Genomic DNA, 72,089 nt, shown 5'->3' with positions numbered 1-72,089 from the left:
CTCACATCCATACACGACTACAGGAAAAAATATAGCTTTGACTAGATGGACCTTTGTTGCAAAAGTAATGTCTCTGCTTTTTATATGCTGTCTAGTTTGGTCATAGCTTTTCTTCCAAGAGCAAGCATCTTTTAATTTCCTGGCTGCAGTCACCTCTGCCAGTGATTTTGGAGCCCAAGAAATTAATGTCTCTCACTTTCCATTGTTTCCCCAAACATGAAGTTATGGACTGGATGCCATGATCTTTGTTTTCTGAATGTGAGCCTTTAAGCCAACTTTTTCACTCTCCTCTTTCACTTTCATCAAGAGGATCTGTAGTTCTTTGCTGCTGCCATAAGGGTGATGTCATCTTATGATCTCAGGTTCTTGATATTTCTCCTGGCATCTTGATTCCAGCTTGTGCTTCCTTTAGCCCAGCATTTCTCATGATGTACTCTGCATGTAAGTTAAATAAGCAGGTGACAATATACAGCCTTGATGTACTCCTCCCGATTTGGAACCAGTCTGTTGTTTCATGGTCCAGTTCTAATTGTTGCTTCTGGACCTGCATACAGATTTTCAGGAGGCAGGTAACGTGGTCTGGTTTCCCATCTCTTGAAGAATTTCCACAGTTTTTGTGATCTACACAGTCAAGGCTTTGGCATAGTCAATAAAGCAGAAATAGATATTTTTCTGGAACTCTGATGATCCAATCGATGTTGATGATCCAATGATGATCCATCTGGGCATTGGGCAATTTGATCTCTGGTTCCTCTGCCTTTTCTAAATCCAGCTAAACATCTGGAAATTCATGGTTCATGTACTGTGAAGCCTGGCTTGGAGAATTTGAGCATTACTTTGCCAGCATGTGAGATGAGTCCAGTTTTGTCGGTAGCATTCTTTGGCATTGCCTTTCTTTGGGATGGAATGAAAAGTGACCTTTCGAGTCCTGTGGCCACTGCTGAGTTTTCCAATTGCTGGCATATTGAGTGCAGCACTTACAGCATCCTCTTTTAGGATTTGAAATAGGTCAGCTGGATTCCATCACTCCACTAGCTTTATTGTCGTGGATGCTTCCTAAGCCCACTTGATTTCACATTCAGATGTCTGGCTCTAGGTGAGTGTGATCACACTATCGTGGTTATCTGGTCATAAGATCTTTTTTGTATAGCTCTTCTGTGTTTTCTGCCACCTTGTCTTAGTATCTTCTGCTTCTGTTAGGTCCATAACCATTTGTGTCCTATTGTTGTCCATCTTTGCATGAAATATTCCCTTAGTATCTCTAATTTCTTGAAGAGATCTCTAGTCTTTCCCAGTCTATTGTTTCATCTATTTCTTTGCATTGATCACTGAGGAAGGTTCTCTTATCTCTCCTTGCTATTCTTTGGTACTCTACATTCAAATGGGTATATCTTTCCGTTTCTCCTTTGCCTTTTGCTTAACTTCTTTCATAGCTGTTTGAAAAACCTCCTCAGACAACCATTTTGCCTTTTTGAACTTCTTTTTCCTGGGGATGGTCTTAATCCCTGCCTCCTGTACAATGTCAGGAACCTCTGCCCATAGTTCTTCAGGCATTCTGTCTATCTGATCTAATCCCTTGAATCTATTTCTCACTTCCACTGTATAATCAAAGGGATTTGATTTGCTCAACCTGAATGGTCTAGTTTTCCCTATTTTCTTGAATTAAGTCTGAATTTGGCAATATGGCATTCATGATGAGCCACAGTCTGTCCTGGTCTTTTTCTGCTGACTCTATAGAGCTTCTCCAACTTTGGCCTGCAAAGCATATAATCAATATGACTTCAGTGTTGGCCATCTGGTGACGTCAATGTGTAGAGTCTTCTCTGTGGTGTTGAGAGGTTATTGCTATCACCAGTGTGTCTTTTGGTAAAACTCTATTAGGCTTCCCCTGCTTCATTTTGTACTCCAAGGCCAAATTTGGCTGTTACTCCATGTGTTTCTTGACTTCCTACTTTGCACTCCAGTCCCCTATAATGAAAAGACATCTTTTTTGGGGTATTAGTTCTATAAGGTCTTGTAGGTATTCATAGAACGATTGAACTTCAGCTTCTTCAGCATTGCTGGTTGGGGTATAGACTTGGATTACTGTGATATGTAATGGTTTGCCTTGGAAATGAACAGAAATCATTCTGTCATTTTTGAGATTGCATCCAAGTACTGCATTCAGACTCTTGAATGTGATGGCTACTCCATTTCTTCTAAGGGATTCTTGCCCACAGTAGTAAATATAATGGTCATCTGAGTTAAATTTATTCCATTCCAGTCTATTTTGTTCACTTATTCATTTCGATGTTCACTCATTCATTTCGATGTTCACTCATTCATTTCGATGTTCACTCTTGCCTCTTGTTTGACCACTTCCAATTTACCTTGATTCATGGACATAACATTCCAGATTCCTATGCAATATTGCTCTTTGCATCACAGTCACATCCAAACTGGGTGTTGTTTTGTGCTTTGGTCTCTGTCATCTTCTGGAGTTAATCTCCACTGATCTCTAGTAGCATATTGGGCACCTACTGACCTGGGAAGTTCATCTTGCAGTGTCCTATCTTTTTTGCCTTTTCATACTGTTCATGGGTTCTCAAGGCAAGAATACTCGGTGGTTTCCATTCCCTTCTCCAGTGGACCACGTTTAGTCAGAATTCTCCACCATGACCTGTTTGTCTTGGGTGGCCCTACACACATGGCTCATAGTTTTCATTGAGTTAGACAAGGCTGTGGTCCATGTGATCAGGTTTGCTAATTTTCTGTGACTGTGGTTTTCAGTCTGTCTGCCTTCTATGGAGAAGGATAAGAGGCTTATGGAAGCTTCTTGATGGGAAAACTGACTGAGAGGAAACTGGGTCTTGTTCTGAAAACCCTAGCTTTGACTAGGCACATTTGCCTGCCAAATATTCCACTCCCTTTCACCTTCATCAAGAGGCTCTTTCATTCCTCTTCACTTTCTGCCATAAGGTGGTAGTATCTGCATATCTGAGTTTTAATTCTCCCAGCAATCTTGATTCCAGTATCTGCTTCATTCAGTCTGACATTTTGCATGATGTACTCTGGAGAAGTTTAAATTAGTAGGGTGACAATATACAGCCTTGACTACTCTTTCCCAGTTTGGAAGCAGTCTTGTTTCATGTCTGGTCTAACTGTTCCTTCTTGACCTGAGTACAGGTTTTAGGTGGTAAGGTGTGTGGTATTCCCATCTCTTGAAGAAATTTCAGTTATTGTGATCCACACAAAGGCTTGAGCATAGTCAATGAGCAGAAATAGGTGTATTTCTGTAATTCTCTTGCTTTTACTATGATCTGATGAATGTTGGCAATTTGATCTCTGGTTCCTCTGTCATTTCTAAATCAAGCTTATACATATGAAAGTTCTTGGTTCACATAGTGTTGAAGCCTGCCTGAAGGGTTTTGAGCATTACCCCTGCTAGCATGTGAAATGAGTGCTACTGTGTGGTAGTTAGGACATTCTTTGCCATTGCCTTCTTTGGGATTGGAATAAAACTGACCTTTTCCAGTCCTGTGGTCACTACTGAGTTGTCAAATTTGCTGGCATCTTGAATGCAGCACTTTAACAGCATCATCTTTTAGGATTTGAAAAGCTCACTGGAATTCTATTACCTGCAACAAGGTTTGTTTGTGTGTTTCCTAAGGCCCACTTGACTTCACATTCCAGGATGTCTGGCTCTAGGTTTTTTTATTCCACCATAGTGGTATCCAAGTCATTAGATATTTTGTATAGTTCTTTTGTATTCTTTCCCCCTCTTCCTATTATCTTCTGCTTCTGTTAGGTTCATTCTATTTCTGTCCTTTATTGCACCCATCTTTACATGAACTGTTCTTTTGTTATATCTAATTTTCTTGAAGAAATCTCTAGTCTTTCTTATCTGTTTTCCCTATTTCTTTTGCATTGATCACTGAGGAAGACTTTCTTATCTCACCTTGATATTCTTTAGAACTCTGCATTGAAATGAGTATATCTTTCCTTTTCTCCTTTGCCTTTAGAGTCTCTTATTTTCTCAGTATTTGTAAGCCTCCTCAGACAACGACTTTGCCTTTTCACATCTCTTTTTCTCAGGGATGGTTTTGGTCACCGCCTCCTGTACAATGTCATGAACCTCTGTCCATAGTTCTTCAGGCATTCTGTCTACCAGATCTAATCCCTTGAATCTATTTGTTACTTCTATGTATAATCATAAGGGATTTGACTTAGGTTGATTTAGGTTAACCTGAATGGTCTAGTGGTTTTCTATACTTTTTTCAATTTAAGTGTGATTTTTGCAATAAGGAGTTCATGATCTGAGCCACAGTCAACTCCCGGTCCTGTTTTTGCTCACTGTATAGAGCTTCTGCATCTTTGGCTGCCAAGAATATAATCAATCTTATTTCAGTATTACCATCTGGTGATGTCCACGTGTAGAGTCTTCTCTTGTGTTGGTGGAAGAGGTTGTTTTCTATGACCAGTGTGTTCTCTGGCAAAACTCTGTTAGCCTTTGCTCTGCTTCGTCTTGTAATCAAGGTCAAACTGTTACTCCAGGTATCTTGACTTCCTACTTTTGCATTCTAGTCCCCTATGATGAAAAGGACTGTGTGTGTGTGTGTGTGTGTGTGTGTGTGTGTGTGTGTGTGTGTGTGTGTATTAATTCTAGGATGTCTTATAGGTCTTCATAGAGCCATTCAACTTCAGCTTCCTTGGCATTAGTGGTTGGGGCTTAGGTTTGGATTATCGATATTGTATGCTTTGCTTTGGAAATGTATGGAGATCATTCTCTCATTTTTAAGCACTGCATTTTGGACTCTTGTTGACTATGAGCGCTACTCCATTTCTTCTAATGGATTCTTTCCCAAGTAGTAGATATAATGGTCATCTGAATTAAATTCTCCCATTCCCATCCATTTTAGTTCATTGATTCCAAAAATGCCAATGTTCACTCTTTTCACCTATTTGACTTCCAATTTACCTTGATTAATGGGTTCCATATTAGTTTTCTTTACATCATTGGACTTTTTTTTCGCCACCAGACACGTCTACAACTAGGCATTGTCTCTGCTCTTTGCTTAGCTTCATCCTTTATTTGTTCTTCCAGTTGCATATTGACACCTACGAACCTGGGTAGGTCTGTGCTGTAAATAATAACACTGCTGCTTCCTCTAAATAGTAACTGATAGTGTATTTAGGGCTTCCCAGGTGTCTCATTGATAAAGAATCCACCTTTCAATGTAGGAGACACAGAAACAGGTTCAATCCCTGGTTTGAAGTTGCCATGGCAATCTATTATGCTTGGAGTGTGGTCCTCAAAAGAGTTCAGACATATGAGAGCAACTGAGAAAGTGAGAATGATCCTAATCCATGATCCTAATACACTTGTTTTAAGGGCCTCTCATGCCAGATTCCCAGGGGCTTTGTTCAACATAAGGTAATTAATGGGGCTTCCCAGATGGTGCGTTGTAAATGCGGGGATGTCAGAGATGCGGGTTCAATCCCTGGGTTGGAAGATCTAGGTATTCTTCCGTGGAGAATTCCATGGACAGAGGAGCCTGGTGGGCTACACAGTCCATGGGATTGCAAAGAGTTGGACATAACAGAAGCGACTGAGCACAAGGTGATTAATAAGATATGCAATAATGGCTAAGGCTGTTGGATATAGTCTGAGTAAGATTGGTGGTTTTCTGAACACAAATACAAAGTCTGGAGAAAAAGCACATCATCACACACAGGCATTCTTAACCCTGATTATTCCCCTCTGAGACACTGCAGCTGTGATTAAAAGCACAACCTTGGTAATAAGATAGTGTGGGTCTTATGCCCAGATCTATCACTTAGATTGGTTAATATAGTTAATACTGGGCAGTCAGTGCTCTTAATCCCTTAGTCTCTGGGGGTCTCAAGAGGATTTCTTGAGTAGATTCTTGTAGAGTGCCTTCTGGCCACTACCAAAGGCATTAGAACCTCGAACAAGAGGCAACTGAGAACTCATTCAAAACTAGCAGGTCTCACATAGCTTGAATAATAACCTGCAACAGGGCTATCAGCCAGAGAGATTCCCCTGTCAAGGAAATCTGCACCCCACACTTGCGGGATGTGTTCCCAAATGTCCTGGTTATGGGAAACACAGCTGTCAGTCCTGTGAACAGTAGGTTTATACATGTGACTGTGGGCTGAAGCTATGGCTGTGACATAGTCTGCTTCAAGACAGCGAGCTCAGTACTTGTGGGAAAAAGATGCTACTTTGGGCAACATAACAACAGAGCCTTGACATCCCCTCTCCCCATGTTCTACTTAACTTTTTGTAGAACCTTCCAGTTCACTCATCCTGGCATTCTTCTCAGCCCTAATGGGTTTGAAAGAAAAAAGATAGATTTTCATGGCTCCAGATTCCCTGGACTATAACTCTTGGGTTTGAGGTGAAGTAGGTGATGGGGTGTTGGTTGTCCCTGGTTTTCAAGATGAGATGATACCTGGGTTTATAAAGTCGACCCCACCTTCCATCCCTGCTGGAGAGAATCAGCTGCACTTTGATCTCCTGACAGGGAAGCAGGTGAGGGAGGCCACGCTGAAGAGTTCACTCCAGACTTTCCCTGGGGGAACAGCCACGTCTGCTTCCTGTTCAGAAGCCCTGTCTGTGATGAACAGTGTTGATGTCACTCTCTGTGGAGTGGTCACCTGGGAGCCTGGTTCTTGTGAGTTTTCTCTGCTTTCTGGAGCTGGGTTTTCAGGTCCTCCTGACAGAGTTTTTTTTTTTAATTCACCTGTATCATAATTGTGAGCACCCACTGTCCAGATGGATGAGTTTTTGAGGGTGACTGAAACATCTGGTAGTATAATGTGCTCCCCATCCTGAACCCACCTCCCATCTCCTTCCCATCCCATCCTCAGGGTCATCCCAGTACACTGGGCCTGAGAACCCTGTCTCATGCATTGAACCTGGACTGGTGATCTGTTTCACATATGGTAACATACATGTTTCATACTACTCTCTCAAATCATCCCACCCTCGCCTTCTCCCACAGAGTCCCAAAGTCTGCTCTTTACCATCTGTGTCTGTTTTGTTGTCTCTCATATAGGGTCATTGTTACCATCTTTTCTTCACTTCAGTTCAGTTCAGTCACTCAGTCGTGTCCAACTCCTTTGCAGCCCCACGAATCGCAGCACGCCAGGCCACCCTGTCCATCACCAACTCCCGGAGTTCACTCAGACTCACGTCCATCGAGTCAGTGATGCTATCCAGCCATCTCATCCTCTGTCGCCCCTTCTCCTCCTGCCCCCAATCCCTCCCAGCATCAGAGTCTTTTCCAATGAGTCAACTCTTCGCATGAGATGGCCAAAGTACTGGAGTTTCAGCTTCAGCATCATTCCCTCCAAAGAAATCCGAGGGCTGATCTCCTTCAGAATGGACTGGTTGGATCTCCTTGCAGTTCAAGGAACTCCAAGGGTCTTCTCCAACACCACAGTTCAAAAGCATCAATTCTTCAGCGCTCAACTTTCTTCACAGTCCAACTCTCATATCCATACATGAACACCGGAAAAACAATAGCCTTGACTAGATGAACCTTTGTTGGCAAAGTAATGTCTCTGCTTTTGAATATGCTATCTAGGTTGGTCATAACTTTCTTCCAAGGAGTAAGCGTCCTTTAATTTCATGGCTGCAGTCACCATCTGCAGTGATTTTCGAGCCCAAAAAATAAAGTCTGACACTGTTTCCATTGTTTCCCCATCTATTTGCCATGAAGTGATGGGACCAGATGCCATGATCTTCATTTTCTGAATGTTCAACTTTAAGCCAACTTTTTCACGCTCCTCTTTCATCTTCATCAAGAGGCTTTTTAGTTCTCTTCACTTTCTGCCATAAGGGTGGGTCATCTGCATATCTGAGGTTATTGATATTTCTCCCGGCAATCTTGATTCCAGCTTGTGCTTCTTCCAGCCCAGCATTTCTCATGATGTACTCAGCACATAAAGTTAAATAAGCAGGGTGACAATATACAGCCTTGATGCACTCCTTTTCCTATTTGGAAGCAGTCTGTTGTTCCATGTCCAGTTCTAACTGTTGCTTCCTGACCTGCATACAGATTTCTCAAGAGGCAGATCAGGTGGTCTGGTATTCCCATCTCTTTCAGAATTTTCCACAGTTTATTGTGATACATACAGTCAAAGGCTTTGCCATAGTCAATAAAGCAGAAATCGATGTTTTCTGGAACTCTGTTGCTTTTTGATGATCCGGCGGATGTTGGCAATTTGGTCTCTGGTTCCTCTGCCTTTTCTAAAACCAGCTTGAACAACTGGAAGTTCACAGTTCACATATTGCTGAAGCCTGGCTTGGAGAATTTTGAACATTACTTTACTAGCGTGTGAGATGAGTGCAATTGTGTTGTAGTTTGAGCATTCTTTGGCATTGCCTTTCTTTGGGATTGAAATAAAAACTTACCTTTTCCAGTCCTGTGGCCACTGCTGAGTTTTCCAAATTTGCTGGCATATTGAGTGCAGCACTTTCACAGCATCATCTTTCAGGATTTGGAATAGCTCCACTGGAATTCATCACCTCCACTAGCTTTGTTCGTAGTGATGCTTTCTAAGGCCTCCTTGACTTCACATTCCAGGATGTCTGGCTCTAGGCTAGTGATCACACCATCGTGATTATCTGGGTCGTGAAGATCTTTTTTGTACATTCTTCTGTGTATTCTTGCCACCTCTTCTTAATATCTTCTGTTTCTGTTAGGTCCATACCATTTCTGTCCTTTATCAAGCCCATCTTTGCATGAAATGTTCCCTTGGTATCTCTAATTTTCTTGAAGAGATCTCTAGTCTTTCCCATTCTGTTGTTTTCCTTCTATTTATTTGTATTGATTACTGAGGAAGGCTTCTTAACTCTTCTTGCTATTCTTTGGAACTCTGCATTCAGATGCTTATATCTTTCCTTTTCTGCTTTGCTTTTCACTTCTCTTCTTTCACAGCTATTTGTAAGGCCTCCTCAGACAGCCATTTTGCTTTTTTGCATTTCTTTTCCATGGGGATTGTCTTGATCCCTGTCTCCTGTACAGTGTCACGAACCTCAGTCCACAGATCATCAGGCACTATATCTATCAGATCTAGTCCCTTAAATCTATTTCTCACTTCCACTGTATAGTCATAAAGGGATTTGATGTAGGTCATACCTGAATGGTCTAGTGGTTTTCCCTACTTTCTTCAATTTCAGTCTGAATGTGGCAATAAGGAGTTCATGATCTGAGTCACAGTCAGCTCCTGGTCTTGTTTTTGTTGACTGTATAGAGCTTCTCCATCTTTGGCTGCAAAGAATATAATCCATCTGATTTCAGTGTTGACCATCTGGTGATGTCCATGTGTAGAGTCTTCTCTTGTGTTGTTGGAAGAGGGTGTTTGCTATGACCAGAACATTTTCTTGGCAAAGCTCTATTAGTCTTTGCTCTGCTTCATTCCGTATTCCATGGCCAATTTTGCCTGTTACTCCAGGTGTTTCTTGACTTCCTACTTTTGCATTCCAGTCCCCTATAATGAAAAGGACATCTTTTTTGGGTGTTAGTTCTAAAAGGTCTTGTAGGTCTTCATAGAACCTTTCAACTTCAGCTTCTTCAGCATTACTGGTTGGGGCATAGACTTGGATTACTGTGATATTGAATGGTTTGCCTTGGAAATGAACAGAGATCATTCTGTCGTTTTGAGATTGCATCCAAGTACTGCATTTCAGGACTCTTTTGTTGACCATGATGGCTACTCCATTTCTTCTTAGGGATTCCTGCCCGCAGTAGTAGATATAATGGTCATCTGAGTTAAATTCACCCATTCCAGTCCATTTTAGTTCGCTGATTCCTAGAATGTTGACATTCACTCTTGCCATCTCTTGTTTGACCACTTCCAATTTGCCTTGATTCATGGACCTGACATTCCAGGTTCCTATGCAATATTGCTCTTTACAGCATGGGACCTTGCTTCTATCACCAGTCACATCTACAACTGGGTATTGTTTTTGCTTTGGCTCCATCCCTTCATTCTTTCTGGAGTTATTGCTCCACTGATCTCCAGTAGCATATTGGGCACCTACTGGCCTGGGGAGTTCCTGTTTCAGTATCCTATCATTTTGCCTTTTCATACTGTTCATGGGGTTCTCAAGGCAAGAATACTGAAGTGGTTTGCCATTCCCTTCTCCAGTGGACCACATTCTGTCAGACTTCTCCACCATGACCCGCCCATCTTGGGTGGCCCCATGGGCATGGCTTAGTTTCATTGAAGTAGACAAGGCTGTGGTCCTAGTGTAATTATATTGACTAGTTTTCTGTGAGTATGGTTTCAGTATGTCTGCCCTCTGATGCCCTCTTGAAACACCTACCATCTTTCTTGGGTTTCTCTTACCTTGGACATGGGGTATCTCTTCAGGGCTGCTCCAGCAAAGCACAGCCACTGCTCCGTACCTTGGACACGGGGTATCTCCTCACCACCGCCCATTCTGACCTTGAACATGGAATAGCTCCTCTAGGCCCTCCTGTGCCACGCAGCCACCACTCCTTGGGGTGGGGTAGGTCCTCCCGGCCGCCGCCCCTGGCTTGGACTAGGGTAGCTCCTCTCGGCCGCCACACCTAACCTCAGATGCGGGGTAGCTCCTCTTTCTAAATTCCACATATATGCATTAATATACTGTATTGGTGTTTTTCTTTCTGACTTACTCCACTCTTTATAACAGGTTCCAGTTTCATCCACCTCATTAGAACTGATTCAAAAGCATTCTTTTTAATAGCTGAGTAATATTCCATTATGTATATGTACCACAACTTTCTTATCCATTCATTCACTGATGGACATATAGGTTTCTTCCATGTCCTAGCTATTGTAAGCAGTGCTGCAATGAACATTGGAGTACATGTGTCTCTTTCAATTCTGATTTCCTCAGTATGTATTCCCAGCAGTGGGATTGCTGAATCATATGGCAGTTCTATTTGAAGTTTTTAAAGGAATCTCCACCCTATTCTTCATAGTGACTATACTAGTTTGCATTCCTACCAACAGTGTAACAGGGTTCCCTTTTCTCTGCACCCTCTCCAGTACTTATTGTTTGTAGACTTCTGGATAGCAGCCATTCTGACTGGCATGAGATGGTACCTAATTGTGGTTTTGATTTGCATTTCTCTGATATTGAGTAATGTTGAGCGTCTTTTCACGTGTCTGTTAGCCATCTGTATGTCTTCTTTGGAGAAATGCCTGTTTAGTTCTTTGGCCCATTTTTGATTGGGTCGTTTATTTTCTGGAATTGAGCTGCAGGTGCTGCTTATATATTTTTGAGATTATTTCTTTGTCAGTTGCTTCATTTGTTATTATTTTCTCCCATTCTGAAGGCTGTTTTTCACCTTGCTAATAGTTTCCTTCATTGTGCAAAAGCTTTTAAGTTTAATTAGGTCCCATTTGTTTATTTTTGCTTTTATTTCCATTACTCTGGGAGATGGGTCATAGAGGATCCTGCTGTGATTTATGTCGGAGAGTGTTTTGCCTATGTTTTCCTCTAGGAGTTTTATAGTTTCTGGTCTTACATTTAGATCTTTCATCCATTTTGAGTTTATTTTTGTGTATGGTGTTAGTGTTCTAGTTTCATTCTTTCACAAGTGGTTGACCAGTTTTCCCAGCACCACTTGTAAAAGATCGTCTTTTCTCCATTGTGTATTCTTGCCTCCTTTGTCAAAGATAAGGTGTCCATAGGTGCGTGGGTTTATCTCTGGGCTTTCTATTTTGTTCCATTGATCTATGGTACTTTGTGCCAGTACCATACTGTCTTGATGACTGTAGCTTTGTAGTATAGTCTGAAGTCAGGCAGGTGGATTCCTCCAGTTCCATTCTTCTTTCTTAAGATTGCTTTGGCTATTCGAGGTTTTTTTTGTATTTCCATATAAATTGTGAAATTATTTGTTGTAGTTCTCTGGAAAATACCATTGGTAGCTTGATAGGTATTGCATTGAATCTATAGATTGCTTTGGATACTATACTCTTTTCACTATATTGATTCTTCTGATCCATGAACATGATATATTTCTCCCTCTATTTGTGTCATCTTTGATTTCTTTTATCAGTGTTTTATAGTTTTCTATATTCAGGTCTTATTGTTTCTTTAGGTAGATTTATTCCTAAGCATTTTATTCTTTTCATTGCAATGGTGAATGAAATTGTTTCCTTAATTTCTCTTTTTGTTTTCTCATTGTTAGTGTATAGGAATGCAAGGGATTTCTGTGTGTTAATTTTATATCCTGCAACTTCACTATATTCATTGATTAGCTCTAGTAATTTTCTGGTGGTGTTTTTAGGGTTTTCTATGTAGAGGATCATGTCATCTGCAAACAGTGAATTTTATTTCTTCTTTTCCAATCTGAATTCCTTTTGTTTCTTTTTCTTCTCTGAGTGCTGTGGCTAAAACTTCCAAAACAATGTTGAATAGTAGTGGTGAGACTGGGCACCCTTGTCTTATTCCTGATTTTAGGGGAAATGCTTTCAGTTTTTCACCATTGAGGATAATGTTTGATGTGGGTTTGTCATATATAGCTTTTATTATGTTGAGGTATGTTCCTTCTATGCCTGCTTTCTGGAGAATTTTTATCATAAATGGATGTTGAATTTTGTCAAAGCCTTCCTCTGCATCTATTGAGATAATCATATGGTTTTTATCTTTCAATTTGTTAATGTGGTGTATCACATTGATTGATTTATGAATATTGAAGAATCCTTGCATCCCTGGGATAAATCCCACTTGATCATGATGTATGACCTTTTTAATATGTTATTGGATTCTGTTTGCTAGAATTTTGTTGAGGATTTTTTGCATCTATATTCATGAGTGATATTGGCCTGTAGTTTTCTCTTTTTGTGGCATCTTTGTCTGGTTTTGTTATTAGGGTGATGGCGGCCTCATAAAATGAGTTTGGGAGTTTACCTTCCTCTCCAATTTTCTGGAAGAGTTTGAGTAGAATAGGTGTTAGCTCTTCTCTAAATTTTTGGTAGAATTCACCTGTGAAGTCTGGGCTTTTGTTTGTTGGAAGATTTCTGAATACAGTTTCCATTTCCGTGCTTGTGATGGGTCTGTTAAGATTTTCTATTTCTTCCTGGTTCAGTTTTGGAAAGTTATACTTTTCTAAGAATTTATCCATTTCTTCTAAGTTGTCCATTTTTTGGCATATAGTTGCTGATAGTAGTCTCTTATGATCCTTTGTATTTCTGTGTTGTCTGTTGTGATTTCTCCATTTTCATTTCTAATTTTGTTGATTTGATCCTTTCCCCTGTTTTTCTTGATGAGTCTGGCTAATGGTTTGTCTGTTTTATTTATCATCTCAAAGAACCAGCTTTTAGTTTTGTTGACTTTTGCTATAGTCCCCTTTGTTTCTTTTTCATTAATTTCTGCCCTATTTTTTATGATTCCTTTCCTTCTACTAACCCCTGGGTTCTTCATTTCTTCCTTATCTAGTTGCTTTAGGTGTAGAGTTAGGTTATTTATTTGATTTTTCTCTTGTTTCTTGAGGTAAGCTTGTATTGCTATGAACCTTCCCTTAGCACTGCTTTTACTGAATCATATAGGTTTTGGGTTGTTGTGTTTTCATTTTGATTTGTTTCTATGGGTATTTTGATTTCTTTTTTGATTTCTTCTGTGATTTTTTGGTTATTCAGAAGTGTGTTTTTTAGCCTCCATATGTTTGTATTTTTAATAGTTTTTTTCCCCCTGTAGTTGACATCTAATCTTACTGCATGGTGATCAGAAAAGATGACTGAAATGATCTCATTTTTTTTTGAATTTACCAAGGCTAGATTTATGTCCCAGGATGTGATCTATCCTGGAGAGGGTTCTGTGTGCACTTGAGAAACTCCTTCTTTGTCTCTTTTCACATCCTTTATTTCAAAGTCTATTTTATCTGATATGAGTATGGCTACTCCTGCTTTCTTTTGGTCCCCATTTGCATGAAATATTTTTTTCTAGCCCTTCACTTTCAGTCAGTATGTGTCCCTTGTTTTGAGGTGGGTCTCTTGTAGACAGCATATATAGGGGTCTTGTTTTGTATCCATTCAGCCAGACTTTGTCTTTTGGTTGGGGCATTCAACCCATTTACATTTAAGGTAATTATTGATAATTATGATCCTATTGCCATTTACTTTATTGTTTTGGGTTTGAGTTTATAAACCTTTTCTGTGTTTTCTTTCTAGAGAAGATCCTTTAGCATTTGTTGAAGAGCTGGTTTGGTGGTGCTAAATTCTCTCAGCTTTTGAGTGTCTGAAAAGCTTTTGATTTCTCCTTCATATTTGAATGAGATCCTTTCTGGGTATAGTAATCTGGGTTGTAGGTTTTTCTCTTTCATCACTTTAAGTATGTCTGGCCATTCCCTTCTGGCCTGAGGAGTTTCTATTGAAAGATCAGCTGTTATTCTTATGGAAATCCCCTAGTGTGTTATGTGTTGCTTTTCCCTTGATATTTTTAATATTTGTTCTTTGTGTTTGATGTTTGTTAATTTGATTAATATGTGTCTTGGGGTGTTTTGTCTTGGGTTTATCCTGTTTGGGACTCTCTAGTTTTCTTGAACTTTGGTGGCTATTTCCTTCACCATTTTAGGCAATTTTTCAGCTGTTATCTCCTAAAGTATTTTTTAATGGCCTTCCTTTTTGTCTTCTTCTTTTGAGACTCCTATGATTCGAATGTTGGGGCGTTTAACAGTGTTCCAGAGGTCTCTTGAGATTGTCCTGATTTCTTTTAATACGTTTTCTTTTTTCCTCTCTGCTTCATTTATTTATACCATTCTATCTTTGACATCACTTATCCTATTTTATGCCTCAGTTATTCTACTGTTGGTTCCCTCCAGAGTGCTTTTGTCTCAGTTATTGCATATTCATTATTGATTGACTCTTTTTTATTTCTTTTAAGTCCTAGTTAAAATTTTCTTGCATCTTCTCAATCCTTGTCTCCAGATTATTTATCTGTAACTCCATTTTGTTTTCAAGATTTTGGATCATTTTTACTGATCATTCAGATCATTATTCTGAATTCATTTTTAGGTAGATTCCTATTTCCTCCTCTTTTGTTTGGGTTGGTGGGCATTTATCATGTTGCTTTACCTGCTGAATATTTCTCTGCCTTTTCATTTTGTTTAGATTGCTGTGTTTGGGGTGGCCTTTCTGTATGCTGAAAGTTTGTGGTTCCTCTTTATTATGAGGGTTCCTCCCTGTGAGTGTGGTTGGACGAGTGGCTTGTCAAGGTTTCCTGGTTAGGGAAGCTTGCGTCAGTGTTCTGGTGGGTGGAGCTGGATCTCTTCTCTCTGGAGTGCAATGAAGTGTCCAGTAGTGAATTTTGAGATGTCTATGGGTTTGGTGTGACTTTTGGCCAACTTTATTTTAGTGCTTGGGGTTATGTTCCTATGTTGTTGGAGAATTAGCTTGGTATGTATGTCTTACTCTGAAATTTGTTGGCTCTTAGGTGCAGCTTGGTTTCAGTGTAGGAATGGAGGCTTTTGGATGAGCTTTTGTTGATTAGTGTTCCATGAGTTTTCTGGTGTTCTCAAGTTTTGGATTTAAGCCTCCTGCCTCTGGCTTTCAGTCTTATTCTTACATCCCATCCATACAGACTTTCCCATCCATACAGCACCAATGATAAAACATCTAGGTTAATGATGAAAAGATTCTCCACAGTGAGGGACACCCAGAGAGGTTCACAGAGTTACATGGAGAAGAGAAGGAGGAGGGAGACAGAGGTGACCAGGAGGAGAAGAGGGGGAGTCAAAAGGAGAGAGACCAATCCAACCAGTAATCAGTTCCCTACGTGTTCTCCACAGCCTAGAACACCCAAAGAGATCCAACAGATTTAGGCAGAGAAGAGAAGAGGTAGGGAGGAGATAGAGGTGACCACCTTTCAAAGAGAATGGGCTGCCTTTCTAGGTGGCTGGCATCCTCTGCCAGCATTCAGAAGTTGTTTTGTGGAATTTGTACAGCATTCAAATGGTATTTTGATGAATTTGTGGGGGAGAAAGTGGTCTCCCCATCCTATTCCTCTGCCATCTTAGGACCGCCCCTGCTCCTTCCTTCTTTATAGAACTGGGAACACTAAACACAAGAGGAGGTTCTGTGTCTTTACTTGTTTGTACCTCAACCCCTCCAAATGTGCAGTGCCCAGGTACACGTCTCTACTGACTAAATTGTCACCAGACCGGCATTCAGATACTGGACTAAGGAGTGAGGACCTGAAAACAGTTTGGAGTTTCCCCCTGGATTCTTGCCCCCATCATTTTATAAAATCTCTGTAGCCTCATGTAAGATGCATTACTAACTTCCCATAAACAACCTAGTTGTACTAACAGGTCTTCTCTAGAACCCACACAGGTAACAAATTGATGTCAGTATTTCCTGCTGATACAGCTCAGGTTATCACTCATTCCAGACAGAGGTCAGAGGCTCACCATGTGCCCCTGGCAATAGCAAGTTGCATCCTCATTCATGGTGGGGAATAAGAAATGTAAGGGTCCTCCCTGCCTGGCAGCCTGCAGCCCAGCTGTTCCCTGACAGGCAAGAGCCTGACCCTGATGCTCATGGTCAGTGTGCTTTTAGAGAAGATGGCAGGAAATGAATGGGAAGTCATGTGACATCAGGCCCCCAACCACATGAAGTCACTCAAAAGAGGGACACTGAGGCCACTGTCAGATTCTAAAAGGGTGATGTGAGTATCACAGGCCACAGTGCCCTCCAAACAACAGGACAGGTGTCCAGCAGGCAGATATAAAAACATCCATCATGTTCCTGGAGCAGAAGTCAAGACTATTCAAAGGCTCCTCATCTGCCAGGTCCTGTGGGCACAAGGGCAGTGCAGAACCAGGTGCTCCGTGACCCATACAGAGAATCCTGGCGCAGGTGCAGGGAGAGTCCCAGGATGGGGGAGGTGGCAGACTGTCCACTTTCTTACTCATCTCATTCCTGTCCTATGTCTGGCTCCGGTCCAGGGTGGGGGATGCACTGACTCTATCTCAGCCCTTGGTTACTCATCTAAGGTGGAATCAATGCACAGGTAGCTCATCAAAATTCAGTGTGGTGAGGACTCTAATGAGGAATTAAAGTTTAAAATGCTACTGGTTAAAAAATTAGTGAATGATAATTACTCACCTATGGGGAAAAAAAAAAAGAAATATTGCCATTTGCAGCAACATGGATGGATCTAGAGAGTATTATTCTTAGTAAAGAAAGTCAGAGAAAGACACATATGATATCACTTATACATGAAATCTAAAAATAATACAAATGAATCTATACACAAACTAGAAATAGACTCAGTGGCATAAAAAAACAAACTTGTGGTTACCAAAGGGCATTGGGAAAGAGTGAGGAGCAAATTAGAAATATGGGATTAATAGACACACTACTATTAATACGTCATATAGATAACAAGGATTAAGTGTAAAGCACAGAGAATTTTATTCAGTGTCTTGTAATAACCTATAATGGAATATAATCAGAGAAAAGAACTGAATGACTATACTGCATACCTGAAACTAGCAGATTATTGTAAATCAACTATACTTCACTATACTTTTAATAAATTGTGAGCAATTTCCACCTGGAAAGATACCAGAAGAATATGGAGGGAGAAATATTTGAGAGGATGTTGATGAAAGAACCAGTAAAGAATTTCTTTATCTAAATCTAGCTGGGATTTTGAATTTGATCAAAGATAGTTTCAAAGAGAATCTCTCATTCCCAGGTCATTAAAGTGTAGCATGGTGTGAGCAGGAATTTGAGGGTCACATGGAGGATTCCCTTTGGTAGGACGTGTGACCTCAGAGCCCGGGAGGCAGTGGTTTCCTCGCATCCAGCCTCCCTGACTTTCTCTGATGTGTGTCTGTCTCTGCTTCCCCAGCTCGGAGCCCAGTGTTTTCCCACTTAGCATCTTCTCTCCGGGGACTCTGGACCATCTGGGCATACAAAGCTGAACAGAAGTTTCAGGAGCTGTTTGATGCATACCAGGATTTGCATTCAGGTCTGTAAGTTTCTGGAGATGATTTCTAAGGATGGGATGTGCTCCCTTCTGAGGCCTGACCTCTGTCTCAAGTAGCCTGGCTGGCCAGTGCCTCTCTGTGTGTCAGCCCATGTTGCCCTCTGCACACATGCCTCCCCCACTCCTTCCTCTCAGCATCCCCTCTGTGCTCCCCCCTTCCCCCTCACAGCCCTGCTTTTCTCCCCTGACTGGCCTGCATTGTCCTTCCATCACTGTGCCCTGTGGATGTCTGTCTCTTTAAGGCAGGATTCAGTAAGCTTTTCTTTTTTCCAAAGGTCCAGATAGAAAATATTGTAGGCTTTGTGTGCTGTCTCTATTGTAACTACTCATCTTTGCCATTGTAGCACAAAGACAGGGAAAGATCATACATTAGTCCATGGCTGTATTCCAATAAAACTTTATTTTCAGAACCAGGTGGTGGCTGTTCTTCCCCCCTCAGGGTGTGCTTTGCCAAGTCTTTTGAGAGCATAGATTGAGGGTAGCAGAAGTGTTGAGGAAAATAAGTTCCTGATTTGCTACCCACTTGAGTATGCTTTGTATCAGTGAAGTTTGTTTGTTTGTTTTCCATCTCGGTAGAAAATTCAGAATTTCTTCTAAGTATATAAAATCCTGGCCAAACTTTCCAATCATTAATATATTTTGAAGATAACATGGCATTTGAAAGTCACATACAGACCCTGTTAGCTGATGGTCATGTGGACACTGACTCCTAAGAATAACCACTGCAGGCCCTGTAGTGAGGGCAGAAGGTGCTGGAAACGGTGTGAGCTGTGCTCTCTGCTGTCAGAGCTGGGAACAGCTGACCCTTTGAGAGGAGGATCTTCATGTTGAGGCCCAGCACTCCAGGGAACACACCAATGAGATGTTTTTCCAACTTCTTTCTTATCATGGTATTTCTCTTGATAACCCGTGGGTTGAAGTTTTCAAAGCATGCTTCCTGGACTGATTCCTCCATGTCTCATATGTTGTTTTGTGTTGAACCTAGTTTTCTGGAATCTTCAGGTTCCTTTGAAGTTACAGGTGTGTAACTTTGCTGTCCTACCTTGTGTAAAATCTTCTGTAGCTTAACTGAGAAAATGCTCTCCCTCATGAGAAGCAGCTAACACGTTTTTTCTGTTTATGTATTACACTTATTATGGTTTACAAATGCAGAGGCTTGGTTCCTGCTTTTGACGACGTCCCGATGGCTCGCTGTGTATCTGGATGTCATCTGTGCCATCTTTGTCACTGTTGTTGCCTTTGGGGCCCTGATTCTGGTAGAATGTAAGTACACATGTGAATATTTGTGGTATATTTGCATTTGATAGCTTTGTTTGTAGTTATTAAACTGTTGTCATCTTGTCTAATATATACTCTTTGGTTCTAATGAGTTGTATTAAAGTGTCTGCAGCAGGAGACTCCACAGTGTGTCCATGTAAAGTAATTTGTGTCTTGATGAGAACTTCTATCATCTTTTTTACTTTTAATTATTTATTTACAGTAAGTCCTTGTTGAGATAATTTAAAATATTTTTTTGATTGGCAAATGTTTGATTTATGATGTGTTGGCTTCAGGTGTATAGCCAAGTGAATCTGTTATACATATATTCACTTTTTTAAAGATTTTTTTTCCATACCCCATGAACATTGGGGTGCCTGTATTCTTTTTAGTAATTTGCATTTTGATTAATACTTCAAATGAATAGTCCTTTAGAAAAGAATTTCTGGTTTTGACTTTTGGAATCTTCAGGAGCAAAGACCAGGTATGACATGCCTGCTGCAACAGACCTGTGGTGCCTTGGGCCCCTGCTTTGGCTCACTCAGGCCATTCTTTCATTTTTATTTTAAGTTTTATTGGGGTATAGTTCATTTACACTGTTGTCTTAGTTTCCGATGTACAGCAAAGTCAATCTGCTATACACATACATATATCCACTCTTTTTTAGATTCTTTTCCCATATAGATCATTACAGAGTTCTCTGTACTTTACAGTAGTTTCTTATTAATTATCTATTTTAATATTTTATATATAGTAGTATGTATGTGTCAGTCCCGGTCTTCCAATTTATCCCTCCCCTCCCATATCCCCTGGTAAACACAAGTTTATTTTCTACACCTGTTACTCTACTTCTGTTTTTTAGATATGTTCATTTGTAGCCTTTTGTTATATTCCACTTGCAAGCAATATCATATTCTACTTTTCTCAGACTTATTTCACTCAGTATGCAAATCTCTAGGTCCAGCCATGTTGCTGCAAATGGCATTATTTTGCCCTTTTTTATGGCTGAGTAACATTCCATTGTATATATGGTACTGCATCTTCCTTGTCCATTGCTCTGTTGACAGGCATTTAGGTTGTTTCCATGTCCCGGCTGTTGTAAATAGACCTGCAGTGAAGACTAGGGTGCATGTATCCTTATAAATTATGGTTTTCTCTGGATATAGGCCCTGGAGTGAGATTGCTGGATCTTAGTAGTGAGAGAGTCAATTCCTAGGCAGATTGATAAGTCCAGGGGTCCCCAAGGAGAGAGGGGTCTGGAATTCTTAAGGAGGAAAAAAGGACAAACATTTTTGTCCCTCTACATTCCTTAGGATTATATAATAATGTATCCTGCTTGAGGACAGTCTCTGGAAAAAAACCTTCTGGCTAATCCTGTTATCTTAAGGTGCAAATTATGGGAGTAGACCTATTGAGGTCTTTACAACCTCCAGACATTCTTTTGATTAACTGTAATAACTAATTAGAGAGTATATAACTCCATGGCTAACACTAGCAAGGGGGTACTCTTTCTGACCCCTTCTGATGCCTATCTCAGAAGCTTTCTCTATCTCCTTTATACTTTAATAAAACTTTATTACACACAAGTTCTGAGCGATCAAGCCTCGTCTCTGGCCCTGGACTGAATTCTTCTCCTCCAGAGGCCAAGAATCCTGGCATCTTTTTGTGTGTCTATTTTTAGTTTTTAAAATAACCTCCATATTGTTCTCCATAGTGGCTGTACTAATTTACATGGACTAATTTACATGTACTAATTTAATTTTCTCCACATCCTCTTCAGTACTTATTGTTTGTAGACTTTTTGATGATGGTCATTCTGACTGGTGTGAAACCTCACTGTAGTTTTTTGCTTAAAAAATGTTTTTTTTTACTGTAGTTTTGATATTCATTTCTTTAATAATGAGATGTTGACCATCTTTTCATGTGCTTTTTGGCCATCTGTATGTCTTCTTTGGAGAATGTCTGTTTTAATCTTCTGCCCATTTTTTGATTGGGCTGTTTACTTATTTATTTTTGATATTGAACTGCATGAACTGTTTATATATTTTTGAGAGTAATCCCTTATCAGTCACTTCATTTGCAAATATTTCCCCCCATTCTGCAGGTTGTCTTGTTTGTTTGTTTTTTGCTGTGTAAAAGTTTTTAAGCTTAATTGGGTCCCGTTTGTTTGTGTTTTATTTATTTTCATTGCTCTAGGAGGTGGGTTAAAAAGCTTGCTGCAATTTATGTCAGAGGGTTCTCCTTATGTTTTCATCTAAGAGTTTTCTAGTGTCTGGTCTTACATTTAGGTCTGTAATCTATTTGAGTTTACTTTTGTTTATGGTCTTAGGGAGTGTTCTGATTTTATTCTTTTAGATGTAGCTGTCCAGTTTTCCCAGCACCAATTATTAAAGAAACTGTCTTTCTCCATTGTATATTCTTGCTTCCTTTCTCATAGGTGACACAGGTGCATGGGTTTATCTCTGGACTTTTGTCCTGTTCCATTGATCTATATTTCTGTTTTTGGTGCCAGTAGCATATTGTTTCAATTACTGTAGCTTTGTGGTATAGTCTGAAGACAGGGGACATGATTCCTCCTAGCTTCATTTTTCTTCTTTGTTTTTCTCAAGATTACATTGGCTATTCATGGTATTTTGTATTTCCATACAAAATGTAGATATTTTTGTTCTAATTCTGTGAAAAATGCCGTTGGTAATTTGATAGAGATTGCACTGAATTTGTAGATTGCTTTTGAGTAGTTTGCTTGTTTGTTTACAGTAGGTCTTCATTGAGATCTTTTATCTTTTTATCTTTCTTTGAATGGGTTGAGATCTACATAACTGTAACAAGATGACCTCTGAACATCCTAGGTAGTGTCCTATAGCTGGATGGAAAGAACCAGGTTTACTATTAAGCTTTTTGTACAGATTAGGTTTTAGGTTTTAGCTTTTGGGTTACTTGGAATCCTTGGTTGTAGGGGTCTGAGAAAGATTCTCTATAGCAAAAACAGTATCCTCACTGCTGTGTGGGTCCCAGATAAGAAGTTGTTGGATTGTGTGGCATGAATTCACCACCCCTCACTATACCATAGGAATAGCCCTGAATTACAGTCTTTAATAATGGAAAAATGAAAGTAATATTTTAGATTTAAAAGCACTGGCTCTTAGAATCCATTGCCTTGTGTTTGTGATTTCAACTGCAGCTACACTGGATGTAGAAAGTGAAATTACATAATGATAATTGTAGTATAAGGACAAAAATCTGAACAATGGAATCCTCAACTATATTATACTGTCAAGTGTATCTCACTCCAGGTGGGATTAAATGATAAAGGACAAAAATGGTAAGGACCTAAGAGAAGCAGAAGAGATTAGGAAGAGGTGGCAAGAACACACAGAAAAATTGTACCAGCAAGATCTTAATGCCCTGGATAACCATGATGGTGTGGTCACTAATCTTGAGCCAGACATCCTGGATTGTGAAGTCAAATGGAACTTAGGACGCATCACTATGAACTAAGTTAGTGGAGGTAATGGAATTCCAGCTTAGCTATTTCAAATCCTAAAAGATAATGCTGTTTATATAATATGCCAGAAAATTTGAAAAACTCAGCAGTTGCCACAGGACTGAGAGTTGTTTTCATTCCAATCCCAAAGAAAGACAATGCCAAAGAATGTTCAAACTATCATACAATTGCACTCATTTTACATGCTAATAAAGTTATACTCAAAATCCTTCAAAGATTTCAACAGTATGTGAACTGGGAACTTCCAACTATACAAGCTTGTTTTAGAAAAGGCAGAGGAATCAGAGATCAAATTGCCAACATTCACTGAATCATAGAGAAAGCAAGGGGGTTCCAGAAAAAACATCTCCTTAATTGACTATGTTGAAAGGCTTTGACTCTGTGGATCACAATAAACTGTGGAAAATTCTGAAAGAGATAGGAATACCAGACCATCTTACCTGTCTCCTGAGAACCTGAAAGCATTTAAAGAAGAATCAGAACTGGACATAGAACAATGAACTGATTCAAAATTGGGAAAGGAGTATGACAAAGCTATATGTTGTCACTATGTTTATTTAACTTATGTGCAAAATACATCATGCAAAATGCCAGGCTGGATGAAGCATAGCTGGAATCAAGATTGCTGGTAGAAATATCAATAACCTCAGATATACAGATGATACCATTCTAATGGCAGAAAGTGAAGAGAAACTGAAGAGCCTCTTGATGAAAGTGAAAGAGCAGAGTGAAAAAGCTGGCTTAAAACTCAGCATTCAAAGATCTAAGATCATGGCATCCAGTCCCATCTCTTCATGGCAAATAGATGGGAAAAAATTTAAAGCAGTGACAGATTTTATTTTCTTGGGTTCCAAAAATCACTGCAAACTGTGACTGCAACCATGAATAAAAAGACGTTTACTAACGCATATATATGGAATTTAGAAAGATGGTAACAATAACCCTGTATATGAGACAGCAAAAGAGACACTGATGTATAGAACAGTCTTTTGGACTCTGTGGGAGAGGGAGAGGGTGAGATGATTTGGGAGAATGGCATTGAAATATGTATAATACATATGAAACGAGTCGCCAGTCCAGGTTCGATGCACGATACTGGATGCTTGGGGCTGGTGCACTGGGACGACCCAGAGGGATGGTATGGGGAGGGAGGAGGGAGGAGGGTTCAGGATGGGGAACACGTGTATGCCTGTGGCAGATTCATTTCGATATATGGCAGAACCAATACAATATTGTAAAGTTTAAAAATAAAATTAAAAAAAAAAAGAAAATAAAAGGACGTTTGCTTCTTGGAAGGAAAGCTATGACAAATCTATACAGAATATTAAAAAGCGGCAACATCACTTTGCCAACAAATGTCCATATTGTGAAAGTTATGTTTTTTCCAGTAGTCATGTAAGAGTTGTCAATGGATGTAAAATTTGGGCCATTAAGAAGGCTGAGGGCTGAAGAATTGATGCTTTCAAGTTGTAGTGTTGGAGAAGACTCTTGAGAGTCCACTGGACAGCAAGGAGATCAAATCATTCAATCTTAAAGGAAATCAACCCTGAATATTCACTGGAAAGACTGATGCTGAAGCTGAAGCTCCAATACTTTTGCCACCTGACTCAAAGAGCTGATTCATTAGAAAAGACCTTGGGTACTGGGAAAGATTGAAGGCAGGAGAAGGAGGTGACAGAGGATGAGATGGTTAGATAGCATCACGAACTCAATGGACATGAATTTGAGCAAACTCTGGGAGATAACAAAGGACAGGGAAGCCTGTAGTGCTACAGTCTATGGTGTCACCAGAGTCAGACATGACTTAGTGACTTAACAACAACCACAGCTTTGTTATGTCTTTCTAAATTCATATTTAAAAAAATTTACTTAATTATTTGGCTGTATCGGGTCTTAGCTGGGCATGTGGGACCTTCAGTCTTAGTTATAGTAGGCAGGACTTTAGTTGCAGCACGTGAACTCTTAGTTGTGGCATGTGGAGTCTAGTTGCCTGACCAGGAATTGAACCCGAGCCCCCTGCATTGAGAGTTCGGAGTTTTAGCTATTGGACCACCAGGGAAGTCCCTCATAGCGTTTTTTCTTTTTTCTTTTTTTCCTACTGTACTATTGTCTCATGCAACAGAAGTAATATTATGAATGATACTATCATTACATGCAAATGATTTAAATATTATAAAGAAGTCTTCTCACTACTATATAATAAAATAGATAACTAAAAAGGACCTACTGTATAGCACAGGGGATTCTATATAATACTCTGTAATGACATATATTGACTTCCCTGGTGGCTCAGATGGTAAAGCGTCTGTCTACAATGCAGGAGACCTGGGTTCAATCCCTGGGTTGGGAAGATCCCCTGGAGAAGGAAATTGTAATCCACTCCAGTACTATTGCCTGGAAAGTCCCATGGACAGAGAAGCCTGGTAGGCTACAGTCCATGGGGTATGGACTGTATGTAATGACATATCTGGTAAAATAATTTAAAAAGAACAGATTATATGTATATATCTGGCTAATTCACTTTATTGTACACCTGAAACTAACACAACTTTGTAAATCAACTATATACTCCAATAAAAATCATAAAAATAAAGGAGTCGTCTTTCTAAAGTGACAGAAGGACCTGTGTGAGGGGTTGAGAAGTAGACTAATTTTATTCCTCTTCTTCCTCATTTAGCCTTGGATCTTGGGCAGGTTGGCCTGGTCCTGTCTCTCTCTCTAGTACTCACGAGGATGTTCCAGTGGTGCGTCAGGCAAAGTGCTGAAGTTGAGAACATGGTGATGTTTATTTTTCTGTTCTTAGCCTTTTCAGGTCTCCTTGCTGTTATATGGCATAAAAGCAATTCTTACATAAAATAATAAAACTTTTTTTTTTTTTTTACATTATCTTACAAAGTTTTTTTTATGTTCTCCTCCATTTGCTTAAGGGCTTCCCTGGTGGCTCAGATGGTAAAAAATCCGGCTGCAATGCAGGAGCCACAAAAGAGAAAGATTTTATCCCTGGGTTGGAAAGATCCCCTGGAGAAGGGAATGGCTACCCATTCCAATATTCTTGCCTGGAGAATCCCCATGGACAGAGAAGTCTGGCAGGCTACAATCCATAGGGTTGCAAAGAGCAGAACATGACTGACCGACTTTCACTTTCCATCTGCTTAAAGTTAATAAAAATATATACATATTTTCCCACATATGTATGTCATGTCAGAGGGTTTTATATTCATCACAAACTGTCTTCAAATACAATAAATGTCTCTGTAGGAGAGAGGTTCTGAAATTCTGGAGACAACATAAGCTCGTTTCTTAGCAGCTAGTTTATCTTTGCTTCTTAATGGGTAATTTCTTATTTTTGGTAAAAGAAAAGAATCCAGTATTTTAAAGTTTATTTAATTAATATGTTCCTCCACCCCTCCCCTCCATTTTGTCACTTATTCATGTGTGTATTGAGCACCTGAATTTGCTGAGAGCCCTTCTCTCTGGTAGGATAGGCTCTCTCCCAAAATGTGCTCTTAAAGGTGTGGAGTTATGGTTGTTTAAGCCTTGACTGTGTTGATCACAATAAACTGTGGAAAATTTTGAAAGAGATGGGAATACCAGACCACCTGACTTGCCTCTTGAGAAACCTGTATGCAGGTCAGGAAGCAATAGTTAGAACTGGACATGGAACAACAGACTGGCTCCAAACAGGAAAAGGAGTACATCAAGGCTGTATATTGTCACCCTGCTTGTTTAAATTATAGCAGAGTACATCATGAGAAACGCTGGGCTGGAAGAAGCACAAGCTGGGATCAAGATTGCCGGGAGAAATATCAATAACCTCAGATATGCAGATGACACCACCCTTATGGCAGAAAGTGAAGAGAAACTAAAAAGCCTCTTGATGAAAGTGAAAGAGGAGAGTGAAAATGTTGGCTTAAAGCTCAACATTCAGAAAACTAAGATCATGGCATCTGGTCCCATCACTTCATGGAAAATAGATGGGAAAACAGTGGAAAGAGTGTCAGACTTTATTTTTTGGGGCTCCAAAATCACTGCAGATGGTAACTGCAGCCATGAAGTTAAAAGACGCTTTCTCCTTGGAAGGAAAGTTATGACCAACCTAGATAGCATATTCAAAAGCAGAGACATTACTTTGCCAACAAAGGTCCGTCTAGTCAAGGCTATGGTTTCTCCAGTGGTCATGTATGGATGTGAGAGTTAGACTGTGAAGAAAGCTGAGTGCTGATGTATTGATGCTTTTGAACTGTGGTGTTGGAGAAGACTCTTGAGAGTTCCTTGGACTGCAAGGAGATCCAACCAGTCTATTCTGAAGGAGATCAGTCCTGGGTGTTCTTTGGAAGAACTGATGCTAAAGCTGAAACTCCAATAGTTTGGCCACCTCATGAGAAGAGTTGACTAATTGGAAAAGACTCTGATGCTGGGAGGGGTTGGGGGCAGGAGGAGAAGGGGACGACAGAGGATGAGATGGCTGGATGGCATCACTGACTCAATGGACGTGAGTTTGAGTGAACTCTGGGAGTTGGTGATGGACAGGGAGGCCTGGCGTGCTGCGATTCATGGGGTCGCAAAGAGTCGGACATGACTGAGCGACTGAACTGAACTGAACTGAAGAGGCCTTAGTCATTAAGTAAATTATACACTTTTGAATATTTGTACCTTCTCCTAAAGGGAGAAAACAATAAAAATGAAGTTTCTCCATTTATTTCTTCTAACAGAGTAGAAAGTGACTAATTATTAAAATGATGTTTGATGACTGTCCAGTTCTGGACATCTGTAACACGTGGCCCTTCTGTAGCCACACACACTGATTGATGTCCATAAGTGTTCTTCTCTTTCAAAAAATTCTTGTGTGTGTTTTTTTTTATTTAGATGTGAAAGGTGGATCAATAAAATCTTACCATTCATTTCTCTATTTTTTTTTAGCTTTTATATAAAGTTGAAGGAAGTAGTCATGTGTAAAAGTGTTGAAGATGATGAGCAAGTTTGCAAATCATCCAAGGCCTCATCAGACTCCTACTTCTGTCCTTTGTGGATGTTGAGACCTGAGATATTCTGAACCATAAAAAAGCAGGAGGTTTCATTTATAATCTCTGAACACCTATAAACTAGATCCTCTGATACTAACTCATGTGATGTCATATGTCTTTCAGATGATTTCAGTAGAAAGGGTAATTGAATATACAGACCTTGAGAAAGAAGAGCCCTGGGAACTTGAGTATCGTCCACCACCATTCTGGCCCCCAGACGGAAGGATTTCCTTTTTCAGTGTGAACTTCAGATATAACTCGGACAGTCCTCTGGTATTGAGGAACCTGGAAACATCCATTTACTCAAGAGAAAAGGTTAGTTTAAGCCATTCGCCTCTTTGAATCCAGCTAAAGATTTAGCACCACATCTGTTCTTGGCTTCCTTACCACTATGTCAGGGGGACTGTTTGCTCCTAATGGATGCAGATTATATCAGTGACATTGTAGGTGGATCTTTCTTGGAAACTGACCATGGCATGGGTATACCAGCAATTTTTCCCCTGTGTTGTGAGCTCCCTCATGGTGGTTGATGGGCTCTGGGGTTCCATCTTAACCTGACTCAGGACACTATATGTGACACCTGATTATTCATACAAAGTCTGGGACGTCAGCCTTGTCTTCCTGGCCCTAACTCTCCAATATCTCATTCCTTTCCATCTTTTCTTGTTTGTATTTCTGAGATCTCCTCCTCCTCCCATGGTGCCCTCTGGTGGCAGCCTCCTTCCCTATCCCTTAGCCCTTCCTGTAGCCTTGTCCTCCACTCACCCACACTGAGCTGCTGCCCCCCTGCCCTCCCCCAGTAGACTGCTTCTTTCTTAGCCCAGATCTGATCCTTACTGGGCTGTGTGAGCTGCTGCTGGAACCATAGCATAGCCTCAAGTCCACTCCTGCAGGGGCCGTGAGGTGACCTTGTGTCCACCAGAGAAGAGCCTCAATAATGACCCAGTCAGGAGTGAGGAACCAGGGCCTCAGATAGAGGTAGGGTCTAGAGACTGGCTCAAAGTCAAAAGCAAATTGAAGGGAGCAGAGAAGATCCTTGTGAAAGATGGCAGAGAGGCTTGTGACCTGGACCTGTCAGCATCCATGTCTGCTGGTGATGTTCTTTCTGCACTCAGCTTGAGGCCCTCAGCTGGGACCAGGACAGAGTCTTGAAGAAGACACTAAACCAGAACAGACAAGGTGTTAGGAGCTCTTCCCCACCTTACTCTGCAGCCAGTTTGTCTGACACACACCCCCCTGCAATGGGACTGCGTGCAGGTTCTCCCAAAGCACCACGTCCTCCCTGTTCCCTGTGCACATACTGGTCCTGCCTCAGAGACCCAGGCCCTCCATCATCTGGATGGTGAAAATCTCATTTTTGGAGTCAACTTGAATGCATCTTCGAGACCCTCAGTTTAATGTACCCTTAATATACCCTTATATATACTAATATACTAATATATATTATATATATTTAATATACATACTTAACATATACTTAATGTACTAACATATACTTAATATACTAATATACATATTAGTGTATATATATAATACTTTTAGTATTAGTGTATATATATACTTTTATACACACACACACTAATATACCCTTAGTGTCTTTTATATTAAGGTAGCATTTATGGTACACCTATGTTCATAGCAGCCAAAAGTTGGAAGGAACTAGATCCTTACAATGAAGTATTATTCAGCCTTAAAAAGGAAGAAAATTCTGACCTATGGATAAACCTTGATGACATCACAAACCTTGATGACAGACACAAAAGAAATGAATACTCTCATTCCATTTATGTGAGATTCCTAGAGTAGTCAAATCCAAGAAGACAGGAAGTAGGATGGTGGTTTCCAGGGACTGGGGAAGGGGAAATGGGGAGTTGTTTTTAATGGGTAAGAATTTCAGTTTTACGAGGCAAAAAAAAAAAATCTCAAGCTTGGTTGCACAACAATGTGAATGTACTGAACACCAAACTATCCACTTAAAAATGGTTAAATTTTATGTTATGTGAATTTCATCATAATTAAAAGATAGCACCTGTGGCATGCTTTGTAATTTGGGATCTGCATCTCACAGTACTTTGAGGCTTTTTATAATCAGGGAGCCTCTTGTTTTCATTTTTGTTCCCAGAAAGTAGCATTTTGCAAGGCACAGAGAGGGTGCTGAGGGACTGCTGGTTGTGAGGGTGAGTGACTTACACAGGTGTGAGCAAGCAGGAACCAGCACACACACATGACAACTCCGTAAATAACTGAAAGAACTGCTCTTTAAAACTCTTAACCACCCCAGACCCATCTAATGGCTGTAGCTGTGATTTAATGAATGAAACCCTTGTAATATGAAAGAATATTCAATGTAATGCCCGAATGCTACCCAGGGAGCAGCTTCAGTTAGTCACAGGGCAAAAGCTCCCTCCTAATTATTTCCAGTTTCAGTGTAGGTCAGGAAAAATGTGAACTGCTGTGTCAGGAAAACATTAACCACAGCTCTTAATATAATCTTTTCCCTGAGAGCACTGTAGGTGGTGTTTACTTACTCTCAGACAATGTGTGTGTCAGATTTTCTGTTGTAAATGTAATTCTGTTAACCTGCACTTGTCTTAAATTCTCCCCAAAGCCATAAAATATGACTTATACGTAGTATAACTTCGGAATATAACAGATTCTTATTCTTCCTTCTAAAACCTGAAAATCATGGGATTGAGATTCTGAAATGTTTGAGGGAAAATTGAATTTGGAGACTGAATTAATAAACTGCAGTAACTTGATTTTTGATCTGTACCTTGGTCCACTCAGTATCACTTTTAGTTTCATTTCTGTGTTTGGAGATGATACCTGGGCAGTGTGTTCATGAATTGATTTCACTCTACCTGTCTACCTTCTAGGTTCCCTCTCAAGCTCACCTGTCCCAGCCCTCATCACTCCAGGACAACCCTTTGGTGTTGGATTTGATTGAGAGAGGCTGTTGTGGAGGGGGCGGTGGGGTGGGGGGGAAGGGTGTGGTGGGCAGGGGACATGAGAGTGAGCCAGCCCAGCAGAAGTGGGGCTTTATTCTCTTTCTCTTATTTCCTCTTCTGTCCTGATTTCTGGAAGTTAGTCAATAGGAAAGTATAGTAGGCACTATTCAAGATTGCTGGGAGAAATATCAATAACCTCAGATATGCAGATGACACCACCCTTATGGCAGAAAGTGAAGAGGAACTAAAAAGCCTCTTGATGAAAGTGAAAGAGGAGAGTGAAAAAGTTGGCTTAAAGCTCAATGTTCAGAAAACTAAGATCATGGCATCTGGTCCCTTCACTTCACGGGAAATAGATGGGGAAACAGTGGAAACACTGTCAGACTTCATTTTTTGGGCTCCAAAATCACTGCAGATGGTGATTGCAGTCATGAAATTAAGACACTTACTCCTTGGAAGAAAGTTATGACATCCTAGATAGCATATTCAAAAGCAGAGATATTACTTTGCCTACAAAGGTCTGTCTCGTCAAGGCTATGGTTTTTCCAGTGGTCATGTGTGGATGTGAGAATTGGACTGTGAAGAAAGCTGAACGCTGAAGAATTGATGCTTTTGAACTGTGGTGTTGGAGAAGACTCTTGAGAGTCCCTTGGACTGAAAGGAGATCAGTCTTGGGTGTTCATTGGAAGGATTGATGCTTAAGCTGAAACTCCAGTACTTCGGCCACCTCATGCGAAGAGTTGACTCATTGGAAAAGACCCTAATGCTGGGAGGGATTGGGGGAAGGAGGAGAAGGGCACGACAGAGGATGATATGGCTGGATGGCATCACCGACTCGATGGACATGAGTTTGAGTGAACTCCGGGAGTTGGTGATGGACAGGGAAGCCTGACATGCTGTGATTCATGGGGTCACAAAGAGTCGGACACGACTGAGTGGCTGAACTGAACTGATGCGGGATTTTAATTTACAGAAGAAATAGCAAGTAAAAATAAGGAACTAGGACTCCCCTGGTGGTGCAGTGGATAAGAATTTGCCTGCCAATGCTGGGGACACTGGTTCAATCCCTGGTCTGAGAAGATTCCACATGCTGCAAAGCACCTAAGCCCTGCACCACAACTACTGAGCCATGTGCCACAACTACTGAAGTCTTTGCTCAGCATCAGTAGAAGCCCCCTCAGTGAGAATCCCGTGCACTGCAACAGGGAGTAGCCCCTACTCACCACAGCCAGAGAAGGCAATCAGGACTCAGAACAGCCAAACATAAAAGCCAACGTGAGATAAATAGGACCCTAGACTTCTTTGTTAGAGTCTGAAAACAGGCTAAATTTTTCATTTAGATGATTTTGTGGTTGATTTGATCATTTTAGAGAATCCTGGGCAATAAAGTATTTTCCAGCTCTCGAGGTAGATTGATTTTGCTTTGTTTTTGCTCACAGCTATTATTTGGATGATACATTTTTACAGATGCTTAGTAGAACATGCTATAATGTGCAAAATATTAGTTTCTTACATTTTCTCCTTTTTTACATAATATTTTCTTAAAAGCCACTCTCCTTACTCCCAGATTGTCCCCCTTCCCCTGCTGGTTCCTAATTCCTTGTGACTCAAACTGTGGTGCCAGAGCCAGCAGCACCTACATCTCCTAGAGCTTCTTAGAAATGCAGAGTCTCAGGATCACCCAGACCTCTTGACTCAGCATTACAGCTGAACATAACCTCCTCCTTTCCCTCCCATGGGCAGTTTTTTATGAGTGATAACCTGTGATTCCCAAGAAATGTGCTTTGACAGTTTGAAATTGAACTTAAGAATTCTCAAATCTCTGTTGTGACTGAGCAGGAGGCTCTAGAATATTCTGTGCCACTAGATTTCCTTACCTTTATGCTCTATAAATTTCACTTTTACATTATAATCTAATTCTGTGTGATTCTACTGCATTATTTGTGTCTTTCCAGTGGAGTCTGTCTTCCATCACAGGCATTTTTCATTCCACTGTACCGCCTTCCCCACACCAGCCTCCTGCAGGGACCAGGGGGATTTCCCACAGGCTCAGCCCTGTCTGGACCTGGAGTCAGAGACAGCCCAGCGCAGCAGTGTATGTGTGGCTGTTTCACCATCTGATGGGATAAAAAATGAGTCTTGCTGCCCCTAGCAGGGCATGAGGTCTCTTTGACCTGTTCCCCAGGCATCATGTGTCCCACTTAACTGCAGGTTTCTTTCAATCTGGCTGTGGATGCCAGTTCTTTCTGCTGACAGCTGGTCAACCTGACTTCAGGTACCCTCTTTGCTCCTGTTCACCATATATACACTTGTGTCCACGTCATGCTTTAAGTTTCTGACTGTAAGTTCTCTATGGTAGGCCTGTTTTTTTTTTTTTTTTTACTGAAACTACACCTATCCCCACTCTCTGTGTTCTAGCTACACAGAGGGACATGATAAAATGTCAGGCCATCCAAATAATAGAGAGTCCCATCAGCAGATGGAAAAGAGGCCAAAAGATGTGGATTTGAGTCCCATACTGCTATTTATGGGCTCTGATAGTTCAGACAGACTAAGTTATCTAAGCCTCAATCTTTTCTTGTGCAAAATGGAAGTGATAGGATGTAACCTGTAGGGTTGATGTACAACTTAAAGAACATAAGACATGTAAAGCACCCAGAGTAAATGCTTGGACAAAATGGTCATTATTTTCATAGGGTGTAAAATGACCATAACCACTTGCATTGCAGAAAGTGTTGTCTGTCCCATGAAAATGAGCTGTTGGCCATTTGAAATTCTATTTATGGCTATAGGATCCATCTGCTGTATCTGTCTCTGATTTATCTTATACCTAAATAAAATGGTAATAGATTTTTTCCATAAATTTCTCTGGCCTGAGTTAAAAATCTCATCTTCCAGTGGAAGTTTCTTTGTCTCAGGACACCACAGGTAATACAAATAAGAAAAAGTCAAATCCAATACAGATTCTGATGTCAATGTATACAGTCTAGTTGAAGAAACAAGAAAATGACTATATTAACTTTGTAAGCTAGAAGGAGGTCATGATTTTTATAGACATTTATATAAAATGACATAACATCAGCTAGAGTTGGAACAAGCCCACATCAGGAGACAGGGAGAGCATTTTCAAGGAATTAGACATGTGAGACAGACTTAGTGATGTGTGGTTAGGGTTTCAGCAGGTGGAAATGCATGTGAAAGGCATTCTGGGAGGTAAGACCAAGATAAGCAAAAGCATGATGCTCTGATCCAGTGAGTGAAGACCTAGACATCTGCAAAGCATTCAGGAAAATGAACTACCAAGTGCGTAACACACGTTTTTGCATTCAACCCTCACAATTACCTAGTGATGCCAAGGAAGCTGACTCATGTACATGAAGTATGAGAGGACAGTTTTGTAGAAGAGACATCCTAGGGTGTAGTGTTGAATGCTGAGCTGGCATTTGGGAGTTTAATTTGAGAAGTGAGAGCACATGGACCAGAGGGGGCAGGTGCAGGGGCGGGGAGGCGGGAGCTGTTTTCCCTCCAGTAAGACATCGTGGGAAAGTGATGCCACTTTTTGGAATCAAATTGATGTCAATTAAAACAAAGCTCTAACACCTGGATTTGTGAATGTGCAGGGAAATGGGTGGGAGTAAAAAATGGTATCATACTTCTTGAGGGTAGGTTAGCAGCTTAACAGCTTCCTCTGAAAATGTTCATACTTTGTTGTTGCTGTTCAGTCACCTAGTTGTGTCCGACTCTTCACAACCCCAAGGACTGACACACACCAGGTTTCTCTGTCTCTCACCATCTCCTGGAGTTTGCCCAAGTTCATGCTCATTGTAAAATGATGCCATCCAGCCATCTCATCCTCTGTTGTCCCCTTCCCCTTCTGTCTTAAGTCTTTCCCAGCATCAGGGTCTTTTCTAATGAGTTGGTTCTTTGTGTCAGGTAGCCAAAGTATTGGAGCTTTAGCATCAGTTCTTCCAATGACTATTCAGGACTGATTTCCTTTAGGATTGACTTGTTTGATCTCCTTGCTATCCAAGGGATTCATACTTGCTGTCCAAGGGGTTCATACTTGACTCTCAGCAGTTCCAAATCTGAGAATTTATGTGAAGGAAATGCTTAAAGTTGTTTGCAAAGATTTAGCTTCAGGGATATTTAACACAGAGTTATTTCCAGTAGCTAACTATTTGACACTGCCTAAATATCCAGCAATAGAGGATTTGTTAAATAAATGATCACATGTACTACAATATTATGAAAGCATTACAAAATACTAAATGAAAACACATATAACAGTATGTTCACATCAATCCCATTTTGCTTAAATATGTGAACTGTGTCTTTAAGAACACATACAAAAAAATACAGAAACAACAAAAAGAACACATGCAGCAGCCTAGAAAGTAAAAATATAATTTTAAGAATTTTTTTCAGAGTGCTGGGCTATAGCTAGTATTTATTTACTTTTTAAATTTATTTGCACTGATTATGATTAAGGAATTTAATTTGTTTTTTAAACACTGTGAGCCTGGGAAAGAAGTAATGAGAATAAAGTAGGGAAGACGATGAAGGGATTGTTTTGTGTGGGGCATTGGGTGTTGAATATGTTGAGTTTGGTGTGTGAAGAGAGATCCAAAAGCAAGTGTGTAATAAGTTGTGTCATCATCAGAGACCAACCTGGTTGGAAAAACAGAAAGGGGCCATTGCAAAACCAATAACAGAAGATTTTCTTTAAGAGTCTTTATAATTTTATTTATTTATTTATTTTTGGCTGTGCTGGGTCTTTGTTGCTGCTTGGGCTTTTCTCTAGTTGCCACATGTGAGCCTCTCATTGTGGTGTCTTCTCTTGTTAAGAGCATGGGCTATAGGGTGCAAGGTCTTCAATAGTTGTGGCATGTCGGCTCAACAGTTGTGGTTCCCGGGTTCTAGAGCGCAGGCTCAATAGTTGTGGTGCACGGGCTTAGTTGTTTCACAGTATGTGTGATTCTACTAGACTAGGGATTGAACCCATGTCTACTGCATTGGCAGGCAGATTCTTTATCACTGAGCCACCAGGGAAGTCCCCCAACTGTCTTTAGATTGAAGAATGTAAGGTTACTGATACTGGTGACACTCTTCATGGGCAATTGGTAGAACCCTTTGGTTACTCAGAAAAGACATTCAGACTATAGCTTTGAAGACTGAACTCTGGAATAATTAGAGTCAGGTTTTCTGTGAGTTGCTTTTTTCTTTTTGGGGTGTTTGGGGCCATGCAGCATGTGTGATCTTAGTTCCCTGACCAGGGATCAAATCCATGCCTCCTGCAGTGGAAGAACAGAATCTTAACCACTGGAATGAATGCCAGGGAAGTCCCCTGGTTTTTTAGTTCTCTTCACTGGAGTTTGGAACTCACAGTCCTGTGGTCATGAGCAGTCCTTGGTGCCCCAACATATCTCAGTCCATTTACCTAAAGTGTACAGATGTTCCTATTTGCACAGATGGGTCAGTTACAGTAGAGCTGGTAACATGGGAACATACACACATTCTCACAGATCAGTTCTCACCTGTGTCCTGATGTGTGTTGATTTATGTATGAGAACACACAGAAATATAGGCACACCTGTTTAACTGTGCTTCACAGATAATGCTTAAAAAAAATTGGACATTTATGGCAATGCTGTGTCAGGCAAGTAAAATGTCACCATTTTTCCTATAGCATTTGCTCACTTCATGTCTCTGTCTCATTTTGATAATTTTTGCAATATTTCAAACCATTTCATTATTATTATATTTATTATTCTGATCCGTGATCAGTGGTTTTTAATGTTACCCTATAAATGCTCAGATGGTTAGCATTCTTTTAGCAATAAAGTATTGGAAATTAAGGTATGTACTATTACCTTATATAATGCTATTGTACCTCATTAGACTACAATATAGTATAAACATAACTTTTATTTGCATAGAGAAACAAAAAATTCATATATCTTGCTTTATTTTGATATTCACATTGTTGAGGTAGTCTGGAGCCAAATACAAAATATCTTTGAGGCCTGCTTGTACACAGAACAGATGAGCCATATATATACACACTACAACCTGCCTGCATGCAGAGAATGGCACATCTATATTATATGAATTAGGGATTAATGTAAGGTACAAAATGTCCTGATAAGCCTGTATGCAGATCAAGAAGCAACAGTTAGAACTGGACATGGAACAATGTACTGGTTCAAAAGTGGGAAAGAAGTACTTCAAGGCTGTATATTGTTACCCTGCTTATTCAACTTACATGCAGAGTACAGCATGCAAAATGCTGGGCTGGATGAAGCTCAAGGTGGAATCAAGATTGCCAGGAGAAATATCAGTAACCTCAGATATGCAGATGATATCACCCGAATGGCAGAAAGCAAAGAGGAACTAAAGAACCTCTTGATGAAGGTGAAAGAGGAGAGTGCAAAAAGCTGGCTTAAAACTCAGCATGCAGAAAGCTAAGATCATTGCCTCTGGTTTCATCGCTTCATGGCAAATAGATGGGAAAACAATGGAAACAGTGATAGACTTTATTTTCTTATGCTCCAAATCACTGTGGGCGATGACTGCAACTGTGAAATTAGAAGATGCTTGTTCCTTGGAAGGAAAGCTATGACAAACGTAGACAACAAATTAAAAAGCAGAGACATTATTTTGCCAACAGAGGTCCATCTAGTCAAAGCTATGCTTTTTCCAGTAGTCATGTATGGATGTAAGAGTTGGGCCATAAACAGTGTGGGCGCTGAAGAACTGATGCTTTTGAACTGTTGTGCTGGAGAAGGCTCTTGAGAGTCCCTCAGACAGCAAGGGAATCAAACCAGTCAATCCTAAAGGAAATCAACCCTGAATAATCATTGGAAGAACTGATGCTGAAGCTGAATCTCCAATACTTTGGCCACCTGATGTGAAGAGCCATTTCATTGGAAAAGACCCTGATGCTGGGAAAGATTGAAGGCAGGAAGAGAAGGAGATGGCAGAGGATGAAATGATTGGGTGACATCACCAATTCAATGGACATGAATTTGAGCAAGCTCCAGGAGATAGTGAAGGACAGGGAAACCTGGCATGCTGCAGTCCATGGCGTCGCAAATAGTCAGACATGACTGAATGATTGAACAACAATAAAATGTCTTATAGTCATTGTATTACCTTTATAAGATAATAAAATTAGGTAAACCCACTTTTCTTATGTTTAATCTCTATAAAGATAAATTCATTTTTGAAATGCCATGATTTATTTGACAGACTAAGATTTGAAACTTTAGAAGTATTCAAATCAGAAAACATGAAACATTCCAAGCATTCTGATTATATTGCTCAGAAAGATTTAGTAGTTCTTTTTTAAAGTCATGAGTTTTAAAACTTAAAGCATATCTTACACTATCATCAATTCCAGATTTTAAATATAGATGAAATAATCTCTTGGAAAGCTTCCTTCAGAGAATTTGCAGTTGGGCTTCCCCAGTGGCTCAGAAGGTAAAGAATCTGCCTGCAATGTAGGAGACCTGGGATCCATCCATGGGTCAGGAAGATCCCCTTGAGTAGGAAACGGCAACCCACTCGAGTACTCTTGCCTGGAGAATTCCATGGACAGAGGAGCCTGGCAGTCTACAGTCCAGGGGGTCGCAAAGAGTTGGACACAAGTGATTAATACTTTCTTTCACTTAAAAATTCATTGGTAAAAAAGGCCAGTTTCTGCATATATATTTGAATGCAGTTTTATTCCTCACCAGCATTTTACATGGGAGAAGGAAATGGCAACTCACTCCAGTATTCTTGCCTGGAGAATCCCATGGACAGAGGAGCCTGGCAGGCGACAGTCCATGGGGTCGGCAAGAGTTGGACACGACTCAGTGACTAAACCACCAGCCACCAGCATTTTACCTACTCTGTACTGATTCTTGAATCTTACTGTTAGTGCGTTTAATTTCTCTCTGCTCTGGTTTTAGTAAATAGACTGACACCTGACATGTGTTTTTCCAAGGTTCAGTTGTTAAGTATTAATTTATTAATAAAATGCCTTTTGACCTACTCCGATGAAAGGTCCCATGTAAATAGCAAACATTATTTATATCATTGTTGATCTCATTATGGAAATTTTGTCTACTGGCCTCTTTCAAGACTGAGACCTGCATTTTATATTTGAAGATGTTTCCTTTCAAGATAGAATATGATTAAGATATTTAATATCAGGAAGTGATTTCATTTTTCTACCGAAGAATAATTCCTCTTAAATAAATAACACAGAAAGTGAGCACTTGTTTGTGTTAACACTCTGTCTTGACTTGTCGACATCTCTGTAAAATTACCCATGGTCAATACTCAAGGTCAAATTATCCAGGGAGTAGGAATCAAACTAATTTAAAAGCTGACTTCTTATGGACCACTTAGGAGACTGCTAGTTTTTCACTGCAGGCAGATTATTTTTCAGGTCTTCTTCCTTTACTTGTGAATGTTAGTTACACACACACACACACACACACACACACACACACACACACACACACTGCATACACATATATGTCTCCCCCTTTAACATACCACATAATGATCAGTTCAGTTCAGGCACTCAGTTGTGTCTGACTCTTTGCGACCCCATGGACTGCAGCACGCCAGGCCTCCCTGTCCATCACCAACTCCCAGAGTTTACTCAGACTCATGTCCATTGAGTCAGTGATGCCATCCAACCATCTCATCCTCTGTTATCCCCTTCTGCTCCTTATATGATAATTATAGAAAACAAACAATTTTCAGCATATTAAACATTTATTCAGGGAAATCTGAATAAAATTGCCTGACATTTTTAGAAGGCATGAAAATCACTATAGTTTATGTTGTGTATTCTTAGGATGATGGTGATCTTAATCAGGGACATTTGTGAATTTCTGTCATTTTTGGTTGCCACAATTTGGGGGTTGCATCTGGTGTCTAGTGGGTTCATGGCTACTGTCAATCATCATACAATATACAGGACAGGCCCCTGAGCCTCAACAATGAATTATCTGGTCCAAAATGCCAGCAGGGCCATGCTTGAGAAACTTATGAAGTTGCTTGGTCATCTCTGACTCTTTGTGACCCCATGGACTGTAGCCCACCAGGCTCCTCGGACCATGGGATTCACCAGGCAAGAATACTGAAGTGGGTTGCCATGGCCTTCTCCAGGGGATCTTCCTGACCCAGGGATTGAACCTGGGTCTTCTGCACTGCAGCCAGACACTTTACCGTCTGAGCCACCAGGGAAGCCCCTGGGAAACTTATAGACTACTCTTTATATATAATAGAACCTTAAAAATTCGTCTTCAACAATCAGGGTTCTCCTGGGTTTTGTGCATCCTGTTAATTCTTCATCCCCCCTGGGTCTCTTTACAGTATGGCATCGTGGGAAGAACAGGAGCTGGAAAAAGTTCCCTCGTTACTGCCCTTTTTCGATTGTCAGAACCTGAAGGTGGCATTTATATTGATGGAATCTTGACAACACATATTGGACTGCACGATTTAAGGAAGAAATTGTCAGTTGCACTTCAGGTACGCACAGCAGAGCACTCTCACATGTTCTTTGTATAAGGCGTCTAAGTTTAAGTGCTTTTAATTTGATTGTTTTTTTCAAATTAAGTGAATGAGTTGATCCTTTTTTTTCCCCGGTAGAGCATGTTTTTAGCAGCAGGTATTTTCAATAGACACTTTCATCAGATACCAGGTGTTTTTTGTGTTGTTGTTGTTGTTCATTTGTTAGTTTTGTGTGCATGTGATTTAATAACTTACTGAGATAGATTTCTTGACTCAGACTTCCTTAGTTTCCACAATTTTATTCACTGATAATCACATAATTCTGAGAACAGAAGGATAAATTGTTTAGCGCTGGAGAGGTTCCTATAGGGAAACATGAATTTTGTTAATAAGTGTCTTACAGATGTAATTTTGTTGTGGGAAACCAGGACATCTTTTAAAAAGTGATTATCTCCTTGGAGAACTTTCTGTGAAATTGTGGGGCTTTGAGAATCATAGGATATATAGATGCTTTGGGGAGACTTTGACAATTTAGCCATTAATGAATAATTTTCACCAGGGAGGCAGTACAGAATAGTGAGGAAGAGCAGGGGACTCAGAATTCTGTCTCTATGTACTTGGTTTTCTCTGTCTTACAAGGCAGATAACAGTATCACCCCCTCAATCTGTTGTGAGGACAAAATAGGTCAATGAGTGTGAAGTGTTTCATGTAGACCCATATGTGCCTGCTGTGATGGTGGGGTGTTGAGTTGGCCATCTCTTCCTGGGCTCTGATTCTGTTCTCTTTTCTTCTTCTTTGTAAAGTAGTGTAACTTTCAGGGAGAGTTTGGAGACTGGATTATATGCATGGTAGACACTGCTGTCATTCCTGTGGTTCATTCATTCAACATAATTCTGTGATATTTACTGAGAGATTACTATCCTCCAGGTATATAGCCAAGCGCAACCTTGATCCTGTGTCCTCATCTATCATCCTGCCCTCTGCTTTGACAGACTTGCTGATTAAAAAAAAAATGAGTTTTTATTTATATACTTAGCAATCATCTGCCTATCAAAGGAAGCTCAGAAAAATACCCTCTTGAGATGAGAAACAGAGAGGAGATGAGACAGAATGAGCCAGGCAAATGTGCTTCCTGGAATGTGGGTGTAATGGGTCCTGAAATACCTGTTATCAGGAAGCATGTACAACATGGCACCCAAAGGACGGTGAATGTGGACTTGGGGACAGCTGTTGCTACCTGCCCGTGACCTTGAAAATACCTGGGATTACTCTAAGTAATTTTTAAATCAAGATAGTTTTTTCAGACTCTAGTGAAATGCCACCTCACACCCCTTAAGATGTCTGCTATCAAAGAAAAGAGAGAGAAAAAAATAAAGTTACTAGTGTTGGCAAGGATGTAGAGAAATTAGAACCCATGTTTATTGCTGATAGGAATGTAAAATAGTGCAACCACTACGGAAGTCAACTTGTTGGTTGCTCAGAAAAGTTAATGATGGAAATATCATATGACCTAGCAATTCTACATTAGAATATAAACCCAAAAGAATTGGAAGAAAGGTCTTGAAGAGATACTGGGACATGCATGTTATAGCGGAATTCTCAACAGCAAAAAGGTGGAGGCACCCAAGGGCCCATTGACAGATGAATCAACAATCAAAACGTGGTGTGCATACATACAGTAGAATATTACTCAGCCTTAATAAAGAAGAAAATTCTGACACATGCTACAGCACAGATGAACCTTGAAAACCTTAAGTGAAATAAGTAATTTACAAAGGACAAATACTGTATGATTCTACTAATAGGAGTTACCTAGAGTAGTAAATTCATGGATACAGGATATAGAATGGTGGGTACCAGGAGTGGCCAGGAGAGGGGAGTTGTTTAATGGGTACAGAGTTTCAGTTCTTCAAGATGAAAGGAGATCTACAGCTGGATGGTGGTGATGGCTGTACAACAATGTGAATGTATTTAACACCACTGAAGTGTGCACTTAAAGTGGCTAATCTAGCAAATTTATGTGTGCTGCTGCTGCTGCTAAGTCGCTTCAGTCGTGTCCAACTCTGTGCAACCCCATAGATGGCCTCCTACCAGGCTCCTCTGTCCCTGGGATTCTCCAGGCAAGAACACTGGAGTGGGTTGCCATTTCCTTCTGCAATGCATGAAAGTGAACAGTGAAAGTGAAGCCGCTCAGTCATGTCCGATTCTTAGCGACCTCATGAACTGCAGCCTACCAGGCTCCTCTGTCCATGGGATTTTCCAGGCAAGAGTACTGGAGTGGGGTGCCATTGCCTTCTCCGAAATTTATGTATATTTTATCACAATTGAAAAATATTTTTCCAAAGGTATCCCTTTCAGAAAAACTGGATAGTCCCCATATTTAAAGATTTCCTCTGGCTATTAGATTTATGACTTATGGTTACAGTAGAAAATAAATGAGCTTAAATTCCCAAGTTTTATGCTTTGATGGTACTCATCTCTGAAATGGCCATGTGAGATTAGTTAGTAGAAATAAAGGGCATGTCTGTAAAGTCCTTTCATATCCTTGGATATAAAGCTTTTCCCCCATTTTTCCTACCATCCCACTTGAAAGGACTCCCCAAACCATAGCAAGAGTGAATAAGCATAGAACAAAGCCAGAAGATACTACTCCTATTGCTCTGTCCCTCATTTGGAAATATCAGTTTAGAAATGGGTTTATGTACTTGTATGTCATGGGTTGATATGTGTCAGGAGAAGATACTCAAAATCTTATCCCTCCCCAACCAAGAGCCCTTTGTCTTTACAGTGTCTTGCTAGCTGCAGAGGTGGAGAAAGCCTGTTAGTTTGGTTACTGGAATTTACGTGTCTAAGTGCAAAAACTTACATTCCTCTCCCCCCCAAATGAGTAGGAAGCATTGATGCTTGTGTCCCAACACCCCAATTTAGGGAATTTAGGAAGCTGAGAGCAGACTCTGTGGAGGGGGAGCCCAGTGCTGTTTCTTTGAGTTGCCTCTCTTAGGTGAGCCAGGCCCACACCATCTTCCTTGGATCCCTGGTCCCTGTGATCCTGGAAGCAGCAGAGAGCTTCCATGGTGGTCTCTCTTCCTCCCAGGCTCATCCCCATCACTGCTGACCCTGCATGAACAGGTCAGAACTGGGGAAGATGTGATGATAACAAGGACCTGGGTAGGAGCAGAGACAGGGGAGTGGGGACATAGACCATCAGTCATGGGGGGAACTTTCAAAGATGAATACTGTGTTATTAAGAAGGTACTCCTCAACTTCTGTTCAAAATTTCAGGAATAAGCAAAAATGAAAGTTCTTCTTAAATAATTTTCTTAAACACAACAGGTAGCTGAAGTATGTGTGTTCTTTATGCTTAGGATCTGAAGTAGTTAAATATGTCCCCCAGAAAGACCACCGGTTGAGATTATATGCAGGGAGTAGCCTGCTTACTTGAAAGAACCTAGAAAATGGAGGGAAGGAAGAAGAATATTGGGAACCAGCCTCCCCTCGCCTGGCTATGTCGCTTGTGTAAACCCCATGGAGACATGCAGAAGATACCTGCATGTGGGAATCTTAAGGTTGATAATTACAAGAAGTAACAAGTTTTTATAAAAATCTGAAGTAGAATGATGGTTAGTCCCCTGACAAGGAATGCTTACCATTGTTTAGATGGTTGTTTAGTCTTTGATCCTAAATTCAAATTTTAAGGGAGACCTTAAATTTGTGTTTTGAGTTTTTTTTAGTTCAGTTCAGTATTCATTCTGAAATATTGTATGACTAGTGATATTCAGTGCTTTGGAGGCATATTGGCTACTTAATCAACTTTGTGCGAATAAATCTCCCTTTATAATGTCTTTTTAATTGTGGATTTGCTCAGATATATCTCTTTTTTGGTGGCACATCCTGAGTTTTCTGTATTCTTTCCTCTCTCACCAGACTTAAAACTTAGACCATATTGAAAGAAGGTTTGGAAGGCTTCCTGAGTATCATTCTTCCTTATGATTAGGGGAAAGAAATGTCTGTCTATCTTCATCTTTCCTCTCAGGCTTTTGTGAAGTGAGGAGGAAAGTCCAGCCCCAAGGCTGATTTGAACGTGTGATTCAGAGCAGTTCCGGGCACTTGTGGAAGAGTCAGTTCTCCTCTTGTTCCCACACGAGTGCATTCCCTTGTTCTGCCCCCTTCACTGAAAGGAGCTTATTGGGCTCTTCACTGCTATCCATATTCTTATGACCTGGCTTACTAGAGCCTTCCAGAAGAAAATGTAAATGGCCTACATGAGCTTATGTACAGGATTCTCTCTCTCTCTTTTTTTTTTTTAATTTTATTTTTAAACTTTACATAATTGTATTAGTTTTGCCAAATATCAAAATGAATCTTGAAGCCAAGAGGACACATATATTTCCAGAGTAATTTACTTATGGCTCCTCCTGAAGCAGATGGATAGGAAGAACTATTTAAATTAAAGTATCACGACACAGGTCAAGGTGGGTTTCAGGTCCTCCTGGCCTTGCAGTTAGTAACTGCAAGTTCTAGGTTCTGTGAGGTTCTGTGAGGCAGGTTATCCTGACACACAGGTGAGAGAACGTGGGGACCAGCTGACGCCAACATCAGAGGTGATCTCTCCATGGACAGAGGTGCTGCAGACCCCAGGAGCTTACGTTCCCCTTGCACATGTGGGGATGTTCGTTTCACACATGTGGAGAGATTCCAGACCCTAGAAGACAGTCTGACCAATGGAGAAAATAGCCTACTTTATTCTTCAGTGCTAATGTGTAAATATTTAGTGGTTTGCTTTGAGACACAAACCTCTACTAATCATGCTGTTGGTATTTCCCAGTCATACCAGCATTGACAGTTAATTTATGTAGATCTTAATGTTAAGTTTCTCATGTTTGTGTGAGTGTTTAAGCAGATATTTATTAGCAGGGTGGTATTAAAAAAATCAAATCTTCTGTCTTCAATTTTTTCCTTACAATGAAAAAACTTCTTCAACACTTTCTTCTGTTAGTGTTCAGTAGTCCAAATGATATTTTGTAGCACACTTTGTACAATGGAAAATTATTTTAGAGATGCTTTTTTGTAATCATACATTTGCAACTATGTTATTAATAATTAATGAATTTAGATGTTTCTGCATTTTAATTTTGACATTCTGTACACATTAGAATAAAATGAAAACAGGTTAAGGTAATAACATTCACTATTTTGGGGTATTTAGGAACCTGTTTTATTCACTGGAACAATGAGGGAAAATCTGGATCCCTTTAATGAGCATACGGATAATGAACTGTGGAATGCCTTAGAAGAGGTAATTTATTAATAGTAACTGTAATTAACTTGTTAGCATCTGTATATGTGTGTTTACATTTAGAGCTTTGCAGATAATTAAGGGGAGCGTGTCAGTTTCAGTGACTTGGTAATAGGAAAACACTGATGACATGGGTGCACTTAAAATGTGTGTATTGATGATGATGAAAATCAACAATATAATGTGACATGTTTTCATTTTAGCTATTTTCCTAGAACCCTGAACAAATAGACACATTATCTTGTCCTTAGCAGAGTACTTAGATCAGATCAGATCAGATCAGTCGCTCAGTCGTGTCCGACTCTTTGGGACCCCATGAATCACAGCACACCAGGCCTCCCTGTCCATCACCAACTCCCGGAGTTCACTGAGACTCATGTCCATCGAGTCAGTGATGCCATCCAGTCATCTCATCCTCTGTCGTCCCCTTCTCCTTTGCCCCCAATCCCTCCCAGCATCAGAGTCTTTTCCAATGAGTCAACACTTCGCATGAGGGATCAAATTCTACTAGTGACCTAGTGAATTAATTACTCCATTACACTCCAATATTCATTTTATTCCTCTGGTCTTGGGAAACATCTCCTAAGTGGAGACAATAGTAGTTTTTTTCTTATTAACTAAAAGATATAAACAAGATCATACTAATAAAATGTAGAAGTTTCATAGGAAAGTGTTTATAAAGGTCAATTATATAGTCGGAATTAATGATGATTATTTATTGGCAATTATGTCATTTTAATGCTGTAGCATGAATGCAGATAACAGAACCCTGGAACATCTGCTCAGTTTTTACATGGGAGGTTCATTTCTAGAGAATTTTCTGTTATTTGTGTCATGTTTTTGCTTGCTCCACTTCTTTGAATTTCCTCACCCTTGCATGAAAAAAATTTTGACTATTAAGTTGCTGTCAGTTTATATTTTAATACAAATCATTTTGTGTATTTGCACTAGTTTTATAAATCAATTCTACTGTTGGAAGAAACCCTAGACTTCTAAGCCATAGACAGATTTCTAATTTCTCCTAGGACCTAGCTCAGTCTTTTGATTTTAAAAAGTAAGAATGAGTATTCCTATGCATTAACGATGAAAGATTAGAAAGAGAAATTGAGAAAGCAGTCTCTTTACCATTGCAACAAAAACAATAAAATACCTAGGAATAAACCTACCTAAGGAGGCAAAAGACCTGTACCCATAAAACTATAAGATACTGACAAAAGATATCAAAGATGATGCAAAACAGATGGAGGGATATACCATGTTCTTGGATTGGAAGAAACAATATTGTGAAAATGACTATACTACCTAAAGAATCTTCAGATTAAATACAATCCCTGTCAAATTATCAATGGCATTTTTCATAGAATTAGAGCCAAAAAATTTACAGTTTTAATGGAAACACAAAAGACCCCAAGTTGCCAAAGCAGTTTTAAGAAAGAAAAACGAAGCTGGAGAAATTAGGTTCCCTGACTTCAGAATATATCACTGAGTTGGCCAAAAATTTGTTACATAAGATTTTATGGAAAAACTTAAACGAACTTTTTGGCTAGTTCAATACAGATCTAGAGTAATCACGATGGTGTGGCACTGGCACAAAAACAGAAATATAGATCAATGGAACAGGCTAGAGAGTCCAGAGATGAACTCACACACCTGTGGTCAGCTAATCTGTGACAAACAAGGCAGGAATATACGATGGAGAAGAGGTGGGTCTCTTCAGTAAGTGGTGCTGGGAAAACTGGACAGCTATGTGTAAAAGAAGAAAATTAGAACACTCCTTAATACTGTATACAAAAATAAACTCAAAGTGGATTGAAAACCTAAATGTAAGACCAGATACTATAAGACTCTTAGAGGAAAACACAGGGAAAACATTCTACATAAATAACTACTAAATGTTTGATTGATCTTTTCATTTCAGAGAAGTGTGGCATATTTTTAAAAATCTTTTCTGTTTATTTGTTTGTTGTTTCACAAATCTGAGAGATTGATTGTTCATGTTGGTTTGAATTGGTATGTTTGTCATTTAGTGTCACCCTTCCATGGAAGCTCTGAAATCTGTAATATACAGATGAGCCTTGACTGTGAGCAGGCAGATTTGGAGGTATGACCGTTTCTAGTCAGTAATTCTGGTTTCTGAAGGATATTACCACTGAGTCTTTAAACACCTACCCTGCTTTTCAGCAACATGTGGATTTTGTTTTCTTAAATTAGGTTGATTGCTTCACCTTCTCCTGCCTGAAAAGCAGTGCACCTCTGATTTCATTTAAATTTGTGAGTCTTTGCTTCAGCTTCAACATCAGTCCTTCCAGAGAATATTCAGGGTTGATTTCCTTTAAGATTGACCAGTTTGATCCCTTGTTTCCAAGGGACTCTCAATAGTGTTCTCCAGTACCACAGTTCAAAAGCATCAATTCTTCAGCGCTCTCTTATTGTCCAGCTTTCACATCTGTACATGACTACTGGAAAGACCATAGGTTTGATTATATGGACCTTTGTCAGCAAAGTGATATCTTTGCTTTTTAACACACTGTCTAGTTTTGTCATAGCTTTCCTGCCAAGAAGCAATCATCTTCTAACTTCAAGGCTATAGTCACCATCTGCACTGACTTAAGAGTCCAAGAAGAGGAAATCTATCACTGTTTCTAAATTTTCCCCTTCTATTTGCCATGAAATGGTGGGACTAGATGCCATGATCTTAGTTTTCTTAATGTTGAGTTTTAAGCCAGCTTTTTCACTCTCCTCCTTCACCCTCATCAAGAGGTATCACTAACTCAATGAAGTCAGTTTTTAAGTGAACCAAAAACCCTAGTTATTAATTTGTAAATGATGCCTAACTGGATATGTGAACCCAAACTCACAGAGTTAAACTGAGAATTAGTAGGAGGAAACCACTGTTTTCCTCTTTATGAGGAAAGGAAAAGATGGCATAAAAACATTTAAGGTCCTCTAGTTCTGTTTCTTCTTCCTCTGCAGAGATGGACACTCAGGAGGAAGACATTCCTATGGATGCTGCCTGTCTCATTTTGTTATTTTTCTAAATATGCCTAAAGTACATTTTTCATGTACTGAAAACTTTCCAACTTACTGTAAACTGATAAAAGTTCATCAGAAATTAGTGCTATTGGGGAGCTAAAAAGCAAAGGCAGCTCCAAAAATATAACATGAGTAGTGCCTGAAGATGAAGCACTGTATCATTCAGAGGTTAAAAGGTCATAGTAGATAAATCTCTGGAAGTGAATCATTGATGTGTTGCTTCCATTAAAAAGCAAAAATGAAACACCTTAGATACTGGGATTTGGAATTAAGAGTAGAGTATGGAGGCTTCCACAGTTGCTGAGTGATGAAGAGTCTGCGTGCAATGGAGGAGAAGTGGGATTGATCCCTGAGTTGGGAAGATTCCCTGGAGGAGGAAATGGTAACCGACTCCAATATTCTTGCATGGGAAATCCCATGGACAGAGGAACCTGGCAGGCTACAGTCCATAAGGCCCACGACTTAGCAACTAAACAATAACAAAAATGTCCTGTCAAAACTGGGAAGAAATAGTACAGGTAAATGTCTGACATTGATAGTGTCTCTGTTAGGACACAAGCGTGTCTCATCACACAGGAAACAAAGATACAGAAACCTGGGCATCAGCGGCCTGTGCATAAGGAACCACGTGGTTCAGTCCTTGCTGTGGAGACAGGTCACATGTCCATTTCCCGGGGCCTTGTGTTAGGTGAACTTCCTTTACTGCTGGCCCTGCTCTGGTAAAAGCTCTTCCCCATCTGTTGATTGCATTTCAGTGTCTCCTTCTGAGCCACACCAGATTTTCTTCTTGAAAAGTAAGAAAGTTCCACAAAATGTGGAAACCACCTGACCTCTGTGTTCCCCTCCTGTGAGGGGTGACAGCACCTACTACACAGAGTGCACACAGCGATGATGGAGACAGGATGCCTTAAAGTCCAGTTTATTATTCTTCAGTTTTGCTATATTCTATTATTTTCCCAAGCTCAAAAACAATCTGAAGTATTCTATATTGAGATGTATAGTTTTGAATAGTAGTTATTTGTTCTATTTTCCTTAAATTATAACTTTTTCAGTGCTTTCCTTTATTTAAAGTGTGATATGATATCTTGGAGCCAGTTAATTGTTATAAGAATATATCCTTTTTACAATTACACTGAATAAGAAAACAGTGTTATATATAAATTAATTATCCATATGAATTTAGTTTCTATGGTATATTTTATTTTTTAATATAAATTTATTTATTTTAATTGGAGGTTAATTACTTTCTAATCTACAGAAACATAAGTCACACAATTACAGTCACTTATGCCTTCATTCATGTTGTTGCTGTTTGTCGCGTCTGACTCTTCTGCAACCTCATGAAGCCTGCCATGCTCCTCTGTCCATAGGATTTCTCAGTCAAGTATACTGGAGTGGGTTGCGATTTCCTTAGCCAGGGAATCTCACCCAGGATCGAACCCAAGTCTCCTGTTTGGCAGGCGGATTCTTTACCACTGAGTCACCAGGGAAGCCCACCTTCATCTAGCCAACAAATATCTACTGAGAGCTTGTTAGGCAATGTTGCAGGTTCTGGGGCTGTCACAGTCATCAAGAGACAAAATGTCTGTCCTTCTGGAGCTTAAATTCTCCTGAAGAAGTTGAAAAGCAGGCCAATGCATATGTAATGAAATCTCAGTGCTGATACATGCAAAGTAGAAAAGTGAAGCAGAACTTGAGGAGGGGCTAGCCGATAGCATTATTAATAATGGACAATATATATTGATCTGTTACAAATTCTGCATGTACTGACTCATTTAATATTCTTAACAATGTTAGGAGGCACACACCTTTATAATTATGGTATCATAGTCTTAGAGTTTAGGAAGCTAAGATAGAAGGTTCAGGAACTTGCCCAGTTGGTACAGCCAGGCAAGACTTAATCCCCAGGCTGCCTGGCTTCAAGTCTCGAATTTATTTTTGTTTGGCTGCAAAAAAAAAAAAAAAAAAAAGTCAACAAAAGAACCTAAAATGCCGTACTTTGGTGCAATCTCCAAAATGACAGAATGATCTCAGTTCATTTCTAAGGGAAACCATTCAGTATCACAGTAATCCAGGTCTATGCACCACCCTAATCGTAGAAAGTGAAGAGGAACTAAAGAACCTGTTGATAAAAGTGAAAGAGGGGTGTGAAAAAGCTGGCTTAAAACTCAACATTCAAGAAGCTGAGATCATGGCATCCTATCTCATCACTTCATTGCAATAGATGGGGAAATAGTGGAAACAATGACAGACTTTATTTCCAAAATCATTGCAGATGGCGACTGCAGCCATGAAATTAACAGATGCTTGCTCCTGGGAAGAGGAGCTATAACAAACCTAGACAGAATATTAAAAAGCTGAGACATGACTTTGCCTACAAAGTCCATGTAGTCAAACTTATGGTTTTCCCAGTAGTCATGTACCAATGTGAGAGTTGGACCACAAAGAAGGCTGAACGCTGAAGGACTGATGCTTTAGAACTGTGGTTCTGGAGAAGATTGTTGAGAGTCCTTTGGACAGCAAGGAGATCAAACCAGTCAATCCTAAAGGAAATCAACCCAAATTTTCCTTGGAAGGACTGATGATGAAGCTGAAGCTCCAGTACTTTGGCCACCTGGTGTGAGGAGATGACTCATTAGAAAAGACCCTGATGCTGGGAAAGATGGAAGGCAGGTGGAGAAGGGTATGAAAGAGGACAAGATGGTTGGATGGCATCATCAACTTAATGGACATGAGTTTGAGCAAACTCCAAGCAATAGTGAATGACTAGGAACACTGGTTTGCTGCTGTCCATGGGGTTGCAAAGTGTTGGGCATGACTCAGCAACTGGACGACAATAACCTGTATCCATATACTGGGGGAAATAAGATGTGTTTTCTTTTTCATGTGTTTTCATTCACAAACAATGCATTTAAGACACTGAAGAAAATGCACTTGACTGGTCCACTATTTGTAGGATTAAACTTGGGAAAGAACCATCATCAGAATGGGCTCCAGGATTACTAATGTATAAGTGGCAGTTTGCTATTGCTGGAACTTGCATATATTAAACTTTAGAAAATAGTAAAGGGCCAATAAGCTTATATCTTCAGAGAACCAGATTTTCTGTAAAATTTTTGAAAACTTTTCTCTAGTGTATGAATTCTTATGCAAAATGTACTTTAGGAAACTTGACTCAACCATAAAGATCCTTTTAACTTTTCTGTTTCAATCCATATTGGGAGAAATAGCTTCACTTTTTGAGAAACTTCCTTAACTAACCCCTGGGCGGGGGTGGGTGGTTTGGTGGATGTCCTGTGGTGGGAAAGGGGGACACTGAGATCTTTTTGTCCTGAGTTGACTCCACAATCTTTCTCAGTGAACACTCATTGGAAGGAGCTCTCCCCATCACCTGGCTGTACATATAAGATACGTAAGAAGTCCTGAGGATGTCAAAGCTCTAATGTCTAAAAGGCATGTCTACTTCAGTAGCAGTTTGCTTAGAAAAATGTCATTCTTTCTGTATCCACAGGTACAACTCAAAGAATCCGTCGAAGGTCGTCCTGCTAAAATGAATACTGAATTAGCAGAATCTGGATTGAACTTGAGTGCTGGTCAGAAACAACTGGTGTGCCTTGCCAGGGCTCTTCTCAGGAAGAATCAGATATTGATTCTTGACAAAGCCACATCATACGTGGATCCAAGGTGTGGAGCTGAGCCCCAGGAAATCTTAAACTGACTTGTAAATGTGGTAAATGGAAAACATTTAGTGAATCTTAGAAATGTTTCTAAGTGCTCGCTTGGCCTCATGGATATCTGTTGATAATATTAATTCCAGAAAATAAACATAAAAACCAAGACATGTTATATGGTGTTAATATTGTTATGAAGCACCCTAAGAAAGCTGAATTCCTAAATCCAGCTCCTGATAGTTTCAAGCAATTTTGAGGGAAGACTAATTTTCCATCATTTTATGAAAAATAGTAAATTTCTAAGTAGACTTTTTATACTTAGTTTTTTAGGAACAAGACTATATGTTAAAGTATTGATTTAAAAAAACATTGTAAAAATATCATAGGATGTTTTTAAGTCTTAAGTCTGCTTTTCCTGTCTTTACTGAATTAAATCAACTTCTTTGTTTCTAGAACTGATGAGTTCATACAAAAAAGAATTCGTGAGAGATTTGCCCAGTGCACTGTGCTGACCATTGCACACAGGTTGAGCAACATTATTGACTGTGAATGGATAATGGTAAGACCCTCTCCATTTTAGTTGCTTCCATTTATGTTCAATTTTCAGTGTATCCTTCTGTGTAAAATTTGATAGAAACCTCCATTAATTTTTCTCTTAGTTTCTTCTCTCATTCCTGAAAATTACTCAAGTACTTAACTATACTTTTAGAATGCACTATTAAGTAATATATCCAATAATCTTATATTTTCATATTAAAAGTTTATTTGAATTGTCATTTTTTTATGATGGCCAACCATTAAAATATTCCAAACCCAAGTTATAGCTCCATATTTTAGTGGGGTAGAACTCAGTCATTTTCACTGTGTCAGTTGTTTCAGCATTTTTTGATTCCCTTATAAAAAAAATTAGCCTCTAGTTTAGACTGCCAGGAGGTTTATGACTAAAGTTGTAGATTTTCTCAGGAGTCCATGAGAAGAAAAAGCCTAGTGAGAAAAACAGCATTTATTACATAGGGATTAGAGGGCTAGAAAAGTGAAACACTGGGGTAATGATTTTAGAAAGCAGCTACCATATCCTAGGACAGATCTCCAGACCTGAGAACTCAGAAAAGAGGCCCTAAGGAATTGATACTCAGACCTCCAAGAAGTCACTGCCTGGTTGCTGGTCATATTTGTGAGGGGGCAAGATGGGACTGGTTCTCCAGGTGCTAATAGCTGGGGGCTGAGTCAGGTCCCAGTGCTGAGGTGACGCTATCAAGTAGAACATTAGCGGTGTTTCCCACCTTCAGTCTCCCTCTAGTGCCCCCTACTGGCAACCTAACAAAGGCCACCTGGCAAAATAGTCTGAACTGCTGCAGTGACTTGCAGAGACCCAGCTTCTGCATCACAGATGAGAGTTTGGAAAGAAAGGCAAATCAGGGATGAGAGGCTAATTAAACAACCAGCGTTTGTGTAATTGTATTGTATTGTGTAATTGTATAATTACACAATAGCTCTGTTCTGCACACATGGCAAGCTCCAGGCTTTGGTCTCTGGATATCTGTCTAGTATATTCCTTCCAGGTTTGGTTGGCTTCTTCTTCCTTAGTAATTTAATATTTCCTTCCTTAGCTTCATTTCCTTCCTCCATCTATTCCTTTTCTCTCTCTTTTTCATTTTCTCTCTTTCTTTGTCCTTTTTCTCTGTTGCTTGCTCAGTTTCAATACATGTTAGGATGTGCCTTTATAAAACAAGAAAAGCATTCTTCAAAGGATAAACTTTGGCAGCAAATAATCTCAAGGAATGCAAGATACTTTGAGGTATTTTGATGGTCCATACTGTCATGTGAGTGTATGTTCCTTGGTTCTTTGTCTCATCACAACAAAGATTTGGAGCAACGGACATTAAAGCCCTTGGCGCATCACAGCTCTCGGGTCTTGGACAAACCGTGTTACAGCTCTTAGGCAAATCAGTGTTACAGCTCCATTTTATTTAGAAGATAGCAGGAGAATCCAAGACTCGAAGAGAAGACAGTGGAGGAGTGCGTAGGGAGGGAGAGAGAGACAGGCACACACGAGAGAGCGAGAGCGTGTGCGTAGGGAGGGAGAGAGAGAGAGAGTGCCTGCGAGTGCGCACGCGCGCGCGAAAGAGAGCTAGAGCGTGTGTGCACGTGGGGGAGAGAGTACGTGAGAAAGTGCTTTGGCTCTTCCTTTTATATGTTTTTTCCTCCACTTGGGCCTGCCCTATGCAAATTGGGTTTAGCCAGGAGTGTTGTTTGTTCTGTTTGTTCTGCCTGAAGTCTTCACTCTGGTCCTCGGACCTTCCTTGTCTTTTAGCCACCGCCATTTTGGACTCCTTTTCCCTATTCTACCTACCTAACAATACAAAACAGGCAATAATCACTAATGAGTGGCCAGTAATACCCACAGTTCTTTATGTCTCATGATAATAGAACTGTCTTTTTTGACTTGGACAGTTCCTGGAATATCACTTCCCACCCTACCTCACATGCATTGTCAGATGGGACATCAGTGGGGACACTGAGTAGATACAAGGTTGTCAGAACTGAGGCAGTGCCTGTAGCCTCACTCCCTGAACTGGATGTGCCCAGGAGTGAGGTCTGGGGAGACAGACGACAGGAGTGGGGCATCCCCAACCAAAGGGATGCCCTAGGCGCCAAACCATGCATCTGGTTACCTGGACTAGACATCACAGTAGGAAGTGGGCTCTACCTGCAGACTTTCATGAGGCATGGGGTGACATTCAAGACTACCCAACAGTGACTCTTAATTTCCAGAAATGTTTTGTGTCAGGCATCCTTAATTGTTCATTTTGTGTTCTTGATGCTAATTGGAAAAGTAACCTTTTATTGCTAGATTTTACCTGTCACTTTGTTCTTACCTCTCAACATTGCATTTCAAAGATTGTCCCCTAAAGCATCATTCTTCCATTATAAATAAATGATGCTGTGAAATTTACCTATTTCAAGCCCTTTTCCAGGCTTTAGACAGAGTAGCAGAAACATGGCTTGATCTCCAGCTCAATTAAGGGTCTGTTCAATTAAATTCTTTGCTCCTAAATGTACCCTAAAGATTTATTTTTGGGTTTTGGTATTATAGCATTAATGGTAGCAGATTCTTTTTATTTTCTAATTCTTAGAAATACTGTCACCTTGGAGTGTGTGGTTGGTTAGGGAAACTGAGGAAGGACAGAATTTGGACATGTCATCTGGTCTCTAGTCTTTCCCATTCTATTGTTTTCCTCTATTTCTTGGCATTGATCACTGAGGAAGGCTTTCTTATCTCTCCTTGCTTTTCTTTGGGACTCTGCATTTAGATGAGTATATCTTTACTTTTCTCCTTTAGCTTCTCTTCATTTATCAGCTATTTAAATAACCTCAGATATGCAGATGACACCACCCTTGTTTCAGAAAGCGAAGAGGAACTGAAGAACTAACTTCTTCATGAATGTGAAAGAAAAGAGTGAAAAAGCTGACTTAAAACTCAGCATTCAAAAAACTAAGATCAGTCCCATCACTTCGTGGCAATAGATGGGGATACAATGGAAACAGTGACAGACTTTATTTTCTTGGACTCCAAAATCACTGCCGATAGTGACGGCAGCCATGAAATGAAAAGACACTTGCTCCTTGAAAGAAAAACTATGACCAACCTAGACAGCATATTAAAAAGCAGAGACGTTACTTTGCTGACAAAGGTCTGTCTAGTTAAAAGCTATGGTTTTTCCAGTAGTCATGTATGGATGTGAAAGTTGGACCATAAAGAAAGCTGAGTGTCAAAGAATTGATGCTTTTAAACTGTGGTGTTGGAGAAGACTTTTGAGAGTCCCTTGGACTGCAAGGAGATCAAACCAGTCCATCCTAAAGGAAATCAGTCCTGAATGTTCATTGGAAGGACTGATGCTGAAGCTGAAACTCCAATACTGTGGCCACCTGATGTGAAGACCTGAAAAGGCCCTGATGCTGGGAAAGGTTGAAGGCAGGAGGAGAAGGGGACGACAGAGGATGAGATGATTGGATGGCATCACTGACTCGATGGACATGAGTTTGAGCGAGCTCTGGGAGTTGGTGATGAACAGGGAGGCCTGGAATGCTGCAGTCCGTGGGGTTGAAAAGAGTCAGACATGACTGAGTGACTGAACTAAGCTGAACTGTCACCTGGTCAGTCCTAAAGTGTTATCACTCAGCACCTGATCTGCAGATGTGAACATATGTATCCTCTGAACAAAGCAGCTTTGTTGCTATTATCAAAATATGTTCATTTATTTAATGCTTTACTTACCGATTTGTTGTTTAGTCACTCAGTCATTTCCACCTCTTTGTGACCCCATGGACTGCAGCACACCAGGCTTCCATGTCCTTCACTATCTCCTAGAGCTTGCTCAAACTCATGTCCACTGAGTCAGTGATGCCATCCAACCAGCTCATCCTCTGTTGTCCCCTTCTCCTCCTGCTTTCTATCTTTCCCAGAATCAGGGTCTTTTCTAATGAGTTAGCTTTTCACATCAGGTGGCCAAAGTATTGGACTTCAGCTTCAGCATCAGTCTGTTCAATGAATATTCAGGGTTCCTTTAGGATTGACTTGTTTGGTCTTCTTGCAGCCCAGGAACTCTCAAGAGTCTTCTCCAGCACCACAGTTCAAAAGTATCAATTCTTCAGTGCTCAGCCTCCTTTATGGTCCAACTCTCACATCTATACATGACTTCTGGAAAAATCATAGCTTTGACTAGATGGACCTTTGTCAGCAAAGCAATGTCTCTGCTTTTTAATACACTGTCTAGGTTTGTCATAGTTTTTCTTCCAAAGAGCAAGTGTCTTTTACTTACCAATATATCCTGGTAAATTTCCATAATCTCAAATTTTTCTCTCTTGATCAATGCCTATGAACAAATTAAAGAACTTTTATGAAACAATGTCTGGCCAGTCCCTCCCCAACTTTCTAGTTTTGTCCCACTCTGCTCACCCTCCTTCCTTTACAGCTAAAATCACACTGATGGTCTTTCAGTTCTACAAATTCAGTATTCGCTATCTTACAGTGTGCCCTCTCTAGACTTTTGGATTAGTCTAAGATGACTGTGGTGGCAATGGTGAGATGGTGGGGCTTGGGGTAGATAAGGAAGTGAAGCCAAGTGGACTGCATGATGGATTGAACATGGGATCTGAGGAGAGAGAAAGAAATTGATGTTGGTTTCTGGGTACAGAGACTGAGCATCTGGGTGAGTAGGGAAGACAGAGGGAGAAGGGAGATGCTAGGGTTCTCTTTGGAGCCTGTCACCTTTGTGATGAATGACCTTATTTCTAGAAAAGGACCTTACCCTTCACTGTGGAGCTTCCCTTCTCACTCCTGTGTTGGGAGACCTTCAGTGTAGGACTCCCTGGTTGCGTTCATCATTGATGTCACAGGGAGGTCCCACCAGGAGATGTAAACTTGGCTACTTGTTTATATTTTGTTCTGAACTGCTTGTGGTTGCTGACTCCTCTGGTAGGAATGGCAGGATTAGACCTCAGGGGACCTCTGCACCCACCAGTTACAGAGTTGGGGATTGTCCTCTGTGCTCCATTTACCCCAGGTATAAAGCTTGTATATTTTTCTAGAGCTTCTGATTACCAGTTGGCTTTCAATTCAGCAAAAACATCACCAGTAATGTTCTTTTTCAAAACTTTAATTTTTGAGGCAATCTTATTTTTATTGCTTGCTTTAGAAATATAGACATACCTTGTTTTATTGTGTTTCCCAGATACTGCTTTTTTTTTTTTTTTTTTTTACAAATTGAGAGTTTGTCAAAAACCTACATTAAGCATGTCTGTGGGTGGCATTTTTCCAACAGCATTTGCTCATTTTGTGTCTCTATGTCACCTTTTGGTAATTTCTTACAATATATCAAACATTTTCACTATCATTGAAGTTGCTCTGGTGATCTGTAACATCAATGATCTTTGATATTGCTACTATGACTTACTGAAGTCTCTGATGATAGTTAATATTTTTTAGAAATACTTTATTTTTAAGTTATGTACATTGTTTTTTTCATTGTTCTTTATTGTGCAATAATGCTATTGCACACATGCTTGGGTACACAATAATGTAAACAAAGCTTCTATGTGCCCTGGGAAACCAGAAAATTCATGTGACTCACTTTACTGTGATGTTCATTATATTCTGGAATTCTGAAACTGAACCCACAATAGCTCTGAGGGATGACTGTACCTGTTTCCTTTCTGGAAAGCAAGTGATTGTCTGTTCTGAAAGCTTTAAGGACATAAAGACAAGTCAATCTACTACAAAGTCTAATGTTCCAGAGGGCAGGTGGCCAGCCTGGAGGAGCGGCTGTGGAAGTGACAGATGTTTGATTTTCTTGAATCAAGACATTTCCCAACGCTGTGTATCTTATAAATAGCCCTCAAAGCTCAGAGTCTGAGAGCTAAAAGCACTAACTAATGATAACAACCCCAAAGGCCCTGGGCAGAATATAAAACGCTACAGAGTGTTCAGTTCCAGTAATCATAGTCATGATTAAAGCTTTCATTTTTCTGAAAATGAAAGAATTTTCATTTTCTTCCTTTCCTATAACCATATAATAATGAAAGGCTTGGCTGGGCCCTTGTCTCCCAGTGAAACATGGGAATCAAACCATGTAAATACCACCAATCCTACCGCCCAAATTCTCCCTGTCCTGCCCCTTTTTGAGATATTGCCTGAGTTATGTTACTGGGGGATATTGTATGCTAATGGGTTTCTTTCTGCTGTTAACAGGTTTTGGATTCAGGGACACGGAAAGAACATAATCAGCCAAATAAGTTGCTGCAAGATAAAAACAGCCTATTTTACAAGATGGTGCAACAACTGGGTGAGGCGAAGGCTGCTGTCCTCAGTAAAATGGCAAAATAGGTGAGGCTGTTGCGGGAAGCTGTAATTAAAATTCGCCTCCAGGATTCACTATTCTCAGGATCTCCACCAAGGGTCTGGGAACAAGCACTCTGTGTTCTTTTCAATAGAAGCCTCCAGAGAGGAAGCTTCATGACTGGGTCTTTGACAACACATGGCAGGTGGAAGGCAGGTCTGCTGGGAATCTGCAGCAGTGCTGGGGGTGGGGTCGGGATGTGTGAACCCTTCTGTGTGCGTGCACCTGTGCCTGAGAGAGAGATTTTGGATTTGACTTTCCACATGTTTGGACTCTAGGTTCAGATTCTCATGGAACATAAGAAGATTTGTTTTTTTCAGACCCTTTACATTCATTCTGATTGGTACTCAACATATTTGTGATACAAGTTCCATCAAATAATATCCAGGAAATTTGAGAGTTTAAGGGGAAAAAAAATGGAATATTTCGATTCTAGGAAGATCTTCCAGAGAAAGGTGTAGGTCTCTTCTGTTTCCTAGTCTGTAAAGAAAATTCTTACCTGAAATTATCACTTTCTACCTAATTCTTTGTTGTTTAGAGTTAGGTCCATTTACGCCCCCCTCCACATTTCCTCTACCTTCTGGACGATGAAATTGTCATCAGGACAAATCAAGAACTCACAATAGCTTCACACTGTAGTCTGAATGGTGCCTGAAGGTTTACAGAGCACTTTCTCATAGATGAGGTGTGTGAGGCACTAAGCACTGTGTGTGGTCTGAGGAAGGGGCTCAGTGAGTAACATTCAGGTCACGTGGTATCTTCCTAACAGAGGTGTAGTGGTAACCAAGGTCTGGCTTAAGAGACTTAGCCACTGTCATGTAGCCATCTGCAAGTCTTTCTGGGACCAGGTGGGAGTGGGATTGGGGTTGATGGGAAGATGGAGGGAAGGAAGGTCTGGTGTTCTTGTCCCTTAACATGTGTGACTCAGGGTGGGATGTGGCTTCCTCATTGAAAATTTATCTCTGGGTGTTAAATTATAGATGTATATTCCATTCTTCATACTTTTCTGTCTTCCCAAGATTTTCACTTTTAAACAGAATAAGATTATTTGTATAATATTTAAAATGCCTTAAAGAAAACATGTTCCAGTATCTTAAGTACTTGTATATGAAAGATTTATCTAAAATGTGGCCTGAGTTCATCACTGTCTCCTCTCAATCCTCTGTAGAAATGAGGAAATGCAGAGCAGGACCTTCCGATGCTCATCAGGTAGGAGACTTCCTGGGTCCCAGAGCTGGCTGAAGAGTTGACAGAACTGGAGTTCATGCTTAGGTTTAGGGAAAAGGAAGTCTGTGTTTTGAACTTTTCATGAGTACTTACATTGTGTGCAAATGTTGAGAAGATGAACAAGGAACTCTGTATTTTTTTATGCCTGAAATTCACAGAGTACTTTTATCCACTAGAGTGTCTCCCAGTCAGGCCATCCCTCCTGACACCTCGAGAGCCAGGAATCTCCCAAACCCTTTTGGTCTTTTGACCTTAGGCATTTCACATCAAAAAGTGGTGTTCCCACCTGTATGTCAAAGTCTTCATTTTAAAACTATATCATCATAACATTGAGTAATGAGAAAAGGAACACAGAATTTTAGATTGGTCCAGATAATAAGATAATAGGATTCAACCCTCTCTTTGTACAGGTGAGGAAACTAAGGTGCTTTAGAAGGAAGGTGGTCCTATATACATAACTGGTGTTAAGCTAGTTTGCAGCAGACACAGAATTAGAAATTTGGTCTTTTAGTAAATATTTTAAATCAAGTGTAACATACATAATGAAGCAGACATAGGTCATAGAATTAGAAATCTTGTGATTTCAGGTCTAGTAATCCTGCACCTACTCTAACAATATTAATGGTAAGTTACATTTGTGTAGTTCTTTATAATTTACATAGTTCTCACATGTATGATTTCATTTACTCTCCTGATGGTCCATTTTTATTCCATGTCATGAATGAGGAGAGTGTGTTCTGAGTGCACCCAAGGTCACAGAGCTGGTCCAGGGAGCACAGAGGGGGAATTGCTGAGGGAGGCTGAGTGCTGTCCTCTGTACTACCTTCTGTGTCGAGCCTGAGAACACTGCTCCTGTCACCTGGTAGCCAAGGTAGGGCCAGTCACCGAAGTTCATGGTGACAGAACCTCTCTCTTGGATTTCATTCCTGCCACTGGCTCAGGTCCCTCTACAGAAAAAAATACATTTCTGAATTCTCATGCCATCTTGACATTATTTCTGCATACTCTGCATCCTCTTAGGAGGAGAAGCTGTCAGATTATCAGTTTTTTTAATGTGCAAGCATCAGATATCAATGCCTTGTTCAGAGCTATAACACGGGGCGCGTTAGCCTAAGTCATGAGGTTTCACTCTATTAGAACAGAATTCATTCATCTGAAAAGAAAACCCAATATCTGGAAGAAGGTGCTTCCACATCATATTTTGAATGTGATTGAACTTGTAGCTCAGGAGAGCTGATCACTGTCTGATTGACTTTTTTGGATGATCCATGAAATAGTAGAGAAAGTACCTTTTAGATACAAAAAGCTAAAGGGGGCAGGAGTTCGCTAGGGCTGCCATACAAAAACCAAAGAGTAGGTGACTTATAAAACAGAAACTTATATCCTCACAGCCCTGGGGGTTGGAAGTCTGAGGTAAAGGTGTCAGTGGGGTTGGTTTCCTCTGGGGTCTCGCTCCTTGCCTTGTAGACACCATCTTCCCTCTGTGTCTTACATGCTCTTCCCTGTGTGAACCTGTGTCCTGGTCTCTTCTTATGAAAACTCCAGTCTGTTAGATTAGAACCCACCTGTATGATTTCATTTCAACTTTATTTAATTTACTAATTTATTGCCTCCTTAAAGATGTCATCTCCAAATACAGTCACATTCTGAGGTACTGTGGAGTTTAGGATTTCAACATGTAAAATTGGAGGTGAGAGGGTAACAGGCAAGAAGGCCAGGGGTCTCCAAAAGGAGGAAGTAGTCTGCAAGTTTCAGACATTTTTTAATTTCTCTCTTAAGCTGCATGAGGAAACAAACTACTAGTGTTACATTTTTTCTCCTTCTCTGTACAAACTTATATCCGTTGAAAAACAAATGCAAAAAGGCAAAATCATTGTCTGAGGAGGACTTACAAATAGCTGAGAAAAGAAGAGAAGCTAACGGCAAAGGAGAAAAGGAAATATATACCCATTTGAATGCAGAGATCCAAAGAATAGCAAGGAGACCTAAGAAAGCCTTCCTCAGGGATCAGTGCAAAGAAATAGAGGAAAGCAGTAGAATGGGAAAGAATAGAGATCTCTTCAAGAAAACTAGAGCTATCAGGGGAACATTTCATGCAAAAATGGGTACAATAAAAGACAGAAATAGTATGGATCTAGCAGAAGCAGAAGATATTAAGAAGAGGTGGCAAGAATACACAGAAGACTATACAAAAAAGATCTTCATGACCCAGATAATCATGATGGTGTGATCACTCACCTAGAGCCAGACCTTCTGGAATGTGAAGTCGAGTGGGCCTTAGGAAGCATCACTATGAACAAAGCTAGTGGAGGTGATGGATTTCCAGTGGAGCTATTTCAAATCCTGAAAGATGATGCTGTGAAAGTGCTGCACTCAATATACCAGCAAATTTGGAAAACTCAACAGTGGCCACAGGACAGGAAAATGTCAGTTTTCATTCTAATCCCAAAGAAAGGCAATGACAAAGAATGTTCAAACTACTGCACAGTTGCACTCATCTCACACACTAGCAAAGTAATGCTCAAAATTCTCCAAGCCAGGTTTCAACAGTATGCGAACTCTGAACTTCCAAATGTTCAAACTGGATTTACAGAAGGCAGAGGAACCAGAGATCAAATTGCCAACATCCATTGGATCATCAAAAAAGCGAGAGAGTTCCAGAAAAACGTCTGCTTTATTGACTATGCCAAAACCTTTGACTCTGTGGATCACAACAAACTGTGGAAAATTCTTCAAGTGATGGGAATACCAGACCACCTTATCTTTCTCCTGGGAAATCTGTATGTAGGTCAGAAAGCAACAGTTAAATCTTAACATGGAACAACAGAGTGGTTTCAAATCTGGAAAGAAGTACATCAAGGCTGTATATTGTCACCCTGCTTATTTAACTTATATGCAGAGTATATCATGAGAAATGTTGGGCTAGAAGAAGCACAAGCTGAAATCAAGATTGCCGGGAGAAATTTCAATAACCTCAGATATGCAGATGACACCACCCTTATGGCAGAGAGCAAAGAACTAAAGAGCTTCTTGATGAAAGAGGAGTGAAAAAGTTGGCTTAAAACTCAACGCTCAGAAAACGAGAATCATAGCATCTTGTCCCATCACCTCATGGCAAATAGATGGGGAAACAATGGAAACAGTGACAGACTTTATTTTATTGGGCTCCAAAATCACTGCAGATGGTGACTGCAGCCATGAAATTAAAAGACGCTTGCTTCTTGGAAGAAAAGTTATGACCCACATGCTGCTAAGTCACTTCAGTCGTGTCTGACTCTGTGAGACCCCATAGACAGCAGCCCACCAGGCTCCCCCGTCTCTGGGATTCTCCAGGCAAGAACACTGGAGTGGGTTGCCATTTCCTTCTCCAATGCATGAAACTGAAAAGTGAAAGTGAAGTCTCTCAGTCGTGTCTGACTCTGTGCGACCCCACGGACTGTCGCCTACCAGGCTCCTCCGTCCATGGGATTTTCCAGGCAAGAGTACTGGAGTGGGGTGCCATTGGCATATTAAAAAGCAGAGTTGACATTACTTTGTCAACAAAGGTCCGTCTAGTCAAAGCTATGGTTTTTCCAGCAGTAATGTATGGATATGAGATCAGATGAGATCAGATCAGTCGCTCAGTCGTGTCCGACTCTTTGCGACCCCATGAATCACAGCACGCCAGGCCTCCCTGTCCATCAACAACTCCTGGAGTTCACTCAGACTCACGTCCATCGAGTCAGTGATGCCATCCAGCCATCTCATCCTCTGTCGTCCCCTTCTCCTCCTGCCCCCAATCCCTCCCAGCATCAGAGTCTTTTCTAATGAGTCAACTCTTCGCATGAGGTGGCCAAAGTACGGGAGTTTCAGCTTTAGCATCATTCCTTCCGAAGAAATCCGAGGGCTGATCTCCTTCAGAATGGATATGAGAGTTGGACTATAAAGAAAGCTGAGCACTGAAGAATTGATGCTTTTGAACTGTGGTATTGTAGAAGACTCTTGAGAGTCCCTTGGAGAGCTAGGAAATCCAACCAGTCCATTCTAAAGGAAATCAGTTCTGAATATTCATTGGAAGTACTGATGCTGAAGCTGAAACTCCAATACTTTGGCCACCTGATGCGAAGAACTGACTCATTTGAAAAGGCCCTGATGCTGGGAATGATTGAAGATGGGAGAAGAAGTGGATGACAGAGGATAAGATGATTGGATGACATCACCAACTCAATGGACATGAGTTTGAGTAAGCTCTGGGAGTTGGTGACAAGGAAATCTGGTGTGCTGCAGTCCATGGGGTCACAAAGAGTAGGACAGGAGGACAGGACTGAGGGACTGAACTGAACTGATGCAAATTTAAAAAGAGGTTTCTTTTAAAATTCTGTTTGCCATGAAGATACCTCGTTCCACCTGAAGTTAACTTTTCTCAAACTTTGAGCTAACCAATGTGTTTTTCCTATTGAAATGTTTATCTTAAGCTATGTTAAGGAACTATGCATTTACCCTAGACTCTGTCTTCAAGTGGGCTCCCCCTAAGACTCAGAACAGACTTGACAAACCAGTGTGGTTTACTCATGCAAATGTTCTCTTAAGCTATGTCAGTGAGACTATATTTGCTTGGAAACCTGAGTTTCCTCAAGATTCATGTCAATCATCTTATGGCCAGGGACAATTCACTTTGTGCCAATGTTATCTCAAAATACATGTTGTGTGTGAGGGGCCTGGTGCCAGTCTCTGAGTTTTGACACATTTCCTTTCTCTAATTAGCAGACTGCTAGCAGCTATATGGCTCTTCCCTGTAGCTCAGATGGTAAAGAATCTGCCTGCAATGCAGGAGACCCAGGTTAGATCCCTGGGTCAGAAAGATCCTCTGGAGAAGGGAATGGCAATCCACTCCAGTATTCTTGCCTGGAGAATCCCATGGACAGAGGAGCCTGGCGGGCCACAGTCCATGTGGTCACAAAACACCACTACTACTAGTAGCTATATACCATTCGCCTAAAGACCATCAGGGGACACTCTTTCTGCCCCCTTCTGATGTCTATCTCAGAAGCTTTCTCTATCTCTTTTATACTTTAATAAAACTTTATTACACAAAAGCTCTGAGTGATCAAGCCTCGTCACTGGCCCCAAATTGAATTCTTCTCCTCTGGAGGCCAAGAATCATGGCGTCTTTCATGGTTCAGCAACAGCCTTTCAGAAGGGACATGATTCAGCTCCAAGAATAAATGTCTGCCATCCATTCTGTGGAGAAAGCAATGGCATCCCACTCCAGTACTCTTGCCTGGAAAATCCCATGGGAAGAGGAGCCTGGTAGGCTGCAGTCCATGAGGTTGCTAGGAGTTGGACACGACTGAGCAACTTCACTTTCACTTTTCTCTTTCATGCATTGGAAAAGGAAATGGCAACCCACTCCAGTATTCTTGCCTGGAGAATCCTAGGGATGGGGGAGCCTGGTGGGCTGCTGTCTATGGGGTCGCACAGAGTTGGACATGACTGAAGTGACTTAGCAGCATCCATTCTGTTCTGTGATGAAACAGATGTGGTTGAGGATTTTTAAAGTTTCTTTGTTCCCAGTTTGTAACAAAGGTGTCATTTTGTCTATATGAAATCACCTAATACAGCCCAGAAGTTATAAAATTCTCACATCCTAGCTCTAGGCACCTGGCCCAGTTGGATAGATGGAGCAGGCACTTAGCATCCATGTAGCCTTGTGTCCCCCAGGGCCTCTGAGCCTCAGGTCCTCACCTGTGTGTAGGGCAGGATTACAGCCCTGCTGGCTTCTTCACACTTATCACAGGGATCAGATGAGAGAGAAGATGCTTAAGGGCTTTGAGAATATAGAGGGGTTTATAGAGAATATAGAGAATAGTGGGATCAGTTTATAAAAGGCTGTAAATAGAAACCTTGCCTCCCAATAATAAAACAAATATACCCATAGTTCTTCTAGGTTGCTTTTAAGACTCTAAATCAGGGGTGCCCAACTGCTGAAGATCCTTTGCCATATTCAGTTCAGGTATTTCAGACCATGAAGCAACGTCCTTTTCAGTTAAAAGTTGCTAAAAACAATATTTTCTTTATAAAAAATTGTATGGAGAAGAGTTATAGAGAAAGGAACCAGATGATTTTGGAAAGAATGTTAAGCAGTAGAAAATGAATTTTCTTTTGTTCCTTTAACTCTTTTTAGTTTCACCAAAAGAGTACATACATATATAATCACAAAATATGTCTAGCTTAAGAAAATGGAGGGTTATGATATGCAATTAACCACCCTCCCCACTCCCACCAAAGGTTTTATTACTAAATGCTTCCATTACAATGGAAATAGCCTCAGATTTCAGCCAGTGCAGCCAGTGGCCCCAAGCATTCTTGGAGGGTTTATTTTTCTCCTTAAGTGACATTTAAATATATAGCATTTCATGTGCAGAGCAGGATATGTTAGCAACAAGAGAGTAAGAAAGTGCACTTACTGTGAAGGTAGGTGTCCTAGTGCTTTTCTGTTTCGTGTGTGAAGTTCATTCTGTCTCATAATACCTTTGTTTACAGCACCCACAATGCACTTGCGGTCAGGTTCTATAAAAGAGACCTGTAATCATATGTCTAAGCAACTCAGTTTGTGACATGAGTTAGCCTCTGATAGACGATACATTTTTTGTTTTAAAGACTCAAATGAAATTTTTCACATTCTTCTTTGAGGAAAGAGTTTCACTTGAAGTTGTTTTTTGCCCAAACATGTTCAGAGAAGGTTTCACAAGCCCTGACATTATTTTATTTTGTTATGTGCATCTGTAAGGAACTGAGATACAATACAGCTACTAAAACCTGATGATTGTGGAACTTGACAGCACTTCCTTTCCTTTGTGTTCTGATTATACACTGAGAAACCAGTATCTCTTCCAGTTCAGCTAGAATCTGGTAGAATTCAAGAGCTCAAAGGTCTGGCAGAGATCTGTCCTATTGTTGGGTATCAACTTATATTTTAGAGAAGTCTCTTGGTTGAGTCATTGTTAAAGCATTTGCTTTTCTTTTCATTCTTGGAACCCACTATCCACAGGTCACATTTCTATAGGACTATAACTGCTTTGCCACACAAATTAAACACCAGGATATTTCATACATATATGCCAGTGTTTCAGTGCTTGTCAATCAGAGTTTATAAAATATAAAGATAATAACCCAATATTAATATCCAAATCTGTTATGCTCCTTTTATGTGTGAAAATAACAAACCCTGTTCAGATGTTAGATTTCCTATCCTCTTTGTTACCCTGTTTTTAATTTATTTCAGGGAATAAAATGATTTTGCATGTCAATTTACTGTAGTGATAAAGCATATCTGTGAATCAGAATGATCAGAAATCTAGTAGATCTACAGGTTATTTGGCATTACGTCCAGCCCCACTGAGGGTTTTAATGGGGCTACTTCCTCCATAGAATAAATACAGCCCTGGTTTTTTAAAACTGTGCCTCCAACAGTAATATGATTGCTGCACATGAAGAAGGAAACCTGGAAATGTGTTGCCTTAGGAGGAGGACTTTAAAACTTTTAAACATGTTGTTTTTGTCTTTTTTTCCCTCAGGGGTACTTCAAAAGGAGACAGCCAGATATCACTCACAGTGACCATGTGGTTATGAATGTTTCCAGTGGACAGCCCTCAGCCTTCACAATTTTTGAGTCAACACTGTGATTCTCCCATGAGTTCATGTCTATTCCAAAGGCCTTTTCCCAATAGGTTTTGCACTGCATAAACTATATTCTACTTTTTTTTTTTTACACCAGCAACAAATATTTACACATTACAAAATGGGAGATCTCCAACCTCAGTGATTTCAATCTCTTGAAAAAGGAATTATGATGTTTATTTAAATGTTATATTACTTGCTTTCTTATCCAAATCAGAGGTGCAGGCCACCAATAAAAGCTGTCTCCCAGGTTTTGTGTCTTGAGAGACTCCAGAGCCAAACTCATTTTCTAAGATTTGAGACAAAGTTGTCACAGATGCTTTTTTACTGTTCCCCGAATTACATATTACTTTCCAATTATATCAGGGATTCTGTTTATTTGAAGACTGTGTGAAGTTACTGTTTTGTGTCCACTTCCTTTAACATGACTAGGATCCATTTTCCCACCAAAAGACCTCTGATTAAAATACTATAGAGAAAACTGATAGGATAAACATACAATATACTATAGTTTAAGTAACCAAAAAAAAAGGGGGGGGGGTATATGGTTAAATACAGAAGGACAATATCATATGTTCTGAAAGAGAAGAAAGAGAAAATATGCTTTCTTAAAATAGGAGCCCTTCTAGGGGATTTGCTAATGAAGGACAGACATGTGCTAGACTGTCTTCTAGATAGAGGATTTTTTTTTTTTTTTTACGTTAAAAATTGTGGTAAAGTATATATAACATAAGGCTTCCCTGGTGGTGCAGAGGTTAAATAAATTTTGCCATATAACCATTTTCAGTCACATAATCCAGTGGCATTAATCACATTGACAGTATTGTGAAGCCACATTGTCTGGGTAACTTTTGGTAATTATGTGCTTCCTCTTCAGTGTGTTATTTCTGCAGAGTCATTTTGATAAGTTTCATTTTTCTAGGAGGAATCTGTTTCCTGTGAGTTTTGAGCTTGATTGGCATACATTTATTCACAATGTCTTATATGTTTAATCTCTGCAGCATCTCTAACTGTGTTCTTTTGGCTTTTTAATTTTATTTTAGCCTTCTTTTTTATGAATTATCTTGTATAACTTTTTCATGTTTTCAAAGAATCACCTTTCTGCTTGATTGTTGCTCTCTTTTTCCCCTAGTTCATCATATGATTCTTTCCTTCAACTTTTCCTTAACTTTGAGGTTTTTCCTCTAAATTCTTAAATTGAAAAGAGATTAACATCATTATTTTTCTAACATAAATATATAAAGCTGACTTTTCCCCCCTAAAATCCACTTTAGCTACAATCTGCAAGTTTTGGTACTCACCACCGTCAATAGCCATAGTATTATGTATTTTCTAATTCCTAATTTAATTAATTAACTATATCTTTTACCCATGAGTTATTCATGAGTATAATGTTCTCTAAATTTCAAATGCTAATGGATTTTTTTATTAGATTCAGCCATGTGGAACTGCTAACATTCAATCTTTTTATAAGCTATAAAGTAGCAGTTTCATATGGTTCAACATATAGTTTTCTTTTGTTATTAATATATAACTTAATTTCATTTGGTCAGACAACATTAGATTGTGAATTTTAAACCAAAGGTAACCACATTCACACTAAAGGTCCTTGTTTCTACCATTTTGTATTTTATTGGGGTTTTTAAAAATGTTATATGTACATGTGTAACCAGTAATTTTCAATAAAAGTCCTCCCTGAATACTGGAATGTTTTCTGATACGTGTTGCAGGCTGGCTTTCTGGGATGCAGACTCGGATGGAGTTTAGTTCTGGGATGTGTATTGGGGGTGCCCTTGGGGTCAACACTGTGGAATCAGGAGGGAAGAAACAGGGTAAAGCAGAGGGAAGGATCAGGCTGGATCACTGGCCAGACGACCTGAGCTCACCCCATGAGAGTTTGGAGTGATGCTGACCTTTCAGGGTTGTCCTGACACATTCAATGACCAGGCCTTTATACCTCCATCTGGATGGATCATTGCACTTAGGCTGCCCCCACAGGGGCTAGTGGTTTAAGGTTACCCACTGGCAGCACTAACAGCTGCTGGATAACAAGTCCTTGAAGGGAGGTCAGGACAGTATGTCTTCATGTTCTCCCTGGGCATGTATCACAGCTCCAGAGGTAGGTGATGAGGGTGTACTGTGGGGGAAACTCTTGATGACTGATGTTTAAGGCAAAATGATGACTCAGCGATTCTCCTCAATACCCTCTGGTCTGAGAAGGTCCATGTAGTAGAGAAATCCTCATTCTCCAGGGTCAGCCCAGTTGTCGCCTCTTCTAGGAAGTCACATTAAGATCAGTCATCATCCTAGGTAACTCAGATTTGTGTATTACTCTGAGCGCCTCTCATGTTAAACTGAACCATACTTGGTTAGTGTCCTGTTGTCACCATCTTGAGATACTTTATTTTTAAACAAGGGGCCTGTTCTTTCTGTTATGCATGTAGCCTGCCCTGAGTGTGACTGGTTACACGTGGTCTTTTTCTCATCTAGTATAGGGCACTTGAAACTGTGCCCTGTTCACTTTTTAATTATGTCTTCCAGCAGAGTATCTGTACATAGAGGGTGCTCAGCAAATGTTTGTTGAATGAATAAGTGATAACCTAGAGCAAGCCTTCCTTCTCAATTTTATAATTTTGAGCTTTTAAGAGGTAGCCTGGGATAACAGAAAGCCCTGGTTTTGGAGTCAGTCACACTGATCTGTGGGTTCTTTCTCTACTACTCACTAGCACTGTGGGTGTGGGAAAGCAGTTACCACCCAAGGTGCCAGGACATTATAATGGCACCATCCTTGACAAAATAGGCTCTGGACACTTACAGTCATGTAGTCTTAGTTACATGCTCGGGTAAGCATCTCAACCTCTGAATCTCAGCTTCTTTGTCTGAAAATTGAATATAGTTTCTGCTCTTGAACCATCGCTTTGGTTGGGATGATGGACGGACTAAGAGCATCCAAAGACCCAGGGTGGAATCACTGACCTTGGTTATTCTTATCACCAGAAGAGCATAACAGGATGGGTGTGGATGAAGGAGATTTGTAGATTGAAGAAAGTGTACTTGAGGAGGTCCACATCTGATGGCCTAAACCAAACTGTTCTTCCTGCACATGTAGTTAAAATGACACAAGCACACGGGGAGAAGCACAAACTCTGGAGTCAGGGACGAATACTGGCTCCTCTGGGCACTGATTTGCTATGGATTCAAGTTCTGCTACCTGGTAAATGTGGGCTCTTAAGGTTGGGAACTACACAAGAGAAGACTCTAAACATGGACATCACCAGATGGTCAACACCGAAATCAGATTGATTATATTCTTTGCAGCCAAAGATGGAGAAGCTCTATACAGTCAGCAAAAACAAGAGCAGGAGATGACTGTGGCTCAGATCATGAACTCCTTATTGCCAAATTCAGACTTAACTTGAAGACAGTAGGGAAAACTACTAGACCATTCAGGTATGACCTAAATCAAATCCCTTATGATTAAACAGTGGAAGTGAGAAATAGATTTAAGGGACGAGATCTGATAGAGAGAGTGCCTGATGAACTATGGAATGAGGTTCGTGACATTGTACAGGAAACGGGGATCAAGACCATCCCCATGGAAAAGAAATGCAAAAAAGCAAAATGGCTGTCTGGGGAGGCCTTACAAATAGCTGTGAAAAGAAGAGAAGCGAAAAGCAAAGGAGAAAAGGAAAGATATAAGCATCTGAATGCAGAGTTCCAAAGAATAGCAAGAAGAGAAAAGAAAGCCTTCTTCAGCGATCAATGCAAAGAAATAGAGGAAAACAACAGAATGGGAAAGACTAGGGATCTCTTCAAGAAAATTAGAGATACCAAATGAACATTTCATGCAAAGATGGGCTTGATAAAGGACAGAAATGGTATGGACCTAACAGAAGCAGAAGATATTAAGAAAAGATGGCAAGAATACACAGAAGAACTGTACAAAAAAGATCTTCATGACCCAGATAATCACAATGGTGTGATCACTGGCCTAGAGCCAGACATCCTGGAATGTGAAGTCAAGTGGGCCTTAGAAAGCATCACTATAAACAAAGCTA

General features: G+C 40.2%; 1 protein-coding gene across 1 annotated transcript; it reads left to right on the top strand.

Annotated features, from left to right (window-relative positions):
- Positions 1-17,844: 17,844 nt before the first annotated feature.
- Positions 17,845-68,562, top strand: LOC113888424 (multidrug resistance-associated protein 4-like; the record flags this gene model as incomplete). Its single annotated transcript, XM_027535550.1, has 10 exons — positions 17,845-17,983; positions 19,154-19,264; positions 25,441-25,541; positions 27,911-28,102; positions 40,108-40,263; positions 45,453-45,542; positions 52,087-52,259; positions 52,700-52,805; positions 58,998-59,132; positions 67,929-68,562. Coding segments are annotated over 9 exons (1,203 nt in total), but the record flags the coding sequence as incomplete, so codon positions are not given.
- Positions 68,563-72,089: the final 3,527 nt, after the last annotated feature.

This window comes from Bos indicus x Bos taurus, unplaced genomic scaffold (assembly GCF_003369695.1).
Source record: "Bos indicus x Bos taurus breed Angus x Brahman F1 hybrid unplaced genomic scaffold, Bos_hybrid_MaternalHap_v2.0 SuperScaffold_100126, whole genome shotgun sequence".
Taxonomy (NCBI): Eukaryota; Metazoa; Chordata; class Mammalia; order Artiodactyla; family Bovidae; genus Bos; species Bos indicus x Bos taurus.
The sequence above is the reverse complement of the archived record's forward strand: the minus strand, read 5'-3'. Positions and strand labels throughout refer to the sequence as shown.